This window comes from Triturus cristatus, chromosome 2_1 (genome assembly GCF_964204655.1).
Source record: "Triturus cristatus chromosome 2_1, aTriCri1.1, whole genome shotgun sequence".
Lineage (NCBI taxonomy): Eukaryota > Metazoa > Chordata > Amphibia > Caudata > Salamandridae > Triturus > Triturus cristatus.
In genome coordinates this window covers 372,836,587-372,908,675 of record NC_140581.1, presented here as the reverse complement: position 1 = coordinate 372,908,675, position 72,089 = coordinate 372,836,587, and positions in this window count along the sequence as shown.

Here is a 72,089-nt window from a genome sequence, read left to right as displayed (position 1 = left end):
TTGCTGCATTTACATCCCCGACAATGCACCAACAGTTTATCAAGCAATCCAGAAGCTCCACAAGATTGCTTCCGACATTCTTCAGGATGAGGGATCATGGTCCCTAACAGGCTGGTTTTGGAGCATTAATCTCGGTGGGGATGGAAGATAATGATTGTGAGAAGTTGGCCTGATATATGATGTCACTAGTTCTAGTGTACACCCTGTATCAGTCCAAACAACCCTTATGGTGATTGGTTGTAAAGTCAACCTTATAGACCAGCTATCCTAGTGGTAGCATGAACAAGAGCAGTCTTAGGCTAAACTCTGTATGGCATGTGAAGCCAGCTGTTATACCATTACAATCCCTTGAATACCAAATGAAAGGACACCACACCAGATATATATAAAATTAGAATGTATTTATTCTAACATATACCCTCAGCACTCTTTATGAGTTCAGAGGTCTAAGTACAACAATTTCTTAAGTAGCATATGTTAAGTTACACAGGAAAAATACAGTTAGGCCCAGGGGCCACGAAAACCATATACTAAGAAAGTGGTATAAGTACCACGTCACGAACAGGGAGAAGGCCTAGGGCCTAGGGAATCGCTGGGGCTACACTACCCTACCAATAGTTAGGAAGTGGGAGGCCCACGGGAAGCGTGTGCAGTCTGGAAACACAAACGCGGGTTACATTAAAGTCAATGGGAATGTAGCAATTAGAAATAGGAAGAATAAGGACACTTCCGAAGTAACTAGGAGGAAGCAACTAAAGACTTAGACACTTGGATAGTCAATATTCACTGGAGCACCTGAGTACTCGCGTTACCTCACCCACAGGAGACGGGTGCATAGGTGTGAAGATGTGTCGGGTGTCGTCCCTGGATCCTATGGATGCCTGAAGAACAGATGCTGGCAGGCGACCAGGAGGAAGATGTCCGGTGGATCCAAGGGTGGATCTTGAAGGAAGAACACCTGCAAGCAGAGGGGACAAAGTCTGGGTCATTAGCCAGTGACCGTGTGGAACCAGGAAGGAACCAGGCGATGTCGTGCAGAACACAGGTGATGTCTTGAAGCTTGTCTAAAAAACTGGCTTGGGCAGCACTCCCATATGTAATAAGCTAGGTCGTTTGCACTACATATACGTTACAGACCAGTAGCAGTATTATAGCTGTTTTATCAAACACTAAATAATCCAGAATTCGTGTGTAGCTTGCAGGATATTCACAGAATTTCAGAGATGATGAAATGACGATCCGACTAAGGTTCCAATATAGTTGATGATTTTTAATGTTCTTCAATGCATGTGATTTAAGAAAGAATAGCCAACACGTGTTTCATCTGTACAAAGTAAGTACAACGACTTTTTCAAGGCAATGTACGAAGTATATAGTTGGTAGTCACTAGTTGATGCTATTGAGTATAAATCCATGGAATGATGTTCTTTCTATGAGTCCTCCGTCTGAACAGAACCTGCAAGTCATGGGTCCGTAAGGCTTGTAGTATAGCCAAAACGCGATATTAAAAGCTGAATAGCAAGATACGTCCGTTTAAATGCACAAAAGTTATTCACGATTCCCCCTGGAGTAAGGATAAAACTCAATAGATGTTCAACAGTGGTGGGGTAGTCGCGGCACAAGTAACATAATCAAGTCTCCAAGGATATGTCCCGGGAAAGAATGCCGGCGCCTGATACCGCTGACAGGTGCCGCATTCTTTCCAGGGGGAATCGTGAATAACTTTTGTGCATTTAAACGGACGTATCTTGCTATTCAGCTTTTAATATCGCGTTTTGGCTATACTACAAGCCTTATGGACCCATAACTTGCACGTTCTGTTCAGACGGAGGACTCATAGAAAGAACATCATTCCATGGATTTATACTCAATAGCATCAACTAGTGACTACCAACTATATACTTCGTACATTGCCTTGAAAAAGTCGTTGTACTTACTTTGTACAGACGAAACACGTGTTGGCTATTCTTTCTTATACCACATGCATTGAAGAACATTAAAAATCATCAACTAGGAGGAGCCTAGCGCGCAACCAAGATGGCCGCGTAGGCACAGGGCTCCCGAGGGCCTCCGCAACCTCTCACGTCTATCCTGAATAAATCCTGATTCTATCGAAGGGCTTCTATAGGCGAACATAAGCGGAGGTGATACCCGTTATCCAAATTTAAATCGGACTTCAGGAACCGGGATAGCACTGACTTCGAGTTGGCGGCCTACTCCTGGTCTTGCCCCGGACTCGAATTGGCGTGGTGCCCGGGCAGAAAGTCAACAACAACGGCATGCAGGACCTGGGCTGGTGTGTACCCTGCACTTTCACTTTCGGTTTCGGGTCTCCTCGCTGAAACTGGCTGAGAGACCCTGGCTTGTCGACGACACGTCGATAGTGGGAAGATTGGGAATCCTGACTGGATCTTGGACACTAGCCTGGCCTACACTTCGTGATTGACGAGGCTCATCAGACCGGCTGTCCAGAGATTACTAATCGTGTTGGTGGACGACAACCTGGGTGGCCCTCAGACAATGGCAGCTAGATCGGACGGAGATAAACAAAAATCCAAGACGACTAGGCGGGGAGGTTATACTCAAGCAAATAACATGGACCGCTATGCTCACTCAAAAGGATCCCCTAGTGGCCTGCATAAGTCACCGGAAAGACCCAAGGAGGACCCGGGATCGTCCATAGAATTAACATTGCAGGATGTCATGGGTGCCATCGAAGAAGATGAAAGCTGCGGTTAGTCAGCAATTCGACACCTTGGCCCATAAATTGGACACGGTTTTGATCGATGTTAATCTAGTCAGAGCGGACCTTTCAAAAACGAATGAAAAGGTCAAATCCTTGGATCTGCAAACGTCGAGCCTGACAACAGACGTGTCCGACCTGCAAACCGAGGTCCGTAATCAGCGGACATCCAATGATTTATTTGTCCGTCGGCTGGAGGACTTTGAAAGTAGTGCTCGGCGGAATAATGTGCGCATAATAGGGGTGCCGGAGAAATCGGAGGTTCCTGCGGCCGACCTCTTCGTGGAAGACCTCGTGATCAACCATCTTGCACCCAAAGGGTTGAGTAAATTTTTTGCGGTCGAGCGGGCCCATAGAGTTCCAGGTGGTAAGCCGAAAGCGGGCGCTCCCCCACGGCCTATTATTGCCAGAATTTTCAATTTCAGAGACAGGGACGCTATCCTGCAGGCCTCGAGGGTGAGTGGACCGACGAAGTTTGAGAACACTAATATAAGTTTCTACCCGGACTTCACACAATCGGTCCAAAAGCAGAGACAGGGATTCATGGGTGTTAAACGGCGCCTGAGGGACATGGAGCTGAAATATGCGATGCTCTTTCCGGCCAGGTTGCGTGTTGAGTTTGAGGATCGGTCACATTTCTTCGATCGGCCGGAGGTGTTTGGAGATTGGCTTGATACTTTGCCCCAGCGACGCAGTCGAGAGGAACAGACTGAGGAGAACGGAGGGGGCTTGACGGGGCAGGAGGTTCCCGGTGACTGAACATTGCGATGACACTTCAATACCTTGGTTCGATGTTTCTATTCAGTGCCTTATTCTTACATGCCCGGGGATTGTGGGGTGTTTAGTGAGGCTCTTTCCTCCTCTGGGGTTTCTTTTCGTAGATTAGCCAATGGTAGGGCGACAGGCACACTGCAAGTTGGGGGGGCTACATGGGGTGCAGGGAGGGGGGAGTTGTAACGGGAATGTTGGTGGGGAGGGGGGGTTAGGGAATGTTTGAATGTTTTACAAGGCAACGTAACGCTGTATGACTGGTGGTTGGGGTCGTGTTCTCTGGAGGGAGGGGGTTGTGCACGAGGCTGGGATGGGGGGTAGGGGATTGAGAGTACTCTCATGGAATGTGAATGGCTTGGGGGACAGGATTAAACGTGGGGTAGTGATGCAGTTTTTGAAACGGCTCTCGCCAGACATTGTCTTTCTGCAGGAAACGCATCTAATTGGGAATTCTTGCCATGCTATGAATAGGCGGGGATATCGTCTCGCTGCTCACTCCGGTTTCACTGCTGGCTCGAGGGGGGTGGGCATCTTGGTTAGAGCCTCACTCCCGCTGGAGGTGGACGATATAATCCATGATGACAGAGGGCGGTATGCTGCACTCATAGGACGGTGGGAGGGCAGAACTGTCTCGCTGGTTTCTGTGTATGTCCCCCAGGATTGCAGACTGTAACATTTGCTGACTTAGGGCGCATGGTCCTGGGACTCCCGGGGGGGGTTCTGGTGATGGGAGGCAATTTTAATTCTGTCGTATCCGGTAGAGCGGATCGTCACCCTCCCAGGGATCTCCCTGGGGCGCAGACCTGGCTGAGTGGGTTTATAGATACCCTCGGACTTATAGACTGCTGGAGATTACTGCACCAGGGACAGGCGCAATACACTTTCCACTCAGGGGTTCATGGAAGTCTATCGAGACTTGATTATATCCTTATGCCGGCGGCCCAAGCTGTGATGGTTAGGGAAGTAAGACATCTGGCCCGGGGTATTTCTGACCACTCCCCACTACTGTTGCACATGGAGGTCACCCCAGGGGCTGAGGGGAGGGTAGCGCCGATTAACCCTTGGTACCTGCGTAATCCTAAAATCCGGGCGGAACTGGTTAAGTCTCTCGAACACTATTTTAATGAAAATGTGGGGTCAGTATCATCTGCTGTCTCGTTGTGGGAAGCCTTCAAAACGGTGATCCGTGGGCAAGCCCTTTCCCTAATTTCCCACACCAAGAAAAGCAAGATTGAGGAGGTCGTTCGCCTTGAGAATGAAATAGCTGAGTTGGAAGGGGACCTGGAGCTGGGTGTTACGAATGATAAGTTGCACGTTCTCAGTCTCAAGCAGCTTGACTATAGAGCGTTGGTCACCGATGCCACCAAGGTGATGAGTAGAGAGCAACAAGGGCGCTTATACGATGTGGGGGATAAGGCTGGAAAGTTGATTGCATGGTTGGACAAGAAAGAGAGAGCGAGTCGAGTGGTACCGGTTATTGAGAGAGCGGATGGCGCGCGTGTGACTGACCCTGTGGAAATTGTTGAATGTTTCGCGGATTATTTCCGAGAAGTATATTCTCCAGTCTCGGATTGCTCTGAGGATGACTCTCATCTACTGCTGAGAGATATTGCGTTGCCGTCTTTGTCAGAGGAGGATAGGATACTTATGGACGCGACGTTGTCGCCTGATGAGATTGCTTTGGCCATTCGCGCGGTCGCTTCCGGCAAGGCCATGGGTCCTAATGGCCTTCCCATCGAACTGTATAAACTGCGTCCGGACAAGATGGCGCCTCATCTACGTGCAATGTTCCTTGAAGCACGCGAAGTGGGCTCCCTCCCCTATGATCAGCGTCTTGCCACAATAGTCGTGATTCACAAGGAGGGGAAGTCCCGGGATCGATGTATCTCTTATAGACCTATCTCACTGTTGAATGCGGAGCCCAAAATTCTAGCTAAGGTTTTAGCTAATCGTCTGATTAGGGTCGTAGGTGACTTGATCCATCCGGATCAGTCTGGTTTCATACCTCACCGTAACACAGCTCTGAACCTGAGGCGTCTCCATGGAGTGCTCGCCAGAGCGGCGCACATACGTGAGCCGGCCATTTTGGCGTCTCTGGATGCGACGATGGCGTTTGACACTCTTGAATGGCCGTATCTTTGGGCGGCACTCGTGAAATTTGGTTTTGGCCCCGGGTTTATCGGTTGGGTGAAGTTGTTGTATGATGAACCATTGGCTCAGGTGGTAGTGAATGGCAGAGTGTCGACACCCTTTGTGTTGGGAAGAGGCACGGGGCAGAGTTGTCCGTTGTCGCCTCTTCTCTTCGCACTTGCCTTGGAGCCTCTGGCTGCCTGGCTCCGATGGGAGCCCTCCTTGCAGGGCATTCGATGGACGCCTGAATTTAAGGACCGCATCTCCCTTTATGCGGATGACATTCTCCTGTACCTCACATCTCCCCGGCAGTCTTTACTTGTATTAGTCGATGTTCTAAACTCATTTGGTCGTAACTCCGGCTTGGTCATTAACTGGACTAAGTCATGCGTCTACGTTCTCTCGGGTGATGCTCCTCTCCTCCCGCGTGGCTGCCCTATCCAGATTTCGCAATCGGGGTTTAAATATTTGGGAGTCTTTATAACATTAGACCCTGTGGCCCGTTATGAGCGGAACTTGCTCTCCCCACTTCAGCGACTAAAGGCCGACGTTTTGGGTTGGCGACGGCTTCCGCTTTCACCGCTTGGACGTGCGGCGTTGTTTAAAATAATGTCACTACCACGATTTCTGTATGCACTACAAAACACGCTTGACGTTATACCGGCCCGCTATTTCCGTGAGGTGGAGAGTTTGCAGAGGCAATTGTTCTGGGACGGGCGATCGCGAATCGCTCTCACAAAATTGACACTCCCTTGGTATGATGGGGGTATTGCACTCCCCGATATCAAGCGATATTATTGGGCGTCCCAATTGGCGGCGGTGAATCACGGGATGTACAGACCGGCCCTGAACCCGGCGTTTGCAATGGATAAAATGTTATTGCCTGGTGGGGATTACAATAGGGCACTTTATTCGAAGTCTCCCGGTGTGCAGTTGACAGGCCCAACAAAGATAGCAGTATGTGTGTGGCATGCTGCAAATGCTGCGATGGGATGGAAGGACCGCCTGACTCAAGCGACCCCGCTGTATGCTTCAGAAAGGCTGGGCTGTTTGTGGAAAACAAAAGGATTTGAGAAATGGGATCTGATTGGCATATGTAAGGTGTGAAAGGGAAGTTTAAAACGTTTGACATGCTGAAAGTAGAATATAAGCTGAACGATAGGGAGTACTTCCGGTATGCTCAGGTCCGCCATGCGTTGTGTTCGGTTTTTCCTGATGCTACTGCTATCCCGGAATATTCCCCATTGGAGGACAGGGTGCTAGATGGCTACGTGCCTGACAGCACAATCTCCTTGATTTATAAAAAGCTTATAAACGACCGGGCGGACCTGTTGACCCACCTGAGGGAGGTCTGGGTAGCTGACGCTTTGGTATTAGACGATGAGGACTGGGTATCGGCGGTGGCCACCCCGAGGGAGGTGGCAATTCCGGCTCGCCTTCGGCTCGTACAATTGAAGATACTCCATAGAGTGTATGTCACTGGACCCCGCCTGATGCGCATGGGTCTTTCCGTGGATGGTCTGTGTAAGCGTGGCTGTGGTTTGCTGGGTACTTTCCTTCACGTCATATGGGAATGTCCTGAGGTGGCTCGCTTTTGGAATCGGGTGCATGCGGTAATGGAAGAGGTCACACACGTTGCTCTGTTACCAGAAGCTAGAAGGTGTCTGCTGAACGTGTGGGAGCCAAATGATTATGATGTGGCACAGACGCAGTGGGCGACTTTGGGAAATATGGTGGCTAAACGCGACATCGCACAGTTATGGGGTTCTCAGAGGTCACCCACGATCTCGGTATGGAAAGAGAATATGGACTGGTGCATGTTTAGAGAAAAGACGGTGTATGTGGCGAGAGGCAAGCCCAGGAAATGGTCTAAGGTGTGGGGTCCGTGGAATTCTTATCGCGGAGACATCTGCGCCCCTCCTCTGGCGATAGTATTGGATGTTCCTTTGTCCCCCTAGCTGAACATTCCTAATTTGCTATGTGATAAGTATGTTACAGTTTGACTTTTTCTCCGCTCCCGGGGCCCCCCCCCCTCCTCTGTCGCAGACCATTCATGATTACTATATGAAGGGGACTTTCCTACCCCGGGGAGCACGTCCTGATACTTATAATTCTTATTGCCTTGTTCGTGTGAAATGTTTATAAGTTTTAAATTAAAAGCTGAAACTGTCTTTATACTGGTATTCGGATACAACTGCTGCCTTCACTTAGAGTGCGGACGGACTAACGGGATCTTTTGATTGACATGTCTGTATAACGATGAACTAACTCTTCTCGTACTACTTAGCGGCCGGCCCAAGTGGTTGAAGGCCCATGTCTGTAACTCTTTGAACTCAAATAAAGGTTTCTTTAATAAAAAAAAATAAAAAAAAATTAAAAAAAACATCAACTATATTGGAACCTTAGTCGGATCGTCATTTCATCATCTCTGAAATTCTGTGAATATCCTGCAAGCTACACACAAACTCTGGATTATTTAGTGTTTGATAAAACAGCTATAATACTGCTACTGGTCTGTAACGTATATGTAGTGCAAACGACCTAGCTTTTTACATATGGGAGTGCTGCCCAAGCCAGTTTTTTAGACAATTTTCCGGCATTTGTGTTTTCACTTTGCCTATAGCACTTCTAGGTAGTAAGTGCTTTTTGGTTTATTAAGCACCCCTTGACATCTTTAATTATATATGTATACTCGTCTTTACTTTGTTTTTTTATATCTAATTGATGTCCGGTCCATTCCCAGTTTGGGAACACTACTACCTTTCTGTCTAAGATGTCTTGAAGCTTGTCTCTGCAGCTGCGTGGATCAGGAGGTGTCGAAGACAACCAGAACCAGGATACAAGCTGTCCCACAAAGGACCTTGCTGCTGGCGGAGGCGGCGTCCCGATTGGAGTCAACAAGCCTTGGCAAAGGCAACCCACGCGGAAATGGAAATTCGCTTCAGGTGCAGACCAGGAAGGTCTGAGGTGCTTCTCTTTCACAGGGAAGCAAGGGGTTATGTACCTAAAGTACATAGTATGAATTTAGAGAGAGAACAGCCGGGCTGTGGGTCTGATTAGCAGGCCCACAGCCACTTCTAAGTCGAAAACCAGTGAAGCAAAAGCAAAAAGTGGGGGTGACCATAGGAAGCAGACCCTACTCTCCTACACATCCCCCCCCCAAACTTAGGGACATTAAACTAACCTTGACCAGTTGAGTCTTCATGTTCTAAGTGGAAATATCTGGAGAGTCCATCTGCATTGGCATGGTCAGTCCCAGGTCTATGTTCCACTGTGAAGTCCATCCCCTGTAGGGAAATGGACCACCTAAGAAGTTTGCCATTTTCACCCTTCATCTGATTTAGCCACAAGAGGGGCTTATGGTCTGTCTGAATCTTGAAGTGAGTGCCAAACAGGTATGGCCTCAGCTTCTTCAGGGCCCAAACCACAGCAAAGGCCTCCCTCTCAATAGCTGACCAACATTTCTCTCTAGGGGTCAGCCTTCTACTAATAAAAGCAATGGGCTGGTCTTGACAATCTATATTCAGTTGTGAAAGAACAGCTCCCATACCCAACTCAGAAGCATCTGTTTGGACAATGAATTCTTTGGAGTAATCTGGACTTTTCAGAATAGGTGCAGTGCACATGGCCTGCTTCAGGTCATCAAATGCCTTCTGACAGCTTACTGTCCACTGAACTTTCTTTGGCATTTTCTTGGAGGTCAAGTCATCAAGTGTTGTCACAATGGACCCATAGTTCTTAACAAACTTTCTGTAGTACCCAGACAGGCCCAAGAAAGCTCTGACCTGTGTCTGGGTAATTGGAGGAGTCCAGTCCTTTATGGTCTGGATCTTGCTCTCCAGTGGTTGAACCTGACCCCCACCTACTAGGTGGCCCAGGTACTCAACCTTGCTCTGCCCTATCTGGCACTTGGTGGCCCTGATAGTGAGGCCTGCCTTTTGCAGGGCCTCTAAAACATTCCTCAGGTGGACCAGGTGATCCTCCCAGGTGGAGCTAAAGACAGCAATATCATCAAGATAAGCTGCACAGTAGTCATCCAGGCCTGTAAGGACTTGATTCACCAACCTTTGGAAAGTGGCAGGTGCATTCTTCAAGCCAAAGGGCATTACCACAAATTGGTAATGTCCTCCTGGGGTTGAGAAAGCAGTTTTGGCCTTTGCACTCTCAGCTAGTCTGATTTGCCAGTAGCCTGCTGTCAGGTCAAATGTACTCAAAAACTTGGCAGCTGCCAATCTTTCAATGAGCTCATCTGCCCTAGGTATTGGGTGGGCATCTGTCCTAGTGACAGCATTGAGACCTCTGTAATCCACGCAAAACCTCATCTCTCTCTTACCATCTTGGGTGTGAGGTTTTGGCACAAGAACTACAGGACTAGCCCAAGGCCTCTATGAAGGTTCAATGACTCCCAGCTCCAACATCTTTTGTACCTCAATCTTTATGCAGTCACTGACATGGTCAGGTTGCCTGTAGATTTTACTCTTCACAGGCAGATGGTCACCAGTGTCCACCTCATGGGTGCACCAGTTTGTCTGACTTGGGGTCAGAGAGAACATATGTCTATAGGCCTGTAGAACTTGTCTGCAGTCCTGTTGCTGATGGTTAGTGAGGCTGTCAGAAAAGACCACACCATCAACTGAACCATCATCAGGGTTCTGAGTCAGAAGGTCTGGGAGAGGGTCACTCTCCTCCTCCTGCCCCTCATCTGTAGCCATGCGCAAGCCCATGTCTGCCCTGTCAACATATGCCTTTAACCTGTTGACATGAAGCACCCTGTGGGGGCTTCTGGGAGTCCCAAGATCCACCAAATAGGTGACTTCTCCCTTTTGTGCAACAATAGTGTGGGGTCCAGACCATTTGTCCTGGAGTGCTGCTGTGGCCACTGGCTCAAACACCCACACTTTCTGTCCTGGCTGGTACACAGTCAGCACAGCCTTTTGGTCATGCCAAGCTTTTTGGAGTTCTTGGCTTGCCTCAAGGTTTTTAGAAGCTTTCTTCATGTACTCTGCCATCCTTGAGCGGAGGCCAAGCGCATAATCCACTATATCAAGCTTGGGTTGTCTGAGAGGTCTCTCCCATCCTTCCCTTACTAGACATAGGGGTCCCCTCACATGATGCCCAAACAAAAGTTCAAAAGGGCTGTAGCCAACCCCCTTTTGTGGGACCTCTCTGTAAGCAAACAGAAGGCAGGGTAAAAGGATGTTCCATCTTCGCCTAAGCTTGTCTGGTAAACCTTTTTTCATCCCTTTTAGGGTCTTGTTGAACCTTTCCACAAGCCCATTGCACTGTGGGTGATAGGGGGTAGTGAATTTGTAGTTAACACCACACTCCTTCCACATTGCAGTTAAATATCCTGACATGAAGTTGGCAGCTCTGTCAGAGACAACCTCCTTTGGAAACCCCACTCTGGAGAATACTCCAAGTAGGGCCCTTGCCACAACAGGAGCTGTTGTGGTCCTCAGGGGTATAGCTCCTAGGTACCTGGTGGCATGGTCCACTATCACCAGTATGAATCTGTGCCCAGATGCTGTTTGGGGGTCCATTGGTCCAACAATGTCTATCCCCACTCTCTCAAAGGGAACCCCCACCACTGGTAGTGGTATTAGGGGGGCCTTTGTGGTGCCACCTGATTTGCCACTGGCTTGGCAGGTGACACAAGAGCGACAAAACTCCTTGGTATCTTCTGACATGTGAGGCCAGTGAAAGTGATGGACAAGTCTGTCCTAAGTCTTATTCTGGCCGAAGTGTCCTGCAAGGGGAATATCATGGGCCAAGGTAAGAAGGAAGCCTCTGAAACTCACTGGTATGACCAACCTCCTGGACGCACCAGGCTTGGAGTCTCTAGCCTCTGAGTACAGCAGCCCTTCATCCCAATACACTTTATGGGTACCTTGAGCATTCCCTGCAGCCTCAGCAGCAGCCTGTTGTCTGAGGGGTTCAAGAGAAGGACAGTCTAATTGTGCCTGCCTCAGATCTGCCCTTGAAGGTCCCCCTGTCCCAAGAAACTCAACCTGGTCAGGTTCCAGTTCTTCCAGGACAGTTCCCTCAGGGCTCTCAGAATCATCCTCCTGTGAGGGCTGATTCTCTACCTGAGGCAGGGGGGAAGGCACAGCCTTAACCCTACTGCTCTTTCTCGTGGGTTGTGTCTGGTCCATTATCCCAGGATCCAGCACTTGTTCTGTGTTGCATTTTTTTGACTGTGACCTAGTCACAGCAAGGACATATGCATCTATTCCCAGCATTTCTGCATGGGTCCTATACTCCACTTCAGCTCAAACTGAAGTTTCAAGGTCATTTCCCAACAGACACTCTACAGGAAGGTCTGAATCACCACAACTTTCTTGAGGCCAGTTACCCCTCCCCAGGAGAAGTTAACAATTGCCACACTATGGGAGGTAGTGGCATTGCTAGCGTTGTTCACTAGGTAATTCTCACCTAGCATGATCTGTCCAGGGTCCACAAAGGCAGGTGTCACCATTGTAACACTAGCACCTGTGTCCCTGTAGGCCTGAGCCATCCTATGGTTGATTAAAGGAGTCTGTCTGTACTTGCCCAGGTTACTGGGGCTCACAGTAGAGGACAAAGCTATGTCCCCATCACAGATCAGAACAGCCTGAGTTGGTATTCTGACTAGGCCAGAATCCACTTCAGTTCCCAGGGTTAACCCTATTACACCCTTTTGCTGGGAACCACCACTTACAGCTGGACTAGGGGGTACAGTTGCCTTAGGGGCAATGGTGGCTGGGGGCTTGTCCTTTTTGGTGCATTCACTATACCAATGGGAATTGGAATTACAATAGTTACACCAAGGTTTCTTTTGGCCATCTTTCTTTTTATCATTTTGGGACCACCCTCCCCCTGAGCCTTTTGGGGGCCTGGTGAAGACTTCTGGCCTTTTGCTTTCTGCTCATTACCCTTCTGGTCTGCCTTTTTCTGATCACCGCCCTGGTTCTGGTTTTTCTGCTTAACTCTAGTCCTGACCCACCTATCTGCCTTCTTTCCCAATTCTTGGGGAGAAGTTAGGTCAGAGTCAATCAAGTGTTGATGCAGCAGCTGGTTTTGACAGTTGTTAAGGATTTGTTCTCTCATTATCAAATTATACAATCCTGTATAGTCCTTAACCTTACTACCCAATAACCAGCCTTCCAAAGCCTTAGTGGCACAATCTACAAAGTCAGTCCAGTCCTGAGTCTGTGTCTTCTGGGTATCCCTGAACAAACGACAACCTGTATTGTTCAGTGGTTAGGCCAAACCCATCAATCAGAGCACTCTTCAGGACAGTGTAATTGTCAGCATCCTCATCACTAACTGTGAGGAACTTGTCTCTACCGTTCTCAGAGAAGGAGAGCCACAAGATAGCTGCCCACTGACTTTGGGGTACCTGCTGTACTTTGCAAGCCCTCTCCAAAGCAGTTATCCATTTGTGGATGTCATCCCCACACTTGTAGGGAGGGACAATTTTGCTCAAGTTTCTATTGTCATAGGTCCTGTCTCTATCCTTAGGGATAGTGCTGCCACAAGTGGGTTCTAACCCACTTAACTTTTGCTCTCTGGCCAGAGCAAGTCTCTCTTTGGCAAGGGCAAGTTCTTCCCTTTCAATCCTCAGATTGACTTCCCTCATTCTGGCCTTATGCTCTTTTCTCTGTGGAGAAGTCATTCCCCTGTGAGAAGAGGCATTGGAGCCATTAGAGATATGGGAGGGGATAGATTCCCTGGAAGGGGATCTTCCTCTCCTATTTCTCTGGTTAAGTCCACTAGAGGGTCTGAATGGGGGGACCCCATTCTGACTCCCATGTAGGCTTAAGTTAGCCTGACTAAGTCTTCCAACTTGGACCTGGCTGTCTACCTCATCTCCTGAAGTCCCTTCTGACTCATCTTGATCAGTATTGTGAGGGGAGTCTTCTGTAGAGGGCAGACCCTCATTTGTACCTAAGGTACCATCCTGGGAGGCTTTCTGAGCATCATACTCTTCTAAGATCTCCACTAGATAAATGAGGGTAGGGTTGGAACCCTGTTTTAACTTTCTGGAGGTACACAATTGTCTCATCTCCTGAAAAGTTAGGGTATCATATCTAGAGAGTATCTTTCTAGGATATCCCCCTCCTGAGAGAGAATCATCTTGATCTCCTCTCAGAGATATGATCTAGTGAGGGTGTGGTGTGTGCACCTACCTACACTAGTTGTATCTACTAAAACCTCTCTAGTAGTTGTAGTCAGGGTGTGCTAGGCCCTTCAACCTACAACAACTAAGTTCAGTAGAGCTTAAGGGGCAGATTTATGTTCCCTGGCGCATCCCTGCAAATCAGCATGGATGCGCCAGGGAAGATGCGTCACGCAAGTGTGCCTTTGCGCCACCGCAGATGCGCCGCATTTACAATGCGGTGCATCGTGGTGCAAGGACAAGCAGATACGTGACGCATCTGCCGGCGTAAGGTTGGCGCAGAGCTGAAGTTGCGTCGCAAGCGAGACGCAACTCCAGCACTGTTCCAACCTTTCCTATCCCTAACATGGTGCGTCAAGCCTTACGCCTGCTTCAAGCAGGCGCAGGGTTTTGACGCATCAGCGTTGGGAAAGTGACTCAGTGAAATCTTATAGATTTCACTGAGTCACTTTTCAGGGGCGTTCCTGCGATGGAACGCCCCCCCTGAGTTGAAACGCCCACATGAAAGCTGACGCAGGTTTCATGTGGCGCAGGGCTTTACACCGTGACGCATCTCCATAGATGCGTCACGATGTAAATGGGGCGCAACATGGCGCAGGGTTTACGCCGCCGCTGCGTCACAAAAGTGACGCAACGGTGGCGTAAAAGTGGCGCAAGTCCTATATAAATCTGCCCCTAAGGGGCAGATTTATGTTTCCTGGCGCATCCCTGCAAATCAGCAAGGATGCGCCAGGAATGATGCGTCACGCAAGTTTACCCTTGCGCCACACATGATGCGCCGCATTTACAATGCATTTTGTTTGAAAAAAACTGTTTGCTTGTATATTTCAAAAAAACTTAATTGGTAGGTGTATTTAAACGAATTTACACCAAAGTGAAGTCAATCAACTGATCTAATCATCAGATATAAACAAACACACGGGGATTCAGATTTGTGAATTAAACACAATTCTTTTTATATATCCATCAATGATAAAAAGGAGTACAGGTGAAACAATGATTTGAGCAATATTTCATGAACAAAAGGGTTACATCAGATCCACATTTCATCAAAAAAACATCTATTCCATCATGGTTTGAACAGAGACCAATCTCATTATTGAGAAAATAATCAACTGTGCATAGCAAATAATCTGAAAATAGATGATATAGTCGACGTTTCGGTCTTGGGTGGTGTCAATCCGTCAGACCATCTTCAGGACAATTATTGCATAACAAAGACTCCTATATGAACATAATAAAAACAATTACACAAATGTAGACATAATTGTGCTGTCAATATTAAATACAAAATCAATTTAAAACAACCCGTGTGTGAGAGGTAATCCTCTAAGTGTTTTATCAAACATATCTTGTCATCGTCTTACAAATCTTGTTAACAAAACAGTTGTCATTATTTTATATAGTTTATTTGCCTACATGAAAAGACAAATTCTAGCAATAAACGTAATATGCTTACTTTCTGAATCTTTAGAATTCTCACGATACTTGTTTAAAATCGTGAATCTAGACGTATTTTAGTTGGTGCTGTAAAAGAAAAATTGAGAGCTCAGCATTTAACCAAAAGTGAATCATTTATGGTGATTTAAAAGTAGAGTCCAGGTAGTAAAATCAAGTCCTACCAGGTAGTCTTCAAGATTTCTGACTGCCAAATTGTCTAAGCACGAGGGAATCTTTCCTCCTGTAATTTCACAACTGTGTAATAAAGCAAAATAGCATAATATTACACAATGACTTTTAACTGTGCTGTCTGTTTTCTACATATACAGCGATATCCATCCTAAAGGTGCTTTTATTTCCGAAATTCAGTGTTTAAGCAATGCATTTTGCTCCTAATATCAACTGACTTTGAAACCGGCTAATTAGTGAGTGTTTGTTTTGCTCTTAATCATGTACATGTCTGGCACATGAGATGACTATATTGCAATCGTTCGTTAGGACTTGGCAGACTTATAGTGATGATCTTCAATTGAACGATATCACTCACGAACCATCGTGACTAGATGTAGCAACTAATTATATATGTCACGGGGGATTTCAGATATACGAGCGATCACTAGCGTATTACTGACATTAGTAAAATGACACTCATGGGGCTAAACTAAACTTTTATCCCTCGCACCCAAATAGCCAGCCTGAGAGAGTCTTTACTTATAAGGTCCGATGGCCGCCGTACGGAAAAGTTACAAACACATGGTATACAAGATGAACTGACTGTTCACTGTAACTAAATATCCGTGTTACGAATCCCTTAGTCAATCATACTCATATTATATAGTTGTTAACCAGCTAGCTTCCCCATTAGCAAAGGTGAGAAAATCTCAGTAACCTAGCACCCAGTGACGGATAGCGGAAGAGCTCGAGTCAACTTACTTATCTTCTGTACAAATCGAAAGACGCATGGGGGTCCGTCCAAGTCCGGAGAGCCTAGTCTGTCAGATAACTATGGGGTGTTTTTAAAGGCAAGCGGCACGAAAAGCGGAAGTCAATGTAGCTAATGCCGGAAATGCATCTAGATAGTTTGGCGATGCAAAAGGGCGGACATCTTTGACTGCCTTACTTATTGTATTTTCGTGTGCAATATCTCCCACTTTTCAATACATCCTCATGTTCGTTCGAACGTTATTGAGTTTGAGGTCTATATGTTTTAGAATCGAGTATCTCAGAGAATACATTTATGAGATCTGGATTCACTTGTGGCTGTTGTAATATTAATACAAACTATATAAAATAATGACAACTGTTTTGTTAACAAGATGGTCTGACGGATTGACACCACCCAAGACCGAAACGTCGACTATATCATCTATTTTCAGATTATTTGCTATGCACAGTTGATTATTTTCTCAATAATGAGATTGGTCTCTGTTCAAACCATGATGGAATAGATGTTTTTTTGATGAAATGTGGATCTGATGTAACCCTTTTGTTCATGAAATATTGCTCAAATCATTGTTTCACCTGTACTCCTTTTTATCATTGATGGATATATAAAAAGAATTGTGTTTAATTCACAAATCTGAATCCCCGTGTGTTTGTTTATATCTGATGATTAGATCAGTTGATTGACTTCACTTTGGTGTAAATTCGTTTAAATACACCTACCAATTAAGTTTTTTTGAAATATACAAGCAAACAGTTTTTTTCAAACAAAATCCCTTGTTGGCATCTTTACCCTTCCAATTTATCTGCCCAAGCCCTCAAGGGTATATTGGGTTTGCCCTTCATTTATTTCTATCTCTGCATTTACAATGCGGCGCATCATGGCGCAGGAATAAACAAATGCATGACGCATCCGATGGCGTAAGGTTGGCGCAGTGCTTCAGTTGCGTCGCAAGCGCGACGCAACTCCAGCACTGTTCCAACCTACCCTATCCCTAACATGGTGCGTCAAGCCTTATGCCTGCTTCAAGCAGGCGCAGGGTTTTGGCGCATCAGCGTTGGGAAAGTGACTCAGTCAAATCTTATAGATTTGACTGAGTCACTTTTCAGGGGCGTTCCTGCGACGGAACGCCCCCCCCTCTGTTGACACGCCCACGTGAAACCTGATGCAGGTTTTACGTGGCGCAGGGCTTTACATCGTGACGCATCTCCATAGATGCGTCACGATGTAAATATGGCGCAACGTGGCGCAGGGTTTACACCGCCGCTGCGTCACAAAAGTGACGCAACGGCGGCGTAAAAGTGGCGCATCTCCAATATAGATCTGCCCCAAAGTATTTTAATATTTTGTTTTATATGTACCTTACAGTACCTAATGTGATCAATTTGATATCTCAAGATTATAATGGTATCACAACAGCAAGCTCAGATCCCAACCGCTGCTCACCAATGTGAGAAGTTGGCCTGATATATGATGTCACTAGTTCTAGTGTACACCCTGTATCAGTCCAAACAACCCTTATGGTGATTGGTTGTAAAGTCAACCTTATAGACCAGCTATCCTAGTGGTAGCATGGACAAGAGCAGTCTTAGGCTAAACTCTGTATGGCATGTGAAGCCAGCTGTTATACCATTACAATCCCTTGAATACAAAATGAAAGGACACCACACCAGATATATATAAAATTAGAATGTATTTATTCTAACATATACCCTCAGCACTCTTTATGAGTTCAGAGGTCTAAGCACAACAATTTCATAAGTAGCATACGTTAAGTTACACAGGAAAATTACAGTTAGGCCCAGGGGCCACGCAAACCATATCCTAAGAAAGTGGTATAAGTACCACGTCACGAACAGGGAGTAGGCCTAGGGCCTAGGGAATCGCTGGGGCTACACTACCCTATCAATAGTTAGGAAGTGGGAGGCCCACGGGAAGCATGTGCAGTGTGGAAACACACACGTGGGTTACATTAAAGTCAATGGGAATGTAGCAATTAGAAATAGGAAGAATAAGGACACTTCTGAAGTAACTAGGAGGAAGCAACTAAAGACTTAGACACTTGGATAGTCAATATCCACTGGAGCACCGGAGTACTCGCGTTACCTCACCCACAGGAGACGGGTGCATAGGTGTGAAGATGTGTCGGGTGTCGTCGCTGGATCCTATGGATGCCTGAAGAACAGATGCTGGCAGGCGGCCAGGAGGAAGATGTCCGGTGGATCCAAGGGTGGATCTTGAAGGAAGAACACCTGCAAGCAGAGGGGACAAAGTCTGGGTCACTAGCCAGTGACCGTGTGGAACCAGGAAGGAACCAGGCGATGTCGTACAGAACACAGGTGATGTCTTGAAGCTTGTCTCTGCAGCTGCGTGGACCAGGAGGAGTCGAAGACAACCAGAACCAGGGTACGAGCTGTCCCACGAAGGACCTTGCTGCTGGCGGAGTCGACGTCCCGATTGGAGTCAACAAGCCTTGGCAAAGGCAACCCACGCGGAAATGGAAATTCGCTTCAGGTGCAGACCAGGAAGGTCTGCGGTGCTTCTCTTTCACAGGGAAGCAAGGGCCAGTCTGGAGGAGCCAAACCAGGGGTGAAAAGTCAAGGGTTCATCGTCACTGAGGCTACTAGCCAACGGGCAAGCAACCGGACAGACGCGTCGAGCAGTAAAATGCAGAAGGGCCCCACGCAGAACTCGTGGAGTGTGGAGGGCTGATCTTCGGTGCAGATGGTGCTCGGGGTGGGGCTTCTTAATCCCCAGAGCACAACTTCGAGGATGCCTCAGAAGCTGTGCTGGAAGCTACTCGCCAATTTTCCCAGGTAGCCGGTCCCAAGTCTCTCATCGCCTCCACGGATCTCAGCTTGGCTGTGGATGTGGATCAGGGTCAGAGAAATCTGGAGGTCAAGGCGCTGGTCGGGCTCTGCAGTCGGTTCCTCGTAGAACTTGGGCAAAGCAAATGGCAGGTCGCTTGTTGGTGCCTGTTTGCACAGGGTGGCCACTCCTTGGCCACAAGGGAGATTCTTCAGTCTTCTTGTCGTCGAATGTCGAAGGTCCAGAGTTTTGTGTCTTGTTTCAGTTCAGGATAATCCAAAGTCCTAGGGACTCAGCTCCCACTTTTATACTAATCTGGGGGGCTGGGTTACCTGCTAGGTCCCTCCTATGGGTGGGACCAGGGAAGGGGGTGGTTACACCCCCTTCCCTTTGTCCAGTTTCGCGCCAGGACTGGGGCTGGAGTGCCACAGCACTGGTTTGAACAGGACTATGGATGGGACACCTTGTGTGCCCCAGGCAGTGTCTCGTTTCTTTCATCCCTCCCTGCCCCAATACACTAAGCCCTGTCTAGAGTGGTGCTAGCACCTCCCAAGGCAGGAAACCTATTGTCCAAGCCTCCCTCACTGGAAGGACTCCCAGCAGCAGGAGGTCAGACTTGTGTCTGTGGCAGCAACATCCATTTTGTGATGCTGGGGTTCTGGTTAACTTTAACCGGGTAGTAGGTTTTTAACATGTCTTCTCCCTCCTGAAGGGGGGAATACTATCCTCATCGCCAGAAATGGTGTGGGGGTAGTATTCCAAAGTGTTAGACACCTTACACGACATGTTTTGATAAAGCCAAACCATAGTTACCATAACCGCAAGGATTATAAGGCACTTTAAGAGTATATGGTAGGCGATATCATAGAACAGCTATAAGTCATGGTTCCGAAAGCTGCAGACAGGCTCAGCTCATGCTAGAGCACCATCTCACATGTTACCAAGCACTCTGCCTTCAGGATTGTTAAGGCCTGCCATAGGAGTGGCTGAAAGGTTACCCATGTGTCTATACATAAGGTAGGTATAGGGATACTATACCTAAGCAAGAGGTGATTACACAACATTGCCCCAGCTGAGTGATCAGCCAGTTGTGTCATGATGGGAGGCCAGCCAGGGGTGGCATAATACATGCTGCAGCCCCTGGTAGGCCTAGGGTACACCCATGCCCTGGGTACCTAAGGTACACTGTACAGGGCCCTATAAGGTGATCCTTACCAATTGGGTTATGTACCTAAAGTACATAGTATGAATTTAGAGAGAGAACAGCTGGGCTGGTGGTCTGATTAGCAGGCCCACAGCCACATCTAAGTCAAAAACCAGTGAAGCAAAAGCAAAAAGTGGGGGTGACCATAGGAAGCAGACCCTACTCTCCTACAATGATTTTCATTGCAATCCTTGCAGCCGCATTGTTCTCTTGCTGCCTCTGTGTTCAATGTGTGCCCGCGCTGTGTGGGCTCTGTGCCACTTCTTTGGCACACAAACAAGTAAATTCACACCATCACAATGCCATGATGATGATCGAGAAAGAGGTCCAGGAGATGATGGACATTGACCTGGATGACGACTGATTGTTGCCTCTGCATGTCAAAAGGAGGGACTGTTGAACTGTATTTTAAAATGACCCACATGACTCCATTTTGTGTTGCCATGCTCTCGGCGACCTGATGAAGAATTGCTTTCCACGTCCCTGTTGAAACTTGCCCGACCCTCCCTGCTCCTTGTGGTCGAGCCGATTCCGAGAAGCTGCCTGTGTGCCTCACCCCCCAGTTGTGCCAGAGACTCAGCCACATCCTGTCCATTGTTGGTAACTCAACCTGTCACGACCAGCTGCCCTGTGACCACACCAACTGATAGAGGAAGCACGAGGCTGTGCCCTGTGACCACACCAACTGATAGAGGAAGCACGAGGCTGTGCACTGTGACCACACCAACTAATAGAGGAAGCACGAGTCTGTGCCCCATGACCACACCAGTTGGGCAAGGAAGCACAGGGCTGTGGACATTGTGCAATCAGAGAACAGATGTCCCCTGACCACGATTGCACCACAAGACTGCCGAAGAACTTGTCAGAATGAGGAACTTATCAAAATGTGGAACTGTGTATTGTACAAATGGGCGGGGCTAGCGCTATAAATATGTGTAAGCTGTGGAGTAAAACAGCAGTCTCCGTAGAATTGTCTTTGTACCATTCTGGGACCTCTGTCCTTAGCTCGAGCTAATAAATAACTTACTTCCCTCCACAGCTGGTTGTCCTGGTCTCCTTGGTAATGTATGATTTGAGCAAGAAGAACCGGTAGATTTTAAGGTGTCCCCTGCACCACTGGCTTTGACTCGCCTAGTGGGGGGGGTCTCCAAAAAGCCGGTTCTACACCGGTTGTTGGCGAGTTTCAGCTTTGTTTTTCGTTTGACATCATTCCAGCGCCTCTTGACCTCGTTCATTGTCCTCTTCAGCACTCCGACTGCATTCGCCTTGTCCACGATGGACTGCGATAGTCCATTTTTTGTTGCCAATTACACAGTGGAGGTGACGAACAGTAGTTGATGGTGTTCGACCACCTCAGTTATCAGGATCCTGTTTTCCTGCGGACTGAAATGCTTCTTCCTACTCTTCTTCTCCTTGCCCTTCCCTGACCCCGAGGTCCCAGGCAGGTCCTCCAGGGGGCTTGTGGGGTTCTGGTTCTCCTCCGTACTTGCTCCGACAACATCCGTTTGCTTGGCTGTTGTTTGACATTTGTCTGTCAGTTTTTTTCTACTTTTATGGTGATTGTTCCCGCCTGACGCGTGTGAATTGCAGGATTTTTGTATCGCGATTGGCCTCATCGCAGCTTTTTTTGCGTTTGCGTTTCGCATTTTTGCGGCATTGCTTTGATTTTATCGTGTTCAGTTGACGAGTTATCTGGTGACTATCGCATGGTACCGCCGTGTTGTGAATACCTGGTTAACACGGCGTAAAATTCCCACGATCGACTGCGATGTTGTAGGTTGTGTTAAGTAACTTTTGCGATGGTTATCACACGTTCTTGAGAATATACCCCAATGACTCCTTGAGGCAGGCATAAAGTTTGAGAATACCGTAGTCGGGAACTTTACAACTAAAGGGCAGATTTATCATTGAGGTGCGTTGCCCTTCCACCACACAAGAAGATGCAAGGGCAGCACAACTACTAAGTCAGATTTATAAAGCCACACAAGGCCACCTTGCATAGCCCTGTGTGGCTTGATAAATCTAGAGTAACACAATGCAGTGCAAATCGCATTCCATGGGTGGAGCGTGGGTGTTCCCATGCGCACACCCATTGATTTTGGTGCATTCCCAGATTTAACATTACTAGTAAACCTGGGGAATATGTCCAAATGCTACGCCTCTCCAATTGAGTCATAACGAGGATAAATATCTTTAATTCTCCTCAATTTTTCCTCTTTGTTTCTGTGCTGCATTATGCAGCCCACATAGAAAGAGAAAAATACCTCAGGTGTTTGTTTTTGTGCAGGATGATGTCCCTTCCTACACACAACAATCCTGTCTGCAACGCAGGCATCCTTAAACCACAACGCAAGGGAGCCTGCATTGTCGCTAGGCAGCACATTGTGGGCCAGTGCAAGGAAAGGACAGGAAAGCGCTGTATCATGGTAAATACAGTGCATTCCTGCCCTTTCCCTTTGACGCAGCGCAGCAAGGTGGCTTGCTATACTGCGTGAAATAATGAGAAATCTGCCCCAAAGGGCCATAGTTAGAAAAAATATATGTAATGCAACAACCCACATCTGGAAATGTGTCAGGATCCGTGGGTGGATGCGTGGGACAACCCACACTACACATATGGTACGCCTCCCTGCCACAAAGGAAAGCAAGGCAGAGATTTGCACTGTCTTGCGTTACTTTGGATTTATCAAGCCTCTCAGGGCCACGCAAGGTGGCCTTGTGTGGCCTGATAAATCTCATTTAGGTTTTGTGTTGTTGTTGTGTCTCCTTGTGTGGCGCAAGGGTGAGGCAAAACTTTGATAAGTATGCCCCTAAGTGTGGCACTGCTGTTTCCTGTTCCAGGATTTGCTATTGCACTTGCGCCAATTCAGAGCCTTTGGGGTAGATTTCATCATTGAGTTGAGTCACCCTTGCGCCTCGAAAATGGGCACAAGAGAGATTCAGCTACTAAGTCAGGTTTATCAAACCATGCAAAACTACCTTGCGTGGCCTCTGCTCCAGGGAGGCATTCCATGGGTGGAGCGTGGATGTTCCCAAGCATCCACCCATGGAGTTTGGCTCATTCCCAGGTTTACCGTTACTGGGGAATGCGTCAAAATGCTACGCTACCCTGGTGAGGTGTAACAAGGTTTCGCCTCGTTTTTTTCCCCCTCTTTCTGTGTGTGATGGCATTCTGCAGCACACGTAGAAATAGGAAAATGCCTCAGAGGATTGTTTTTGTGCAGGAAGGTGTGCCTTCCTGTACAAAAACCATCCTGTCTTCAACGTAGACGTCCTTGCCCTCGTCAGCGCAAGGGTGCCTGCATTAGCGCATAATTGGCGAATCCTTTAACTATGCACGATCTGCAGATTGCTCACATTAATACATAAACATAAAATGTTATCTGTGCTCTGTGTATCCAAAACCACTGGTGGTGTATTTTCGTCAGAAATCCAGCAGATGGCACTCTTGTATTTGTTTTGAAATGTTAACATCTCGCTGTACTTTTCCTGTTATCACGAGAACCAAAAGTAAACATTATGTTGTCTTACAATGCTGCAAGTTTATTTATTTAGGTTCTCATTTGTTCTACCCTTTTCTTCTTTGAAAGCTAGCTTTGATGGGCTGAATTTTAAAACATTTTCTAGCTATGCATGGATGTGTATTACTTTCAAAAGTCCTTCACTGCAATGTACGTATTTTAATTTTATTCTGATTGGGTCAGACGCTCTTGCAACGTAGACAGCGAAGGGCACCTTTCCTGCACAAAAACAATAATTAGTGATATTTTGGACCTTCTATGGGGCATATCAACAACAACCGGCGATAATTATCGCTCAGCGCTCTTAGCGTGAGGATAATTATCGCCGGCTAGCGTGAATTTTTATCGCTGAGATAGCGTGCTATTAGCAACGCTTATCTCAATAGCTATAAAAATCTACACGCTAACAGGCTAACGTGAGATTATTGCTGGAAACCCAGCGATAATCACACGTTACCTTGTTGATAGGGACATGCAAACTTAGCCGTGATATCCTCCTTCCATAGGATATCATGGCTAAGTCAGAAAATTAGCAGACGTACAAAAGCAGCGTTAGCCGCGGTTAGCGCTGCTTTTTTTGTCTCTAACAGGGTTAGCGACATTCTTGATAATAGGAGAAATGTCGCTTAGCGACATTTCTCCTATTATTTTACTCTGGAACGCCCCCTTTGCATCTCATTAGAGATGCAAGGGGAAGCGTAGAGTAAAAGGGTGCTAACATGCAAATTTGCATGTTAGCACCCTGTTGTTGATAGGGCGCTAGTTTTATCTCTGCTTCTTTGGCTTTTAAAGCCAAAAAAGCAGAGATAAAGCCCTTGTTGATATGCCCCTATGTCATGCAACACACAAAGAAAGAGCAAAAAATGAGGAGAAATACTTGTATTTCTCCTCATTGCGCCACTTTAACGCCGCCCTCTGGAGCAATGTCAAAAAGCTGTGGGTGTTGCGTGGAAACACCCACAGCAACACCCATGGCATGCCCCTTTGACGCCGAGTACTACATGAAAGAGGGCCATATTTATTAAGCTGTGTAAAGCCACGCAAAGTGGCTTTGCATGGCCTTGTAAATATGGGCTAGCGCACAGCGCCGCCGGAGCGTCAAAAAAAGTGGTGTTCTGGTGATGCCAGGGGCTTGTAAATATGCCACAGAGTACGAGGGGTGTGCATCAAATCCCATTCCATGAGAAATTGGTCACTGGGGGGCATATTTACAAGCCTCTATCTGCACCACAACATCACTTTTAGTGATGTTGTGATGGCAATAGGAGCTTTGCCTTATTTACAAGGCAGCGTTAAGCCACTTAGGGGCATATTATCAAGACAGGTGATAAAATTATCGCCGTTTTAGCGGCAGAAAACTGCCGCTAAAACGGAGATAATGGGCTTGATAATATACTCTATGGAATTCCAATTGAAGCCCATGTTAGATGTGAAGGACATCTAACCTGAGCTTCAATTGGAATTCCATAGAGCATATTATCAAGCCCAGTATCGCCGTTTTAGCAGCAGTTTTCTGCCGCTAAAACGGCGATAATTTTATCGCCTGTCTTGATAATATGCCCCATAATGTGGCTTAACGCTGCCTTGTAAATAAGGCACCCTTTTACGCGACACTTAGCATCAAAGGGACGGGCAATGGGTGTTGTGGTAGGCGTTCCACCGCAACACCCATTGATTTTGATGCTACCCCCTATTTACAAGTGCAGCGTGAATTCACCTCGTTTTTGCTGTTTCCATGTGTGCTGCCTTGGGCAGCACACATAGAAACAGCAAAGCGCCAATGATTGTTTATGTGCAGGAAGGTCCCCCTTCCTGCACGTAAACTATCATTTAAAAAAATGCAGTTTTGCAACTTCTATGTGTACTGCATTAAGCAGCACACATAGAAGTTACAAAATGCCATTTAAAGATTGTTTATGTGCAGGAAGGGACACCTTCCTGCACATAAGCAATCTTCCCCTCATCACAGTCACCGTTGCACTATTTTGCATGGGGGCATGCGTTAGCGCTAGGCAGTTAAATGTAGCACAAGCGCAGGGGGAAACTCAGAGCTGCACCATATTCTAATAAATATGGTGCAGCCCTGCGTTCCTAAAGTGATGAAGCATGTCGTTAGCCTTCTTGGCTTAACGACATGCTTCACCGCTTTTTTGTAAATATGCCCCATAGTCTATATACATACAATAGGCAAGGTGCTGCCAAAAGGGATCAATAAAAGGGAACATTCCTGCTCAAGGTCAATTCAGAGTTTGGAACACTAGTGTGGCATGAGTTTTTATTCTCGAGAACATATAGTGACAGCAATGCAATCTTTTAGGGAAGTAACTAAAGATTTTTCCCCATTGGTCATGTAGACCTTTGTTGATTGAATTGAAGCACTTTAAGGGAGTAGACATCAGCTGCAGATTTTTGGCTTGTGAAGTCAATGTGACTCCACAATATGGACCAGGAATCACCAAAAACGGTTAAATGGATTTTATTTTAGGATGCTTATCAATCCAGTGTATAAGCAGAATAAAAATGCAGCAGGTAAGTTGAAATACCTCAGTAGATTGAGCCATAATAAAATGAGATAAAGAATTGTGACAGCCACAACAATAATGAAACAAATCACAGGAAAACAGATGTGTGTTCCATAAAGAATCTTCCCGACTCTCTTCTAATCATCGATCGACACTAAGAGATCATCTATCCAATATTTTTTAATAAGGAAGCATAAAAGGTGTCAGAATAATAAAGACTTCTGTAGGAGTCATGGAAAATGAGAATAAGGGGCTCAACCTGATTGTGATAATGCAGGTCCCCTTGCACCATGAGGCTAGTGTGTCTAACTCAGGTGCATGCAGCCAAATCTTGACTGTAAAGCAATGGAATGGAATGGGGTTGCCAGAGGATTAACTCCTCGTTTGAGAGGGGGTTCAGGCGTGGAGTATGTCAAGTATCACCAAGTCGGATCATGCGAAGAGCCATTTGGAAGAAAGCCTATGATCGACCTATCCTGAAAAAACCGGCTGCGGACCCCCACGTACTTAGTAACTATCGCCCCATATCTCTGCTACCCTTGTTGGGCAAATTGCTTGAATCGGCCATAAACAGACAGCTGAGTTGCTATCTAGAATCCAACAATCTTCTGGATCCTTCACAATCAGGGTTCCGTCCGGGATTCAGCACCGAAACCGCAATCCTAGCGGTGACCGATTCACTGAGGCAAGAAATGGATGCCGGAGGACCAGCTAATCTGGTCCTCCTGGATCTCTCCGCAGCGTTCGACACCATCGCACACTCCAAGCTGACGGAGAGACTGCTCTCTTGCGGCATCCAAGATCAAGCCCTACAATGGCTGCAGAATTTTCTGTCTGACAGAAACCAAACAGTCATGCTGGGGCCTTACCGCTCAGATAAGTGCTGTCTGGACAAAGTGTACCCCAGGGTTCCTGCCTCAGTCACACACTATTTAATTTGTACATGTCCCCATTAGCTAAAATAGCAGAGTCATGTGGATTTGAGATAGTCTCATACGCGGACGACACCCAGCTTATCCTCAAAATTAACCCTGAAGCAGAATCAGAACATCTACGCTTCGCAGCTGGTATGCTTGCCATTTCCAATTGGATGACTGGAAATTATCTCCAATTGAATCCAAGCAAAACTGAAATTATGCTAATTGGGAATGCTCCTCTTTTCTGGTCCCATGACTGGTGGCCTCGAGAGCTGGGTGTTGCCCCTTCCCCTAAACAAGTAGTGAAAAATTTGGGGTTTAAACTTGACCGGGCTCTATCTATGAAGGAACATAAAGCAGCAATCTCCAATTCCTGCTATTTTAGCCTTCGGCTTTTACTGAAGATTCTTCCCTACCTTCCTACCAAGCATCGCAGAACCCTAGTCCAGGCCATGGTGATCAGTCGCCTCGACTACAGGAATGTCCTACTGGCAGAATTAGGCCCGACGCTGCTAAAAAAACTGCAGGTCATTCAAAATACCGCCGCGCGAATGATTCTAAACCGCCCTGCGGGGTCACCTTCAGCCCCTCTGTTGCGAGACCTTCATTGGCTCCCGATTGGGAAACCATCATACTTCAAGACCTGCTGTCTTACATAAAGGCCTTAAACGGCAAAGGTCCCCAATACCTGTTAAGTAGGCTCACTAAACAGACTTCGACCCGCAACCTTAGATCAAACTCTCTTGGGTTCCTGAAGATCCCCCGAATTCGTCTCTCCCGCTCCGGGGGAAAGGCCTTTCCATATCTTGTCCCTCGCTATTGGAATATGCTACCTATCTCCATTCGTGGATGTTCTTCCCTTAGTATTTTCAGAAAACAACTGAAAACCTTTTTGTTCTGATTACTTGGGAATTCTCTCTTCTGTCACGTGTTTCTCTTATCCTCCTCAGTCTGCTACTAGGTACAGCACCGAGATGCCCCAGGGTGAGTCGTGCGCTCTAGAAGTCTCCCTAACATAACATAACATAACATAACATATGTATAGTCACTAGTACAAAACTACTTTGCACGCAGCTGTCCCGATGTGCGGGGTGAGAGCACACAGGTGTTGCCCACCATGTTAGAGACCACCAACCTCCTATCATAGACAAATGTACACTCTGGGTGGGGGGTGAATGCAAGTAATGCACACCAGAGGACCATGAGTGTTTGTTGGAAGATTAGCTGGTTGGAGGGCGAGGTGTATAGGCCTAGATGTGTGGCCAACCAGGTTAGGTACATATCACAGAATATAATTACTACTAGCATATGGGGTACAGCTTGAGCCATAACTCTCACATACAGGTAGACATGTCGGTCAATTGCATATGGTACCTTATATGGGTGGTGTTGGTGTCACCTGAGAGTCAAAGTATGATCTGGGTGCCATCAGTGTGTGACAATAAGTCCCTGGGTCTAAATGAGGATTGCCAGAGGAGTCATGTACAGATACAAGTGAGCGGGCTGAGTTAAGAGATGTGTCATACTTTGCAGATAACCAACTCCGGCGATGATGAAATTGGGTGAGCCTCAGGGGCTGCAATTTTCCTAGTTTGACTGTGGCTATCCCCCTCAGCGATGGTACACAGTGTCTACTGTTCCGAACAATGGAGACGGCTGTGTGTGTTATGGAATTGCATGATTACACACAAATAAGTAGACCATAGTAAGTACGTGCACTTACACATTCCTGCAGAGCAGCAAGGTTGCCAGCTGTATAGAGTTGTTTGGATGCATTTCAAATAAGAGCCCTTGGCCACTTTAATGCACAAAGTGAATGCAAAACAGTACAACAAGGCAAACTGGCATGGTGTTCTGTGTGAAATGCAGAGTGCAGGATCAAATCAAATACATCACCAAACCTCCATCATTTTCCCAAGAGCTGTGGGCTGAGTAGTGGCTAGAGGGAATGCACACACACTGATGACTTGGTACAATGTGCAAAGTAGTGCGTTCAATAAGGGAATCTCTAATTAGTATAGTGATCATGAAAAAGAAAGCTAATCAACCAGGCAAATGTGACCATTAGCCTCAACTTACACTCACAGGCAGGGCAGGCTCGAAAGCTGTGTAACAAAAAAGCACCCCAGTCACACAGTGATTGTGTGAACAATGTAAAGATATTTCCATCTGAAAGGCAACTACAGTGAAACTTGGCCTCATTTCCTTCAAGTAACATATAGCCTATACATTAATGTTTAACTGAAAGTAAATGAGAATAAAGTCTGTATATCAGCCAAATTACTCATGTCAACATCTATCATAGATCACAATTAACATATTCCAATTTAATTGCAGAGCGAGAAACAACACCTTCTGACCAGCAGCCTGTCCTGGATGACCAACTGTTGGCGATGACATCCTGCCCCCAAGGACAATGACACCTACCAGCAACTCCTGTACTCCAATGGAATACTTTCCTTGGTCACGACAAGAGATGACAGTATCACTGGATCTCCAGAGGAGCTGTCCACCACAGGATATGCCCCATCTACCAGCCCAAGCCCAGCTGTGGACTCCAAGGGCCCCCAACGGTCTTCCAACGGCGAGCGGTAGGAGTCCAGCTGCAGCTGATAGATGAGATGCAGGCAGGGATGGAGACCATCGCAGGCATTCTAGAAGGAGTCCGTAGGTGCCTCAGTCTCAATAAGACTCCTCCAAGATAATCAAAGGCACTTACCCTTCACTCCATAGAATGGAACAGTCCTTGACTGACATTGCTGGTGTCATGAGGCAGAGGCAAGAACAACAGTCCTTCCATTGTGACACCAGTGAGGTTGCCACCCAGCTGGGTGCCATCTGCACCATTTTGCACTCTATGGGGCGCAAGCAAGACTCCTATATAGCAACTATGGGTACCTTCTTCAGCGATATTGTTGCCTTATTGGCAAGCCATCAGATTCTTGTCAGCGCTGTGCTACCTTCCTTGCTGGCACAGACAAATGCTGCCAGGGACAGGGGAGCTACATCTTCTGCCCCTGATATGTGTGTGCCTCAGATGCCTCCCACACAAACATCACCACTCTCACAGGAGGTACAACACACATCTGAGGAGGAAGATCTGGACTTCACCAATTTCCAGTGGAGAAGTGCCCAATAACATTTATCCCTCCACGCTGCTCTGCCGCTCGCCTGCCTGCCTGCCTGCTGACTTACCTGCTGCCTGGCCGCTCCCTGATTGCTGAAGACCTCCGCTCACCTCTTCTACGCCGCTGCCCTCCGCATCTTCCTCAGGTTCGCCTTCTGCCCGCAGCCTGCCGCCTCTGCCCCCGCTCCTCACCGGCCCCGCTGCCCCGGTCACCTCTGTGCTTCCCGCCGCTTTCCCGCCGCCGCTGACCCGTAGCTCCGCCTCCCCTCCTCTCCCATTGGTCCTCCCGCCTCCCGCCTCCCGGCTGACCCTCCCTCCCGGCTCCTACTTAAGGGGTCCCTGCCGGGTCACTCACTGTGACCCCCTGTGCCCTCGCAGGCGGTCGCTCCCTCCACGCTGCTCTGCCACTTGCCTGCCTGCCTGCTGACTTACCTGCTGCCTGGCCGCTCCCTGATTGCTGAAGACCTCCGCTCACCTCTTCTACGCCGCTGCCCTCCGCATCTTCCTCAGGTTCGCCTTCTGTCCGCAGCCTGCCGCCTCTGCCCCCGCTCCTCACCGGCCCCGCTGCCCCGGTCACCTCCGTGCTTCCCGCCGCTTTCCCGCCGCCGCTGACCCGTAGCTCCGCCTCCCCTCCTCTCTCATTGGTCCTCCCGCCTCCCGGCTGACCCTCCCTCCCGGCTCCTACTTATGACGCCCCCTCAGCGACCGCGCAGCGGACGCGCGCAGCGGGAGCGCCGATTGAGCGCCGAAGGTGCGCCAAAGGTAAGCCCGTCTGCGCCCGTCCGCGCCTGGACCGCGCCCAGCGCCAGACCCCCTGGTCCCCGCGCCCGCCAGCCCCCCCGCAGGACCTACGACTTCGCCACACTCATCGCACTCAACACCGCCCGAGCACCTGGATGCTACCGAGCGTCCCCGCGACGCACCCATGGACCCTTCGTCTGCCGATCCTGCAACTTCTCCTGCCTCCGAACAGGCACTACGCCCACCAAGACGGACAACAGCAACCACCTCAAGTGCATCCTGGTCAACACCCGCTCCGTCCACAGACACGCCGTGGAACTCTGGAACCTCCTCGACACCGCATCTCCAGACGTCGCCTTCCTCACGGAAACCTGGATGAACGCCTCCTCAGCCCCCGACATCGCCATAGCCATCCCGGACGGCTACAAGATCATCAGGAAGGATCGCATCAACCAGACCGGAGGGGGCATCGCCATCGTTCACAAAAGCACCATTCGCATCTCGACTGACTGCATCGACGCATTCAACGCCGCCGAATACCTGCACTTCCAGATCCACACCGACCCCAAGACTACCCTCAGAGGCACCCTCATCTACAGACCCCCGGGACCACGCGCACAGTTCAGCGAAGACATCACAGACTTCATCAGCCCTCACGCCCTCCCCTCCGCCAACTACATCCTCCTCGAGGACCTCAACTTCCACCTGGAGAACAACAACGATCGCAACACCACCGCCCTGCTGGACAACCTCGCCAACCTCGGACTCAAGCAACTGGTATACTCCCCCACCCACTACGCCGGCCACACGCTCGACCCTCTCTTCTCATCCAGCAAGCACGTCACCTTCAGCCACTGCACCGGACTCCACTGGACTGACCACAGCTGCGTACACTTCAGCTTCAAAAAGAACACGGTCCACCACCACCCGAAGCAGGTTCCCCACAGAAACTGGAGCAAGATCACCGTCGACCAGCTCACCACCTCCCTCAGCCAGAACCCACCTATCAGGACAACGGACCCTAACACAGCAGCCCTCGACCTCACGCAATGGCTGACCTCCTGTGCCGACGACCTTGCCCCACTGAAGAACCCACTCACCAGGCCCAGAAGCAAGAAGGCCCCCTGGTTCACCAACGAACTCAAGGACTCCAAGAAGGCCTGCCGCACCTTCGAGAAGGCCTGGCTCCTCGACAAGACCACCGACAACATGACCGCCCTCACACTCGCCACCCGCAGACATCACCAGCTCATCCGCACCACCAAGAAGAAATCTCTGAAGGAACGACTGGACAAGAACGCCCATGACAGCAAGGAGCTTTTCAACATCGTCAAGGAGTTCTCCAACCCCAGCACCGGCAACAATGACATCACTCCCTCGCAGGACCTCTGCGACTCCCTCGCCTCGTACTTCCACCGCAAGATCGCCGACATCCACAACAGCTTCGGCGTTCCACCCCCGCACCCATCGACCGAACCTACACACCCCGCCGCCATCCTCCAGACATGGACCGAAGTGACCCCCGAAGACACGACACGCATGATGAACACCATTCACTCCGGATCTCCAACCGACCCATGCCCCCACCATGTCTTCAACAAGCCCGCCTCTACCATCGCTCCCCACCTCCGAGACATCATCAACACCTCCTTCGACACAGCCACCTTCCCGGAGAGCTGGAAGCACGCCGAGCTCAGCGCACTACTGAAGAAACCAACAGCGGACCCGACCGACCTCAAGAACTTCCGCCCCATCTCGCTCCTTTCCTTCCCTGCCAAAGTCATCGAGAAGATCGTCAACAAGCAACTGGCCGCCTTCCTCGAGACGAACGGATCCCTCGACCCATCGCAGTCCGGATTCAGAGCCAACCACAGCACCGAGACCGCCCTCATCGCAGCCACCGACAACATCCGAGCCCTGCTCGACAACGGTGAAACAACGGCACTCATCCTCATTGACCTCTCCGCAGCATTTGACACTGTCTGCCACCGCACCCTAGTCCAACGCCTCAACGACACCGGCATCCAGGGGAAGGCTCTGGAATGGATCATCTCATACCTTTCCGGCAGAACACAGAGAGTACGCCTCCCCCCGTTCCGATTTGAGGCCACCAAAGTCATCTGCGGCGTCCCGCAAGGATCGTCGCTCAGCCCTACTCTCTTCAACATCTACATGAAACCCCTCGCTGCCATCGCACGCCAACACAACCTCAACATCATTTCCTACGCCGATGACACCCAGCTGATTCTCTCCCTCACCAGAGACCCCGACACCGCCAAAGCCAGCCTACACGAAGGGATGAAAGACGTCGCCGAGTGGATGAACATCAGCCGCCTGAAGTTGAACACAGACAAGACAGAAGTCCTCATCCTGGGACCGTCGCCCTCCGCATGGGACGACTCCTGGTGGCCCCCGGCCCTAGGCACCGCACCCAAGCCAACGTACCACGCACGCAACTTGGGCGCCATCCTGGACTCCTCCCTTTCGATGACTAGACAAGTCAACGCCGTCTCCTCATCCTGCTTCCACAACCTCCACATGCTCCGCAAGATCTTCCGATGGATCCCGACCGAGACCAGGAAGACTGTCACCCAGGCCCTCGTCACCAGCAGACTAGACTACGGAAACACCCTCTACGCCGGTACAACAGCCAAGCTACAGAAAAGACTTCAGCGTATCCAGAACGCCTCCGCCCGACTCATCCTGGACGTCCCCCGTCGCAGCCACATCTCGAGCCACCTGAGAGACCTGCACTGGCTCCCTGTCAACAAGAGGATCACGTTCAGACTCCTCACCCACGCACACAAATCCCTCCACGACCTAGGCCCAAAGTACCTCAACGACCGCCTGACCTTCTACACGCCCACCCGCCTGCTACGATCCGCGAACCTCGCCCTCGCCGCCGTCCCTCGCATCCAGAGAGCCACCGCCGGAGGAAGATCCTTCTCCTACCTGGCGGCTAAGACATGGAACTCCCTGCCCGTCCGCCTGCGGCTAACCCAGGACCACCTCGCCTTCAGGAAACAGCTCAAGACCTGGCTGTTCGAGCAGCAGCAGACCCCCTCCCCCTAGCGCCTTGAGACCCTTCCGGGTGAGTAGTGCGCGATATAAATTCCATGATTGATTGATTGATTGATTGGCCAGTTTCTCAGTGGACCTGTGCTTATCATCATGCCACCTCCTTTGTCACCTCGTACCGCCCCATTTTTATATGCTCACTTGTTTATGAAATACATTTGTGGACTGTTGATGTGGCTTACCTTCCATAATGGTATTTTAGACCTCCTATCACTGGAGTTCTATCCACCTCTACATGTCACATGACATGTATCCTGTATGGACTCTGCCTGGACATCCTTTGGTCTATAACAATGTTGGTGTTGTTGCCCCTAGAACTGCAAATCTGTACATGCATATACACACACCTGTAAATGAATGCACTCCTACGAACCAGAGTGTTGCATGTCTGTTGCAGATAGGACTAGCTAGACCATTGTGGATGTGTATATACAAAAGCCACTTCTTAGCATCCCAAGGAAATAGCGCTAAAGTCACTGTCACTTGCTCTGGTTGGACATGCCCAAACATCATGTACATCCACTGCCATGGCATTATGCGGAAAGACTCATTTAACAATTGAATGTCATGATGTGACAAAAAAATCAGTTACTTGACTGGCACACAGTGAATTCCTTGCTAATCACACAGATGCCTACCTACACAAAATGGGTCCTGTGAGGCATGTGTGCCACTTACACAGTTTCACACATCCACATATATCTTGCTCAGTGCTCATGACAACATGATCAAGCACATATGATAGCCTCAATGCTTATGTTGAAGAGATCATAAAGTGCTATAATTATGCATGCACTGACAATATACAGATACTCATACCCAGGCTCCTTCTGATTTAGCATCATACCTATGCCACTCAAGGATGTAGAAGCTCAGTGCAACACCTTGGATGCCAGTATGCATGAAATGCAAATAATAAGGGGCAGATTTAACGGCCCCTTGCGCCTCTTTTACGCCGCCGTTGCGTCACTTTTGTGACGCAGCAGCGGCGCAAAGCCAGCGTCATGGTGCGGGGTACTTACAACGTGACGCATCTGGGAGATGCATCACGTTGTAAAGCCCTGCACCACATGTAGGTGTTCCGGTGCAGGGGTGGGGCGTTCCGGCACAGGAATGCCTCCTAAAAGTGGCTGAGTGAAATCTACAAGATTTCACTCAGCCACTTTTAAGGCCATGCTGCGTCAAAACCCTGCGCCTGCTTGAAGAAGGCGTAAGTATTGATGCAGCATTTTAAAGATAGGGCACCCCAGAGCCTTGCTGGAGCTATGTCGCGCTTGCGACGCAACTCCAGCAATGCGCCGCCTTTACGGCAGCAGATGCGTCACGCATCTGTCCATTTTTGCCCCATGGTGCGGCACATTGTAAATGCGGCACATCCATGGTGGCGGAGCCGTGACGCACAATAACTGGCGCATCCCTGCTGATATGCAGCGATGTGCCAGTTATTGTAAATCTGCCCCTAAGTATTTAGGGCTCTGTGTCAACTGATAAAGGTTGTTACACACTGTAATACGTAGAGCCAATGTGTTCCTCTGCCCCTGAGAGCCCTCACATGCATTGAGTGTGAGTGTAACCACCTATGACATCAATTGTACAATATACAAATATATCACAAATTAGGAGCCAGAACACAGACCCAGGAACAAAGCTATACATCCCTAGGGTAAGAGGAAATGTGAGATTTGTGGTTTTCAAACTTAGCAAGTAGTGGCACAAAGTCATATGCATGAAGTGCCACACCTAGCACATACTCAGTGCCAAGGGTGATTGAGGTTATACAGGCAGGTCGGGCCACATTCATGATTTCTAACCAGCAAAGTACAATGACCTACCAGTACAGTGGTTCCCAAACTGTGGTCTGCCGACCCCTAGGGGTCCGTGCCACATTCCCCGGGGGTCCGCAGGCAGCAATTTTAAATGCAATACAAAGCTCTATGTATAATCAGCAGTTTTCGGGCGACTTTTGTCCAGTAGCAGCTTTGACTGATCTAAGGTAGCGCAGATGGTGAATATGCCTGCTGCGAAGAGCGTGCACCATGCATTTTAAAAACACTGTTGGGCATATTATCAAGCATGGCGTTAAAATTATCGCCACTTTAGCGGCAGAAAACTGCCGCTAAAGGGGCGATAATGGGCTTGATAATATGCCGCAGAGAATTCCAATAGAAGCCCATGTTCACACCAGAACATGGGCTTCTATGGGAATTCTCAAGGGCATATTATCAAGCACATTATCGCTGTTTTAGCGGCAGTTTTCTGCCGGTAAAGTGGCGATAATTGTAACGCAGTTTCTTGATAATATGTCCCTGTATTTTATGTGCATAGCTCACTGGGTTACTGCTTTTGGCACAAAGATTTTTTTGTTACTGTGTATTTCACAAGTTACAATCATAATCTAGCACAGTGAGCTATAAACTGCCATCAAAAAGCTGCTGGCAAACTGCATGGTACAATTAGTAAGTTATGTTTTGTCCCAGTCTTTCTTTATCCTGATGCTGCTAAAAAAGGTTTTTTTGGGTAGAAATAAATTCTTAATATTAAAGTCAACGCTAACCACTGTGTTATGTTCTGAATCCCGAGTTTGTGCTTCTCCATACCATGCATCCTTCAAAAATGCCCACCAGTATGGCGACATGAATCCTACTCCTTGTCGTCCCCTTTTCCTTATGTAACATTTTCTGTACACTGATATACACATGTATGATTCATTGTCTATGTATGTGTGTGATGTAAAGTGCTCTGAAACCCTACACTGGTATGAGAGGTGCTATAAAACAAATAAAATACATGTAACAGAGACACTATTGAGGGGTGATAGTGAGGAAAACATTGAAGAGCCCCAACAAAGATTGTTGTATCCTGGTGCACAGTAAGGTCATCATTTACTATGCTTTAAAAGCTAATACAATTCAATATATAATGGCAAATGTTTTGTAGAATGCACCATATTTCCCCAAATTTTCTTGGGGGGAAAACCCTCCCAAAGCCCCTCTGTAGTGGTCAGGCTCACTTGCTGCACTTGGTATGCACTGTACGGACTCTGGTCTGACAACATTTGCAAGGGCTGCTCTGGGTTTCCAGTCTGGCCCTGGCAGGAGCCTCGTACTGCAAAATAAAACCAAACATTGAAAAGTTAATCGCCGAGATGCAGCACCAACCCATTAAAATCTTTACATTTTTGTAAATTTTTTCAATATAAAATACTTTGGGGCAGATTATGTTCCGTGGCGCATCCCTGCAAATCAGCATGGATGCGCCAGGGAAGATGCGTCACGCAAGTTTGCCCTTGCGCCACCGCAGATGCGCCGCATTTACAATGCGGTGCATCGTGGCGCAAGGACAAGCAGATACGTGACGCATCTGCGTCGCAGGAACGACCCCCCTGAGTAGAAACGCCCACATGAAACCTGACGCAGGTTTCATGTGGCGCAGGGCTTTACACCGTGACGCATCTCCATAGATGCGTCACGGTGTAAATGGGGCGCAACATGGCACAGGGTTTACGCCGCCGCTGCATCACAAAAGTGACGCAACGGCGGCGTAAAAGTGGCGCAAGTCCGATATAAATCTGCCCCAAAGATTTTTTGTAATTTGAGCATTTGTTTGGTGTGTTTTAATTTGTTTCGAATCACTGTTTTAATGTTTGAAATTTAGATCAAACAAATTGCTTCGGGGTCCCCGGCTTCCAGTAATGACTCAATGGGGAGTCAAACATTTAGGAACCACTGTACTATACTGTAGTGCAAGGGTGAGTGCGCAAGTGGCAGGCACTAAAGTGTGTTTATCAGCACCATCAGAAATGGGTAATCTGGAGTGAAAGAGCCATCTCTACTATACATGCAGCATCTCTTACACACACAGTGAAACAGTAGGTGACTATCTGTGTTGACCTGTGCATCAAGGCACATGAACAGGACCACTTACAGTGCCTAAGGAATGGTGAAGAGTCCTTAAGTGACTCAATTGTGGGGTAGACTGACTCTTGTCCATAGGCCTCTCACACAGTAACATCACAGGCAATTGCTACATCATGTACTCAACTCACCCTAAGCAATGATGGCATCTCTTAAGCATGAAATGATTGCAAAGTTGTGAAAGTAGAAAATGTACTTATATGAAAAAATATCATCCTAACAAACGAAAACTATTTATCCCACACTAACATACACTATCTAAACTAAGCCTAAACTACCTTAACCTACCTATTCTACACTAACCTACACAATCTATACTAAACCTAACCTACCTATCCTACACTAACTAACCCTAACACTATCTTACACTAGCTTAATTTATCTTAATCTATTCTATACATTTAACTAAAATGAAATGTTGGACATCAACCCCCCCCAATCCCCTTAACACACATACATTGGCACAATACTAACATGAACTACACCTAAACATAAACTACATACACATGTAAACCTAAACAAATATATAATTTTGTGGCATTTTCTTTTTATATTTGTTTGTATTTGTGTTTTACATATCCTAAACATCAACCCCCCAACCCATTAAAGTCCTTAAAAAAATGAGAAACGTTTATCTATAAAAACATTTAAAACAAAAACCTACCTACACTAAACCTATCCTAAACTCTAACTAACAATGGGGCATATTATCAAGCCAGGCGATAAAATTATCGCCGCTTTAGCGGCAGAAAACTGCCGCTAAAACGGCGATAATGGGCTTGATAATATGCTCTATGGAATTCCAATTGACGCCCATGTTAGATGTGAAGGACGTCTAACATGGGCTTCAATTGGAATTCCATAGAGCATATTATCAAGCCCATTATCGCAGTTTTAGCGGCAGTTTTCTGCCGCTAAAGCGGGGATAATTTGATTGCCTGGCTTGATAATATGCCCCTCTATTCCTTAGCTAACTATTAAAATACCAACAAAATAAACACCTCAAAAACAACATAATCCAAAAGCAATGTCATAGGAGTTGGGAGACCTGCACCAGGGCCTCCTCCATGGTGTCCATACATATGCGCAAGCTGGCCTGCTCCCTCCATATATCATCCAGCCTCCCCTTTATCTTCTTCAGTTTGCACAGGATGAAGTATTTGAACAGGGAGCCACTCCATTTCCTGGGCCTCCTGGCCCGTGTGGTTGTGATCTGGGAGGCTGTAGCTGTAGAGGCTGGTATCTGGGCTGGGGGGCCTGTCACTGGTTTGCACCCACTGTGGTTGGGGTTTTAGAAGTGCTTTTTTGCTGCTGACGGTCTGGTGTTCGGAGGTACATTCAGTTCCTTGTGGACTTGGCACACTTATAACTTCTTCATTTTCCTCTATGTGTTTGCAACATGCTTACTATGGCAGTATCGGTCCCTCTGCATTTCAAATGTTTTTAAATATTCTGCTTTCATGTTATCTAGGATGGTAATGGAAAAAACTAGGCAGACATTGTAACACAATCATATGTGCATTTACAATGATATGTGCCTACCAGGCCAACTTTAGAAATGGAGATGGATATATGCACAATATACTGTCACTACATGGACATCCCCTACTTGAGCCAGGAAGACAAAGTCTCGTGCCATCTGTGTAGGTGCACATTATGTAATCGGGTCACAATGAGATAACAACCATATCATACCGAACAATAATTCACACTAATGATGATGTTTAGATTTTAAATTGGACACATGGTTCAGATTTTGTAAATTGGGTACAGGGATTGCATCATGCAAGTTGACTGAGACTTTTTCATCAACATAGGTGAAAGTGGCTAAGGTGATACAGTCCAGGTAGTGTGCCTCTACTTTGCATACCCCATCTGGAGTCACACAAGGCAGTGCGCATTGCTGACTTCACTTACTTAGTGTCAAGTAGCCCATACATGGATAGGGGGCTGTCATTTATCTGCTGCAAAACATGACTGGGGTACATTACAATTATGTACCCTCAGGCACATATATAGGAATGTGACACATGGCTTCTGCTTCACACTTGTAGCCAAAAACGTGGTGAGTCATACTAAAACATGTTTCTGTACACACATCATCCCAAGCCTGCATTTTGCTGCACACATTATGATTTAGACAATGGCCGTCATCTACTCATCGACAGCCACCACGTACTTTGGAATTTAGCCAGGTTCTCCCACCCATCCTTCTTGTCCTTTGTAGGGTGGCCCTGGCTCACCCTACCCCCAGCTTCCACCATCCTCGCCAGGTAGTGCATGATCAGCCATATATGTCCTCCAAACACAGGCTCACTGAAATTCTTGCCCCTCCCCGACATGTCCCTATCCCTCCCACAGACACTATACAAAAGAAAAAAAACCCGATCAACTATAACTACCTCTACAAGAAAATACCCCAAGAAGACAAACTCCCACCAATACAGTGACAGTAACTTGATGAAACTATACAAAAGAACAAAAGGGTAAGACTGAGACACAATATAGACACAGAACACACACTGACTGGACCAAAAACACCAGCAATCAAACAGTCACTCTCTAAACACCTGATGCAACCAGCACTGACTAACAGAGAGTAAGAGAAAGTGAACATTACTACACACCTCGTAGTATGCAGCCTGCCACACTCATTGCATCATTTCTGGGGTGTTTCCCTCCCATTATCGACACATGCACCATTTTTTGTGATGCATCGGTACTGAAATTGCCATTGTGTGATGAACTCACAGCACATTGGCACTTAGGCAGTATTATGCACACATTGGCCTTGATGCACAGCTTACAACTGGCGCTACTGGTCCCATGCACTGCACAACAGGGGATTTGCGAGGTTTCTGACCCATGCCACTTGTCTAATGTGTAGGATGTGATTAGATGTAGAGGACTCTGTAAATCAGTAAATGGCAGCTTGGACATACTTCCATTGGTCCTAGAGTTAGAGCAGACACGTTTGGTTATGTTTCATTAGCCATAGTGTGCTTATGTGATATAATACCTCGTTAAGTTTTACGTCTTGGGTGACAATTTATTGTGAGGATAACATAATAATAATTGTAATGTATTGAGACATTTACTAAATTATCTTCCTATTGTGGTTTGAAGTAGGCCTGGAGGGACTTAAATAGCTGCGCTGATGCTGCAGCTATGTCATGTATGCGTTAACTACAATCAGTTTTGCAAGTTACTTGGCACAGCTGTGGACTAGGTAAGCACCACTTTACAGGTCTGTCTGGCAAAGGGCAGTGTCCAGGTGGTGAATCTGTGGGATGTAATTGGTTCATGTCCCTTTCACTTCATGACCGTTGGGCCGGCAAATGGCCTGTGGTTTAAGGAGTGCATATGCATTCCTCTTCACCCAGCCTGGGGAACAGCAGGCAGTGTGGCAGACCAGCAAGGCTCAAATGAGGAGCATTCTGATCACACTTAAGTTGTCAAAGCCTTTACCAGGATACACACCTGACTGTTCCCCAGTCATTTGTACATGGGAAGAATGTTCCTGGGGCCTATGTGCCATGCTATTGTATTCCCTATTCTGCACAATATATTTATTTATTCAGTCTGTCAGGAATCCTGCCATGAGATGTGTTACGGGTGCAACACACACTTAGGGAAGCCCAGAAACTGGCTGGCTTACCCATACTATGGTGTATGTGCCACCCAGCTTGCTGATTTACTGGATATTTCAAAAACATATGTTGTATTTCAAGTATTGCACCTTTGATAGTCAGGCAGCCATTTTTATTTGCACACAAAGCTAGGCAAGGTCTGCCATGTGATGTGGTGGTAAAGACACATCTACACTCAAGGTTATATGTCTGACCAAATATATGTGTGGCTTGCACAATGCACCATGGAAGATGTGTTATGGATATCTGCTTACATATTGGTTGAGCCAAACCAGGCCAGCTTGTGTAGCCGTTAGAAGTGTCATTTTTCATGAGTGACACAATGCATTGCAAAATCACTGCATTGGCTTTCTCTGCACCAGATAGAGGCTCCTCGTGCACACCCAATAATTACATATACTTTCCCAAACATACCAAACCAGGGGGCATATCATCAAGGACCGCCGATAATTATCGCTAAGCGCACTTAGCGCTATGATAATAATCGCCGGCTAACATGGATTTTTATCGCTGAGATAGCGTGCTATTAGCAACGCTTATCTCAAAAGCGATACAAATCCTAGCGCTAACTGCCAAACGTGAGATTATCGCTGGAAATCCAGCGATAATCTCACAAAGTTTGGTGTTAGCTTGATGATAAGGCAAGGCAAACTTAGCCATGATATCCACCTTCCATAGGATGTCATGGCTAAGTCAGTCTTGAAGCAGGCGTAAGGAAAGTAGCGATAACAGGGGTTATCGCTACTTTTCTTGCCGCTATGCTTCGTAGCGTGGGGCTTGATGACAGGAGAAATGTCGCTTAGCAACATTTCTCCAGTCATGTAAGGGCAGGAACGCCCACTTTGCATCTCATTAGAGATGCAAAGCTGGGTGTTCAGATTTCAGGCGCTAATGCAAGGTTTCACGCGATAGCGTGACCTTGCTGATTAGGCAATAAAATTATTGCCGCTTTTCGCCCGAAAACGGACACAAAAGCGGCGATAATTTTTTATCGCCTCGTTGATGATATGCCCCCAGGTAAACCAGGGAATGTGTCAGTAAGTAATACGTTAATGGAGTGGCATTACAGGGACTTAGACCTACAAATACCCTCCGCGCTCCACTTTTCGGCAGCACACATAGATGGTGAAATTTGTCTCCCAGGATATTTTTGTTGGCAGGAGAGACCCCTTCATTCACACATACATTCTTGCATGGGATAGTTGCATCCCTGCTCCATGGTGCAAGTGTACCTACGTAGACTCTAGCCAGCCAAAACAGCATTGGCACAGGGGAAAAGGCATGATTGTTTTGTATTCAGTGAGGTATAGCACATTACTTGCAATGTCCTTTTATACATAGCTGTGCAGTAGGTAGACTATTTGTGCTCCACTGTGTGGCTATGCACATTCTATGCCCCTCTGTTTACTGTCACAGGACATTAAGGGAACTCTACTATTATCCACCTGTTTTGGACATAAACAAACATCAAAACATGCAGCACACATACTCAGTCAGTGCACAATGTTTTGATCTACACTCCTTTGGTCTGTGCTTGACTGTCAGAAGGTAAATGCACTCTTGCAGCACACACACTCTCAGCATGTGCACACTGTTCCACATCGCAAGATTTCTGTTGTGTATGTCTTGCACAGGCACATGTGCTCTGTACATAGAATGAACATGAACGCATGTTTCAATAGACATGATGTTTGGCAGGGATGAGTGTGACACACAGCAACAGACCTTTGGAATAGGTGATAAGCCTTTAGGCCTCTCTACAGTGATCCAGGGACACATGGTCAGGTACACTACAGATGTTCAATGTACATCATTCTGCCAGTCACACATGATATCTATCTCACTCCTGTCAGAGGCAGTTGTAGCACATCTACTCTGGTCTTTGTGTGGGTCTCCTGGTCCAAAAAACAGCATTCGCTGACACAGTCCAATGTAATGGCACACATGGGATGATACGAGATTAGTGAGACTCTCAACTATGCACTTGTGCACTCAGGGCAGGGGTAAACTGCTCTAGCTATGCAGTGGTAAGTGTTTATCAAAATTCCTCCATCAAACCATGTTCAATGAATGTGTATTGTAACCATACGGTTTTGCCGGACTTTTCACATAGACATATCACACTCTTGACATCTCTGTATTCTTCAAGTGTTGTGATGTTTGCAAAACACATCTCTATTGTCATACTTTACTGGATAATTGCTCACAATGCAAAGTTATTTGCTCATGGTGTCATGGTTGTGTTCCAACACTCACTGAGTGCCATCTGAAACGCACATTGATGCTGCAGAATACAGCTGGACTGCTAGCAGTGCAGCACTGCACTGCTCAAGTGCCTGTGGACAGGAACAATCATTAGGAATGTGGATATGTGGCATGCCTGGCATGTCCCTTTAATGCAGTGCACTGCATCACACTGCATTTCTGCAATAGGTGATTTGAATAATGGGAGCCATGGCCCCAAGTTGCTCAACGGGTCTGACAACATGATTGTTACATGTTGAGGCCTAATTCAAGTTGAGGAGATGTGAGTGAGTTGATATTTACTGTGACTGTAACATACAATTTCCAACACATAGAAAGAGTACAAACATTTATTTACATTTTCCACAATTCAATTCATATCTGAGATTTTGTCCATCCAGTAAACGGAAATTGGCTCCATCCTCATCCTCATGCTCCTCCTCCATTGGTTCCTGCTCCTCATGGTCCACGTCCCACGGGAAGGACATTTTTAGGTACACATATGTTGTATAGGATGGCACATAGAAGAATGATCTTGCACACCATGGGGGCGAGTATAGCAATCTAACCCCTGACATGTCCAGGCATCGGAAGCAGGACTTCAGCACACCAAACATACGTTCCACAATGTTCCTGGTCTTGGTCAGAACCTGGTTGTATTGCCTTTGAAGCTCAGACTGGGGCTGTGCAATTGGGATCATGACACATGGCTGAAGAAAAATTATAATACTGTCCATGATTATGCTGATAGTTACAGCCACATTCCTGTGCATGTCTGTTATGTGTGCTGAATGACTCATACACATTTCTTACAATATTTGACAATATATGTTACATATTCATTTGGCCATTGTATTACACATGTCTCTTCCAGTTCTATGTGTCACAGTTGTGCAAAGTGACAGAAAATTAATCTAAGTTTTGGCCTTTTGATCATCCCTAGGTAGGCTGGGACAGTGCTAACATGTTTGACACTCATACATACACATGTCCCGGCGGAACCACTGATGTTCTTGCTGCCCTAGCTGATACTGACACTTCCTTTGAATTGTTCACTTACTTTATTAGAATCCGATGCATACATCTGGTGTTTTTCAACGTTACATGGACAGTTATACAATATCTACACTAGAGACCAGATTAGAGCACGGCCCATATAAAGGAATTTAGTACAACGGTGTATACCATTATAGCAGAGACACCAGAGTTACTGACAAAAGAGTTTCACTTACTCAAAGAATTTCTTTTTAATCGACAAGGGCAATACTTTTGGATGTCTAATGCTGAATAAATATTGATGATAAAGAGTTTAGAAATAACACCAACCTATGGTATTCTGATAGCCAGCGACCATAATAATATATTGTGGGCATGTGTCATCTTCATTGAGCCTGGGAAATTGGTTAGTGAAATATTGGATGACCAACTGTTTGATGATGATCCCAAGAAAACAGTTGTAATTTTTCAAGAGGACATACCATTGAGGACAGTGTTAGAAGTAAGAACGCCCACACCCGGTAGAGCATTTGATTCAGCCAAGGAAGCAGATCCGTCCCACGTACCAGACAATTTGTGGACTAAGGGTACCCATGATGTTGGCCTTATACATACTGCCACTTCATTTGGATTATATTGAAGGAAGGTGCCCTCTTACCCAGTGTAAGGCAATATTCTCTGTTCAAGGAAGCAGATGAGGGCATTGCCCTACTATACAGGCATTGCTGGAGCAAGGAGTGATCTGCCCTGGAGTATCTCCTTGCAACAACCTGATTTACCCGGTCAAGAAATCAAAGGGTAATACTTGGTGCATGGTTCAAGACCTGCACCCCCTGAATGACATAGTGGTGCCAGAATTTCCAATTGTCCTGACCCTTCAATCAACTTGACCAATATTTTACAGGATTCCGAATATGTTTCTGTTATAGATCTGTTGAATGCCTTCTTTAGCATCCCTCTCCATCCTGACTGTGTTCTCATAACACGGGACTCAGTATTTGTACCTTCGGTTACCCTATGGCAAGTGTGAGTCCCCTTGCATGTTCAACAGAGCAATAAAGAAAGACCTGTCAAATTTCCATTGTGACAGCACTCTGTTGCAACATGTCGATGACATATTGATTTGTAGTCTCACTGAACAACAGTGCAGAAGAGACACTACATCTCTTCCTGCCTATCTTGCCCAGAGAGTATATAAAGGAGAGAAGGAGACAATCCACTACTGTCAGGAGGAAGTCCAGTACTTAGAACAATTGTTGCCAGCATCTGATCTATGTGTAACATATGTAGAGACCCAGTAATGTTACTGGGTCTCTGTAACTATGTGAGACAGTGGGTTTTGATTATAGCACTTTAATAGCACCCTTTTAGCTGCTATCAAACAGGCAAGAGATGAAGAAGACAGGATGTCATGGACACCAGGGATAAAGGAGACTTTTCAGAAACTGAAAAACAAAATAATAAATGCTCCGGTTTTGTGAACTCCTGACTACACCAAGGAGTTTTATTTATTCTGCCGTTGCAATGGTCAGGTAATGACAGCCGTCATTACATAGAAATATCCGTTTGGGACCCAAACCCCATTGCATATTTCATTGGGCTTTTTGATTCAGTTATGAAAGGACATTATCCCTGTGGTCAGGGTCGGGCCACTGCAGCCTTTACAGTGTAGAAGAGCACCCCCATCGTTATGGGGGCACCTTTGATGCTCTATGCACAACATTCAGTATTAGAGAGTGTGAAAAAGAAAAAGGTCTCGGTGGTGGCACGTGCACAGTGTGAAAATACTGCCCTCACCCACAAGGTTGTGACATGCGTCATCATCGGGCTTTGCTGCAGTACACTCCCGCGCAGATAAAAGCCCAGGGTGGAGCAAAAGGGAGGGGTAGACAATACAAACATGTAAAATATACAAATACTTAATGCCAAATTATGATGGGATCACCGAAAGAAATGTGCAGTGGAGGTTAAAACTAGATCGAAGGGGTCGTTACTCAAAATGTTATTCCTGGACCCTCCGACCAGGGCTAAAAATGTAAAGGATAGCGTGACAGGAATGCGTAAGGAATTCCTACACCCCTCCTTACTGCCAGTTCGTCAACATGTTTCTGTCGTTTTTGTGGCAGAGTTATAGGTCACATCGTCATTCGTCGGGACCTTTCTTGATCCCATTGGTTTTATGTCACCCTCGATCCCAGGATATGGTATCCTATAAGAACCAGTTGTTCCTAAAACGAGGGTGCTCCTACATAACTTGCTCTCGGTGTACTGTAAGGAATGAGAACAAGCAAGAGACTCATTACTCACACGTGGAATACATCCTTTTATTCACACAGTGCTAGTATTAGCTCGCTTGTGCCACCAAGTAAAAAATGTATGGCCATAGTTTGTCCAATACACTCAATGGTTGTCCGCACTCAGGCATGTTAATCATCCATTAGGTAAGTTTACCTCATAAATATATAGACACAGGTAGTCATACGTCGCTGGACTTGTGTCCACCTCATATCAGCTCCACTCTTACACACTCAATAAGAGAACACTCAACTCACCGAGTTTCACAAGCTAATAAGCTAAAACTGGCACACACTATAAGAGACAGGTAAAAAACAAGAAATCCAATGGTTAATCAGTAGTTCAGCACATTGCACTTGTGAATCGGACCCGATCGTTTAGTGTTGATCAGATCACTGATGCAACCCCCAAGGAGTAAATACACTGATGGGAAAGCGTAAGAACATTGATCATGATGTCTATAGTCACATCATGTCACCCTTAAAAAAGTTGGCAATAACTGGTCACATCCCATGCCTCTAGCATTCGTGTAATTGTTAATTACACCCCGCGTAATGAACGGCAACACGCTTTGCTGTTCAGTACCATTAGCGTGTAAAAAAGGCTGGCTGCGTGTAAAGGCCTACCGGACCCAGTTGTCCGCCGGATATTCGTGGCCCCCTCCCCCCTGCTCCTTACTTCGTCAAGGTGGGTGCTCTGCCCTAGGATTCCCCGATTCTGCAGTGTAGGTGACCGGGGATCACAGTCGGGCTGCCTAATCATGCCTGCACTTCCCGTCACGTGTTGCAACGCGGACTGTGACGTGGTCAACGCGCATGGTCGCATGAGCGTCCAAGCATTTCCTAGGTTACGTTTTTAGCCCTGGTTGGAGGGTCCAGGACTAAAATTTTGAGTAGTGACACCTTTGAGCTAGTTTTAACCTCCACTGCACTTTTCTTTTGGTGATCCCATCATAATTTGGTATTAAATATTTGTATATTTTACATGTTTGTATTGTCTACCCCTCCCTTTTGCTCCACCACAGGCGTTGGTCTGCGCGGGGGTGTATTGCAGCAAAGCCCGATGATGAAGCATGCCACAACCTTGTGATTGAGGGCAGTATTTTCAGAATGTGCACGTGCCACCACGAGACCTTTTCCTTCTTCACACTCTCTACTCCTCTTTGTGTGTATAGGTTTGCGTTTAGAGGGGCCGCAGCAGAGTTATCAGCCTCTCTCCCCTTCTTTATGTGTGATAAAACAACATTCAGTATTGCCATTATTCAGAAAGCTAAGACCACTCTGACTATGCAGAGTGTCAGGATATGAGGTGATACTGTCAAACACCAGAATACCCTATACCAAGTAGCACTGTCTATTTTGTTGATGTCGCTTCCATTTTTGACCAGGAGACAGGAATTAGATGCACCAGTAGCAGTAGTCGGAGCAGAACAACATGATACCTCTGATACACTGCATATAGTAGAACAGTTGACACACTAGCACATTATTATGCCCAAGCAGCAGAATTAACAGCACTAATAGTGGCCCTTTAGTTAGGAGCAGGAGAAATCATTATAATATATTCTAATTCAGAGGCTCTAATAGAGGCACTCGCGTTACCACAAGAAATGGTGGTTGTGAAATATGCAGCGCACACAAGTGGATAGGGTTTTGTGTCCTGGGGTAATACACTAGCAGATTGGGCAGCTAAAGATGCAGCTAGGCACACGCCAGTAACTGTGCCATCAGATTCACAACCTGCCCCTGTTCTGGTGGCTCAGACAACCTCCCCCCTGAGTCTGAACCCAATGCTACCAAAACCAATTAAGCACCTCACTATACTGAGACAGGGTGGTTACACCTGAGAGAGCTTCAGGAGTCTGCTTTGTTGCACGAGAACAGTTATGGGAAGAGAGAGGATGCTCCCAGTCAGTGTATAGACAACTATCTACAGGTAAGCCAGTAAAGCCACAGGCTTTGTTGCCAATAGCTCTAGATTAGATTCAATTCAATTAAAAAAACTTTATTTCGACAATTAAGTCATAAAAGTGTCATACATCAGCCATTTACATCATATAAGTTAAAACAAAACAAAACCTATTTACCAGCATGGTTAATTTACTTAAACGCCATGTGTTGAACTAATCTTCATTTTTAATAAACAGTGTTACAACCTGTGCCTCCAGGTGATTAAAGACCTTTCATATTTAAACGAGAATGTTTGATCCTCCTCTACACTAATCTACCAAGGCAACAAAATATCCTGGTCTGGAGATGGGTAGATAAATAAATAGTTAAATACATGACTACAATTGGGTGCCTATTCATTGTGTACTTCCATAACGAGCTGTCTGGACCGTATTATCCAAGCCCACTTGATATATTTTGCCATTGCAATTGCAAATATCGGGCTCGAATCTGTACACAAAATTCTTAATGCCTCCTCGTGCTTTCTGGTGCCTATGAGCCGACAGACGGGTAATACCCATTTTTTACGTGGAAGCACATAAAGGGGACAAAAGAACACAAAATGGCTCAAGGATTCGGACGTATCCGTACATTTAGGACATTTGTCCACGGACCCTTTGGCCCATTTAGAAGTAAATGTACAGATAGGGAGGGTACCTATCCTAAACTGAAAGTAGAGTTTACGATCGGTTGGTGTTTCGATCAACCCCCAAAATAATTCCTGTCTAGGATAGGCCTTTATTTCTAAGAATCTAGCTGTTAATTGGGATGTGCTCCCCTTGGAAGCTGATTCCATAGCGATCAATTCCCAGTACTTAGCTTTCACAGTTTCTTTTGAAGGGAAGACCGCTTTTTGGGGGTCATCCCATAAGTTGCTCCATCCTAGTCTATGAAGTAATGATTTGATAGACCTCAGCCAATCTATTTTACGGAAGATGTCTTTCTCCATTATTTCTTTCAGGCCCAAGGCGTAATGTTTGAGCTCCTCGGTTGACCAGACCCTACGCCAATACAACAATGGCCGCAAATTAGCAGTGTCTTGTAGGGTTTTCAAACCAAGGTCCCAGTAAAGAGGTAACAAGGGGGTGCTTTGAGGCACACCAACAATTTTCCGAATAAACTCGCTCTCCATAGTGTTCAAACGACTTGGATTGTTGCCGTACCCCCATAACTCTGATCCATATAAAGATGAACTACGAATCTTCATCGTGTAAATTTCAAGGAGAGGGCATATTGGTTGTGTTTGCGAGGTTTTAAATCTTTTTAAAAGGGAGCCTGTCTGTTGTTGAAACTTCAAAATAGACAGATCTAACTGACTTTTCCAGTACAAGTTCTTCTGCAGCGTGACTCCTAAATAGGTGAATGCATCGACCTGTTCCAAGGGCGATCCATTCATGGTAATTACGCAATTAAAGGGTTTATAAGATCTGCATGGGTTAGGACCGTTAAGAACCATGAACTTGGTCTTGGAGACATTTATTTCCAGGCCACGCAGCAAGCAGAACTCTTCAAAGCGTCGGAGGGTGAGCTGCAGGCCACTCGGAGTTTTGGAGATCAACAACGTGTCGTCCGCGAACATGAGGACTGGGATTCGAGTACCAACCATAGCCGGGGCGTCCGAGGGGACCCGGGAGACGAACTCGGCTACCCCGTTCACGAAGAGTGAGAACAGGGTCGGTGCCAAAACACAACCCTGCCGGACTCCCCGCTCCACAGGGAAGCACTCCGTTACCTCACCCTGCCGCCCCCACCGGACCCGGGCAAAGTTGTCCTCATGCAAGCGGACGACCAGTGCCAACAACTCCGGCACCATCCCCAGCCCCTCCAGAACTTGCCACAGTTTGCTGCGTGGAACCAGGTCAAAGGCCGCCCGCAGATCGACGAACACAGCATAGAGAACCCCTTTTTCTAAGACCACTGTCCTCCAATAGAGGACAATGAACCTGAAAACCTGATCAATAGTGCTGGTTTTTGGGCGAAATCCCGCCTGTAAGGGACTTAAGACATTGCTAGCCTCCATCCAGGTCTTGATCTTGCCCAAGACCAGCCGTCCCATCATTTTTTGCATAGCATCGATCAGGCTAATGGGCCTATAATTACTAGCCAGTGATTTGTCCCCTTTTTTGTAAATCGGGACAATTTCTGCACCTTTCCAGGAATGGGGAATTGCCATTCCCTGAGCTATGGCATTGGCTAGATAGGTAATATATTGACACCATCGTTGTCTATCGTGCAGGAATACATCGGCCGGGATGCTATCCATGCCGGGTGCACGTCCCTGAGTAACCATATCAAGCGCAATGTCAACCTCCTCGACACTAAACACAGGGCTATTGTAAGACAACCTCTCCTGGTGGATCGTACTGACATCCTCAGCACCTTTTGAATATTGTGGCTTAAAAAATTCAACCCAGGCACTCTGGGGAACATGATTATGGGGACTATCGGTGATTTCACCCTTTTTCCATTTAAAAATATTCCAGAACTTTTTCTGGTTTTTGTCTATGCATGCTGATTTTAGGTCTTGCCACTCGCACTCGTCCCATTCCTTTTTTGCTTTCCATTGGGCCTTTCTATAGATATTGCGAGTTATTTTAATTTTGCTTGAATCTTTTGTTTTAAGTGCAAGTCCCAAAGCTCTACGAGCTTGTTTGCATGAGGCGTTATACCAATCCTCCTGTTTGCTTCTAGGGGTTTGATTTGCTGAGAAAGGCCTACAAAAACAGGATTTGAGTTTAGCGAATAGATTTCCATGTATATTCTCACATTCGGCTAAAGGTTGGCATTTGGTGCCTGCTGCCATCATTAGAGACAACGCCTCTTCGACGTAAGTCTCAATGCTATCTATAAGATCAGGGTGCTCTACTACTTTATGCCACTTAAGGTGGCGTTCATCGTTTGTTAGAGCGGCAGCTGGGCCTATCATTTCAGAGTCTCGGTCCCTGCTGTCTCCCAACCCAAAATTAAAAATAGCGACTAATGGGTTGTGGTTGCTTTCAACCCGTGTCTTAACCTCCATATCAACAAGGGTATACCACATCCTCAGATGGACCAGGAGGTAATCTATATTGCTTACCCTGATACCATTGTCGAACGTTTTGCTACATGTCCTATCTGATACGGTTCTGCCATTGGCCGCCCTCAATTGGTTGCCCAGACAAAACCCTTTCAGATACAGAGTCCACTTACTAATTGTCTTTGTCTCGAGCTGTGGGACGCCCCATCTTAAGTCCTCATCCTCTGTTAAGAACATGTCTTGAGGCCCTAGTGGCTCAAAGGTCGTGTTAAAATCTCCAGCAATCAGTGGAAGCACATCATCAGGGCTGGATTCGACCAGGATGTTTAATGCGGATACCACCTCAGATTTTTTTCCACCTGGTAAGCCCCTTGCGTATACATTATACATGTCGATTTTAAAGTTTAGCGGGCAAGTCAACCTTATAGCCAAAATATCATTGTTCTGGATCAGAATAGGCTGGATATTACACTCCAAACTTTGTTTTATCCAAATGACCAAACCTCCTACTGGCCTTTTTTCCGCTGGAACAAAAAAATTCAAATAACCCAACATATATACAGGCTCAGGTGACCATGTCTCCTAAAAAAGACAGATATCATGCTTACTGATGAAATCTGCCCAAACTGGAGAAGATAGTTTAGATCCCATGCCCGCCACATTCCAAGATAAGAACGATACATGCCCTGCAGAGATAGTTCCCCCTACAATTCTCCCAAGGTTTGATGAAGGGGAGAGAGCTACACCTGATGGAAAACGTGGGGTACCCTCAATGCTTAAGATTTCATTTTGATACACAGCTTGTTGATCTCGTTCCCTGGCCCCAATAATATTTGTTTCGGGCAAAAGGCATATAAACAGCTCTTTCGCCATTTGTACTAAGCTGTTCTCCTTGCCTTAAACCCTCGTCTATCGCTAAGGCTGCATATGACTTTTCTTGGCTATCCACTGCCACTGGAGCTACATATGACATTTCGCGATTGGGGTATCCTCTGCCATCAATCAGTCAGTCACAATCCGCTAGCCCTGAAAGCACATCGAATCTGTTAATAGATCTGATGTCCTCGAGGGTACTACCATTTGTCAAGGGACCTCCACGTATAATCCCACCTAAGGGCGACGATATGGGTGCATAGAAATAAGACAGTGACATTGTACTTATTTGGGATGAAGGATCATTCTGGGGCCAAGAGCAGATGTATTCCACACAGCGTCTGTCTCTAAAATTAATGACAATGCAATCCCCCTTTAACGATTTTGGTCTCCTGCCCACCCAGTTTACTCTTCTGGCATACATAATTTCAGCACTCATATAGGCCGGCAATTGTCGCTTAATGTGAGAAGTTGGCCTGGTATATGATGTTCACTAGTTAAAGTGACCACCTTGTACCATGCCAAGCAACCCTTATGGTGTGGTTGTAAGTCAACCTTTTCAGACTAGCTGCCCTATTGGTAGCGTAGGCTAAGCAGTCTTTGAGGCTAAACTCGTGAAGCGTGTTAAGCCAGCTGTTTTACCAAATGCAACCCCCTTTTATACCAATGAAAGGACACCACACAGATATATATTCAAAATATATATGTATTTATTTCTCAAAGTAACCCCTAGTCTCTTTATGAGCACAGGAGCACAAATCGTCAAACAAGATTACAGTAGAATACACAGAAGTTGCACTTTATATGGATAGGCCCTGGTGGCCGCTCAAACCATATACTAAAATAGTGGTATAAGTACCACGAACAGAAAAGGGAAAAGGCCTAGGGCCTCTAGAATCGCTGGGCCTACAAGGAGCTAACTTCAGTTAGTGACCAGGAGGTCCACGGGTGGCGTGTGCAGAGCAAATAGTCACACGCGTGCTCCCATAGGTTTCAATGGGTGCGTAAAAAGTACAAAGTTACTGCAAAGAGGATCTTCCGGATGGACTAGGAACTCAAGATTTGGAACACAGGCACTAGAGATGTAATACTACACTTGGGCACAGGAGTGCCAGCTTTACCTCACCCACAGGAAGCGGGTGCATAGGCCTCGAAGTGCGTCGGGTTTCTTCTATCTGTTCCGTGGAGCCTGAAGACAAAGATGCTGCAGGCGGTCGGTCCGGGAGAGATGCAGTGGATCCAAGGGTGGATCGGAGATGTTGAAGACCTGTAAGCAGAGGGGACAGTGTTCACAGTCACTAGCCAGTGACCAGCGTGGCACCAGGTGGGTACCAGGCAATGTCGGGTGCAAACAAGAAGAAAGGTGTAGCTTGTCTCTGCAGCCACATGGTCCCTGGAGGTCGACGACGCCCAGGAGTCGGTTCACGAGCTGTCCCACGCAGGCTCTCGCTGTCGGCGGTGTCGGCGACTTGATCGAAGCAAACAAGCCTTGGCAAAAGCAATTGTTGTGGAGAACAAGATAAGCTGATGGTTCTGACCAGCAAGGTCAGAGGGACTGCTCCTTTGGAGGGGAGCAAAGGCCAGTCTGGAGCAACCAGACCAGCGGTGTATTTCTTGAAGTTCGTCGCCAAGATGGCCACTAGCCAGCGGGCCAGCAACCGGTTAGGCGCGTCGAGTGGCAAAATGCAGAAGGGCCCCACGCAGATCGTGGAGATGCTGGAGGGCTCACCTTTGGTGCAGATGCTGCTCGAGGGTTGGGCTTCTCAGATCCCAAAGCACAACTTGGTGGGAGCCTCGGTTGTTGCACTTGCAGCTTGTCATCGTCGTTCCAAGATGGCTGGCTCCACGTGTCTCGGTGCCTCCACGGGTCTCCTCTTTTCAGGGACTCTGGATCGGGTGGTGAGAGGTCTGGAGGTCCAGGTCTTGTCAGTCTCTGGGCTCGGGCTCCGGCGGGAGGCGGCGGCAAAGCAGACGTTGATTCGCTGGATGGTGCTTGCGTTAGCAAGGTGGTCACTCCCTGACCACAGGGGAGATTTCCTTCAGTCTTCTGTGCAGCAGAATGTCGAAGTTCCCGTCTTCTTCTTAGTTTCAAGTTGATTCCAGGATGTCTGAAGTCTTAGGACACAGCTCCTACCTTTAAGCGGATTCTAGGGGCCGGACTACCTGCTAGGTCCCTCCCTATGGGTGGGACCAGGAAGGGGGGTGGTTACACCCCCAATCCTTTGTCCAGCTCGCCCCAGGCCCGGGACTGGTGTGCCCCAGGACCGGTTTGAACTGGCATATGCACCGAGGCTCCTTGTGAGCCACAGGCATGTCTGGTTTCTTTCAAGCCCTACCTGACCAATACACAAAATCCTGTCTGGGGTGGTGCACGCACCTCCCCTGGCAGGAAACCCTTTGTCCACACCTCCCAAGCTGGAAGGACTCCCAGCAGCAGGAGGGCAGACTTGTGTCTGTGGTGGCAGCATCCATTTTGTGGAGCTGAGGCTATGTCTGATTTTACCCGGGTTTCAGGTACTGTACATGTCGTGTCCCTCTAGAAGGGTGGAATGCTAACCCCGTCGCCAAAATTGGCGAGGGGTTAGTATTCCAATTCGTATGACACCTTACTCGACATGTTTTGATAAAGCCAAACCAAAGATAGCATTTAACCGCGAGGTTCATAATGCACTTAAGAGTATATGGTATGACGATATCTGGAAACAGTAGAAGGAAGTTGTTCCGACCACTGCAGACAGGCTCAGCTCATGCCAGAGCACCATCTCACATGGAACCAAGCACTCTGCCTTCAGGATTGTTAAGGCCTGCCATAGGAGTGACTTATAGGTTAACATGTGTCCCATTTAAGGTTAGGTATAGGTATACTACACCTAAGTAAGAGGTGATTACACCAACTTACCCCAGCTGAGTGAACAGCCAGTTGTGTCAAATTGTTAGGCCAAGCCTGGGGTGGCATAATACATGCTTCAGCCCCTGGCAGGCCTTGGGTACACCAATGCCCTGGGTACCTAGTGTACACTGGTACAGGGGCTGACAGGGTGATCCACTTCCAATTGGTTATGCACCTAGGGTGCATAGTGTAAATTTAGTAGAGAGGACAGCAGGCTGGGGGTCTGATTGGCAGGCCCACAGCCTCAATATGTCAAAAACCAGTGAAGCAAAAAGCAAAAATTTGGGGTGACCATAGGATAGCAGACCCTACTCTCCTACACTTAACATTTAGCCAAAATGTACATTTGCGCTTTAGGTCCCAGTAAGATTCCCTTGCTCCATTCGCCAAAGAAGGAACCCCTGTTAAGATCACCACATAAGGGGCTGCTTCAGGGGGTAAGTGTAAATCAATTAAACCTGATGGGACCTGCATTAAAGGTTGGACAGGTGGGGGCTGCTTATCAGTTCTAACACTACCTGCCCCAAAACTATTTGTTCCTACACGTGGGGGAAGATCTTCAACTCTTACCCTATTATTACCAGCTGGAGTGGGTTGGGGTTCCTGGGGTATGGGGAGGTTATCTCTCGCAGTACCAGTTGTTAAGTTATTGGTGGTAGAGTTAGTCTCTGTGGAGTGACCTGGTACACTAGGACGCACTTTTTGCGGACCCAGACCCTGTCTACCCCCCGAGGTTGGGCCGAGGCAAGTGATAATTCCATACATACAAGCCTGCTTTCTATGGAGCCCAACCTTTCATATATCGGGTCACATACATTTTTTACAATACTTTCCAGTTTACTCCAAAATGATGGTGTATCGGTGTCTTCCGTAAGTATTTGCCCCAGAGATGGTGTTTGATTTGCCCTTGTTTCAGTGATTAAAGATTTAGGGCATGGAGCTATGTTCTTCCTTAACACGGGGGCAGGGGCTGAACCAGACTTAGCATTCTTGCTAGCGGCAATCTTTTGGTTTCCCCTACGGGTTTTTTTCAAGGTAGGGGCTGATTGTTGTTGGACAGGAACCGCTTTTACATTACTGGCTGAGCGAGTCTTGATATTTGACAAAGACTTAGGGGCAGATTTATGATAACTGGCGCATCCCTGCATATCAGCAGGGATGCGCCAGTTATTATGCGCCACAGCTGCGCCACCATGGATGCGCCGCATTTATAATGCGGCGCACCATGGGGCAAAAATGGCACAGATGCGTGACGCATCTGTGCCGTAAAAGTGGCGCATTGCTGGAGTTGCGTCGCAAGCGTGACGCAGCTCCAGCAATGCTCTGGGGGGCCCTATCTGTACAATGCTGCGTCAATCCTTACGCCTGCTTCAAGCAGGCGCAGGGTTTTGACGCAGCATGGGCCTAAAAGTGACTGAGTGAAATCTTGTAGATTTCACTCAGCCACTTTTAGGAGGCGTTCCTGCGCCGGAACGCCCCCACCTGCCCTGGAACGCCTACATGTGGCGCAGGGCTTTACAACGTGACGCATCTCCCAGATGCGTCATGTTGTAAATACCCCGCACCATGGCGCAGGATTTGCGCCGCTGCTGCGTCACAAAAGTGACGCAACGGCGTCGCAAAAGTGGCGCAAGTGCAACATAAATCTGCCCCCAAGTCTTTAAGGCCACATTATCAATGTTCGTAATATCGACAATTTCATCCGGTCTCTCAGTCAAAGATGGGGAGCATATCATTATTTCACCATATTGCTCCTCAACCAGAGAAGACATTGAGCCCAGAGAATCCGACCTAACAGGCTGTCGACACGGTGGTGATCTTACATTGGCCATATTTCCCAGAGAGGACCTCTTGTCGCATAGGATATCTAGGGATAGTCTTTTTTCGGTTAGTTCAATATCTTTGGCAAGCACTGACTGTACTCGCACCAAAAAGTTATCTAAAGTACCCATTAATGCACCCCCAGTTGGTTGCATAATAGGTCCATACCTTTTGGCCATTTTGTCCTTTACTTGATATAAAATAGCGACCTCTATCCACAGATGTCTTACCAAATTACAAACTAGAGACTGTTGCTTACCCTCAATAAACAGACAAACAACATTGGTCGGCGGGTGTTAGAAGAGTGTCCCGTTCCGTTCTCTGACGATCTCGGACGGGCTCAGACGGGCCCGCCCTTGGCCCGGGCTTCGCCCGGCGCGCGCCCGCGAAGCGTGGGCCATGAGGAGTCTTATAGTGTCAGGGCGGGAGTGCGGGAAGAGGACACAGCTGATTCCAATAGCGGGGCTGCTGGTCCTCGCAGTCCCGTGTTTGCTTCCTTTCCGCACGTCGCAATCACCAGTTGAAATTCAGGCGACACCACCCTTGGCAGCACTCGTAAAATCCTGTTGTTTAAAAATGAGCAGATTAAAAAGCAAATTGTAGTCTCCAACCATGAACGGCACCCGCGAAGCGGGGGCCTTGAGGAGTCTTATAGTGTCAGGGCGGGAGTGCGGGAAGAGGACACAGCTGATTCCAATAGCGGAGCTGCTGGTCCTCGCAGTCCCGTGTTTGCTTCCTTTCCACACGTAGCAATCACCAGTTGAAATTCAGGCGACACCACCCTTGGCAGCACTCGTAAAATCCTGTTGTTTAAAAATGAGCAGATTAAAAAGCAAATTGTAGTCTCCAACCACGAACGGCTCCCGCGAAGCGGGGGCCGTGAGGAGTCTTACAGTGTCAGGGCGGGAGTGCGGGAAGAGGACACAGCTGATTCCAATAGCGGGGCTGCTGGTCCTCGCAGTCCCGTGTTTGCTTCCTTTCCACACGTAGCAATCACCAGTTGAAATTCAGTCGACGCCACCCTTGGCAGCACTCGTAAAAACCTGTTGTTTAAAAATGAGCAGATTAAAAAGCAAATTGTAGTCTCCAACCACGAACGGCACCATTTACCAGCCCATACATCCAGAGATTTCTTGTCAATACAAATACAACAACACTGGTTTGTTCTCAATTTCCATAACATAATTACTATGCATCTTAATAACTGTATCATCTGTCAGCAATTTCCCCTAATCCCACCCTAAAAGTGATAGATTATATCATTCCACAATCACAAGACCCTTTTAAAGCCCTTCATCTAGACTTTGCGGATATGATCAATAGGAGCAGTAACTACAGGTACCTCATAATGGTGGTCTGCCCATTTTCCCGATGGATTAAAGCAGGACCATGCAACCATTGTGAAGCTAAATCAGCAGCTATATTCCTAATTCGTGAAGAAATACAACGATGGGGAATTCTAGAAGGGATAATATCCGACAAGGGCACCCAATTTTTCTAATGCAATATTTGGGCATATTACAACAGAGTTAGGAATAAAACATAGGTTGTCCTCTGTGCACCACCCTCAAAGTAATGGTATTGTTGAGCGCCTGAATGGCCTCTTAAAAAGTAAGATAATTAGGAATAAAACATAAGTTGTCCTCCGTGCACCACCCTCAAAGTAATGGCATTGTTGAGCACTGAATGGTCTCTTATAAAGTAAGATAAGTAAGTTATTAGCTACATTGAACAAGAAATAGTTATACTATTTGCAAATAACACTCTTTTCCCTTAGGAATACACCCAGTTCAGACCATCACTTGACACCCCATCAAATAGTAACAGGGAGATCAGTGTATATCCAAGTCACTGCAACTAGAAGTAAAGTACAGGGAGAAAGCTCGGCAGAGCTCTTGAAGGATGAGATGCACATGTATTTGAGTGAAGTGAAGAAATGTTCAAGATTCCTCTCCAAACAGGTAACCAAGAGAAAGGTGAAGCCCGCCACCGCTGAGGTTGACCTCTCAGCTGTACTCATGGAAGATCAAGTGTTTACATTGAATTTTGTCTGAAAATGGCGAGACAAGCTTTTCGAGGGCTCCTACACTGTTACCACAATCACCCTCACTGCCCTCAAGATGAATCGCAGGAAGCCCTGGATCCATTGCAGCCATATAAGTCTAAACCCAGCATCTCACTAAACATCGTGAGCAATATGAATGGAACAAGAGGGGGGACGAAGAGTGTCATCATAAAAGTGCCCCCTCCACCTCTTGGACTCGTTTTTTAAAGGACAATACAAAACATATATATTTATTTTTGGTTTTATGTTTCTTTTTTGTTTCTTGATTCGATCCATTCTGCTCTTCAATAGCAGCGTACCTTTATCTAATGTCTTTTGTGTCCAAAGAGAGCTTTGTAATAACAATATGACCCGCAAGGCCCATCCTCAGTTGTCAGATAATATGTGTTACCAGCATAAGTCAGACATCTGTTCAGAAAACACTAATGAATCCTACTTTGTGTGCTCCCTTATTCCTCATGCTACTGGATCCGATAGGCTGCACTCAATAAAAGAAGTACCTTCGAGCACGGCTCGATGTATATTATATTTCTATTTGTGTAGGATCAAGGTCCAAATGCAGTTGACGCATGTTAGAGTAGTGCAAAATATGACTCAGTAGCCGAAGTATTATACATTCTTACAGATAAACAGGCCATCAGGGATGGAATATCACATATAAGGAAGACAGATGGTCAAACATTTAGGATTCTTAGGAGTAACATGTCTGCCCACTGAGTACAACAACTATCTCATAAATCTCTGAACCCCAGATTGTGTCCATAGGCAAGGATTTAGAGTCACCGGATAAGTGTTTGGCCATCATCAATGGCACCCCAACATTGAATTTTCCTGTAGGGCTATGTCTTTATGGGATGGAACGTATATTAGTTAGGATGTAATAGTGAAGTGTACACATATCTGAGATGAAAACATTTAATGCTACATGTGGATAGATAGCAGAATAAGTCCTTAGACTGTCATGAGACTAACTGATGCTTCTTTGTGTTTCAGAGGAAATGGCACAGTTGAACGTAGGATAAAATATTGGCTGTATGATCACAGTTTACCATGTCGACATGCAGGGGGCACCTCCAGCCTCATTGATTTTTACTGGCAATGCGGAGAACCGCTGTCTGCCCAATTGCCACCTCATTGGGGTGGAATCTGCTCAATTGTGACCTTGCATGCTTCAGTTTTGGTAATTCCTGGTGTCAACTTGTCAAACTTGTACAAACACCCCATGAGCCATCCAACAACCTTGCTACACCATAACCGAAGGAAGAGAACTGCAGAGTACTATGACCAAAGTACTTGGAATGATGCTTCCCAAGAGAACTGCCTGTTCAGTGATGCTCAACTTTTCTTTGGGAGCATTCTGACGTTTGTTCAAGCTAAAGCAACAATTTGTTGGCTCCACGTAATGTGGTGGGAGCTCCTGAATGTAATAAATACTACCAACGATTGCTTCAACTCTATAAAGGAAGAGCTGCATGCCATACGAATGATGGTAATGCAGCATTACTATGTACTGGACCTTATGACATTCATGCAAGGAGGAGTATGCAAGAAAATTGGGACAGCGTGCTGCACCTTTATTCCAGCAAATGATGCAGACAATAGGACTTTAGCAGACGCTATACAGACACTGCATATTCTAAAAAAGAAAATAGTAGCTCAAGGATGTACCCCAGATAGTTGGTTTAGTGGTTGGGTTTTATCAATGCCATCCTGGATGTTGGGACTGTTAGGGGCCTTATTGCCAACAGCTAATAAAGTGTATTGCACAATTAATCTTAGCATGTTGTAGGAGAATAGGCGCAAAGGTGGGTAGTATGTTCACAGGTTGGACACCAATGCTAGTACTAGATTCCCATTTGAAACTTGTATCACCTAGTGCCACGTACAGACCAAGGCCTAGATAAAGTCGTTGAAATATCAACTAGAGGGGGGAATGTTGTAGGAAATGCAAAAAATAAACACACCGTAGAAAATATAAAACACAAGAACATTGCGCAACATCAAACCCAAGCAGAAAAAACACACCTGTTTGTGGTTAAAAGCCAGTTTAGGCTCAAATCCTGCATTGACACGAGTAGGTGAAAGGTTCACTTAAGAGCACAATGGAATAGGAAAATTGAAAGGGTTTTCAGTTTAAGGCCAATTCACGCTTATTAAGCTTGAAAGCATTTATGATTCTGACATACAAGTCCACCGGCACGCACTTCAAGCTTCCAAACAGATCACAGCCTGATCAGAAAATGGATGCGGGAAATCAAATTAGTTCAGAGCACACAGAGGTCTTAGGTGCACAATGTTGAAACCACACACTTTACTTAAATTACATTAACCATGAATGCACATGCATTCAAGTGCAGAAGAATGCTTCATTTAACAAGCATTGTTGGGAATGCAATAAAGATTGTGTAATGGATTAGGCCAGAATCTGGGGTTATGGGGTCACATGTCTTTGAGTGTTTTTTCTGTCTCAAATCTGTAACTTGCAATTCACTTATAATTTACTGCTTGTAATAAACCATTGTACGATCATGCATAAAAAGAGCTCCCTACGAGCAGCAGGTTTGAGATTGACTGAGGAAGACTGAGGTGCAGTCCGTGTTGTGTGTATTGAAGGTCTTTTTCCCTGTCGTGATAGTGAATAGCTGTCTTTGCTAAGCCAAGAGGAGTCCATGTCTTCCTTTATTTTTGAAGGTTTTTTTCACCCAGCAACATAATTAAATTGCGCGCCTCCAATAATGCACGAGCAAGATATGGAAACAAAGCCAAGCTCACCGACCCCTTTAAGATTGAGACAGGGTTTCACCAGGGGTGTTTTTTGGCACTGACCTTGTTTACACTTTATATTAAGGATTTAGTAAAGGCACTAGACTTCCCTGGTAATGATGCCCCAAATTTGGGTCCTTACAAAATTCCTACTCTGCTTGCAGACAACACGCTTTTAATATCCAAAACTCTGTGTGGTCTGCAGGCGATAATAGACCACTTTTTAGACTTTTGCAGAGATAGGGGTCTTGAACTAAACATTAACAAAACTCTTACAAAGCAGTGAAAGTGAATATTTTGGTGCAGGGGGACCCTTTGGAACAAGTGCAGGAGTTTGTATAATTAGGGGTTTGACTGACTAATAAGATGAACTGGTCTGCGCACATTAGCAAGAGTACTCTGAAATTCCAGCAGGAGGCTGGAGCTGTGATCAAAATGTGAAAGAAAACACAGGCTAGTCCACTAGTAACTGCGGTGGAAATCACTAATGTAAAAGCAAAAGGTTCAACTATGTATGGGTCAGAGTTATCGGGATATGTGAGGGCTGATAAACTTATTAAGGTAGAAAATAGGTTAATCAGGCTCTTACTAAATCTCCCCCAGAGTGCCCACGTCTCCCTCACTTCCTAGATGTTATTATTCACCCGATTAATTTTATCTTATTGCTTACACTCATCTTGTACTGGCAGAGGTCCTGCTCTACAGAGGAGCTGGAATGGCATAGATTAACCATAAAGGTACTTCTTAGATCCAATGTCTCTGAGAGAATTCCCAGGCTTGCCTTAATTAAATCTATGTACTACGATATTGGCTTGCCATCCCTTTGGGAAACTCCTGATGAAGCTAAGTAAGTCCCATGTTCATTGGTTAAAGAGTGATTCAAGGATCATCTATGAGTGCAAGAACTGAAAAAAGAAAAGGCAGGAAGTCTGATAGACACCATTTTAGATAACAAGAAAATTCCTGCTTATGAATCGTTTCTTGATGTTGTTCCTGGGTGCTTAGCAAAGCAACTTTATTTCCAATGGAGGTGTAGCCTTTTGCCTTTTAACAGATTTTGCATAAAATTGGCCGAGAAGTACTGTAGCTCTTGCAAATGCCCTGTTGGCAAATTAAAAGAGGAATCCCTCCACCATTTTACTTTCGTTTGCAATGCTTGTGCATGCCCACACGGAAAATGACTTACACCAATATGCAAGTTCTTGGATTTTAGCCAATATGTAGCTGCACTAAGAGTTTTACGTTCAGACACCAGAGATGTAGTTGTTGTTGCCGTGGCCAAATATCTTCATACAGCCAGGCTCATTCGTAACTTGTAGTGTCGCCTATTGAACAAGCATCGGCTCCCGCTACCACTCCATGATCGTGTTCTGATCATGGAGTGTTCTGTTCTGGTTAACTAGTGATGATCATCATAACATTAACGGTTGACTCGTGCATTTTTTATAACATTTGTCTACCAGAGAACAACGCGTTCAGTGACTATTCTGCACCTTCTGGGGTGTGTTGATAAAGTCATGTCATATTATGGTGAATTCAGTCTTTCATTTAAGCTCCAATACATGGGGTACTAAGAACATTTGTTTGGGGTTTAAGGATTTCAGTTCACAAGGGATGTGCACATCGTGCAATGTTTGAGGCTTGTGTCTTTTCTTCACGTACGCTTTTAACCACAGCTTTCCAATCTTCATTTTATCGTTTCTTTATCCACTTATCATTTTTTATTCTACCCACACGATTCGTACGGTAAAAAGACCGGATACGAGTCGTACGGGGAATTTTTTTACCCGATCGTAATCGGCACCTTTGTGTGGCACTCTACTACCAGTAAATTTTCTTTTGAACTAATAAAATGAATAGCTATAGCTTTTGTACCTTCCTCTGAAGCAGTCAAACATTATGACCTGCTAACAGACTTGCATCGCTACCAATGCAAATGAAGTAAAAAAGGCCCATTTCGAAACTATTTTAAGGACACATGCATCTATCAGAGCAAACGTGCTAACCTATTGAAACACCTGCGAAGGTAGATTAGATACAGAAGCCTAATCAAATAATACAACAGGAGGGTGGTACCAATCTTTCCAGGAACCCAAGGCATACACCACCCTAGCCTTTCTCAATTCATTAACATTTTTAAAAAAAGAGAAAATAGCTGACATGAGCTGAGACTTAAGTCCTCCCAAGCTCAAACTCTCGAGACAAGAGTAGTCAAACAAACTAAACACACGAGTGACATGCTAACTAAGAACAGCTGTTGAGCCAAACATATTGTGAAATGTACTAATGAGTTGCATTGCACATCTGGCTTCAGATTAATGTATGTTGTTTTGGTATCTGAAAAGCTGATAAAAACTATACATACAAAAAATCAAAACAAAACTTTAAAAAATCCAAAAAAACTAAGGACAGCAGTTAGGAAGCATACAAAGGTGTATATTACTTGGAATCAATAGCCTGTATCCTAAATACAATCTAATGCTCCGAAAACAATAAATGAATAAGCCATACAAACAAAATTCAAAAAAACTAATCCTACAGCCATAACTGCAGTATTTAAAAACATTTTCTTTGAGAAAGTAAATCAGTACATGCATTTCCCATTCCATTCTGATCATTTTTAAACATAAACTACTTATTTCAGCATGTAACAAAAAGGTCATATTAATCTCAAAACACCAGAGCACACCAAAGAAAAGTAATTATATAGGGGCATATTATCAAGCACGGCGTTAACATTATCGCCGCTTTAGCGGCAGAAAACTGCTGCTAAAGCGGCGATAATGGGCTTGATAATATGCCGCAGAGAATTTCAATAGAAGCCCATGTTGACATCAAAACATGGGCTTCTATTGGAATTCTCAAGGGCATATTATCACGTCCATTATCGCCGCTTTAGCTGCAGTTTTGTGCCGCAAAAGCGGGAATAATTTTAACGCCGTTTCATGGTAATATGCCCCAGAGTTCTTTGATCAGTTCCACAATTTCTACAGACAATCCGAATCCTTTAGTCCAATTTCACATGTGCTATCTGCGTTTATAGTCCATAAAGCAATAATCCATATCCAGAGAGAATGTTCAGTTGTCATTTTTTTAATTTACTTCAAACACAAACTGCAGCAGACGCACGTTTCGCCCGACAGAGCTTCCTCAAGGCTGCAAAATCACATATAAAAAACATAGGGGCAGATTTACAAGCCCCTTGCGTCTCTTTTGCACCGTTGTTGCGTCACTTTTGTGACGCAGCAGCAGCGTAAAAATTGCGGCCTATTTACAACGTGACGCATCTAGGGAGATGCGTCACGTTGTGAAGCCCTGCGCCACATTAAACCTGCATCAGGTTTAATGTAAGCAGGGTGGGAGTTCCGTCGCAGGAAGCCCCGTAAAAGTGATGCAGTGAAATCTACAAGATTTCACTGAGTCACTTTTACGTCCATGCTGCGTCAAAACCCTGCGCTTGCTTGAAGCAGGCGTAAGGAGTGACGCAGCATGTTAGGCATAGGGCGCCCCTGAGCATTGCTGGAGTTGCGTCGTGCTTGCGACAAGACTCCAGCAATGCGCGACTTTTCCATCAACAGATGCGTCAGAATTTCTGACGCATCTGTCAATACGGCGCATTCGCGGTGACGCAAGGATTTGGCATGTTGGCGCAGGAAAAGTGACGCATCTCTACAGATGCGTTACTTTCTTGTACCCCCAGCTACGCGCTGGGGGTACGGCGCGTACATACGGGGCTGGGGGTACGGCTTGTACATACGGGGCTGGGGGTACGGCGCGTACATACGGGGCTGGGGGTTCGGCGCGTACATACGGGGCTGGGGTGGGGGGGCTGTACGACACTTGTACGATTCGTACGTAAAAAAATACGGATACGAGTCGTACGGGAAAAAAAAATACGGGATCGGAATCGGCCCCTTAATAGCATCAAAAATACACAATTAATAAAAAACTGAATTAATTAATCACAATGATCAAATTTTTTCACAATTTCATAAAAATACAGCACATTCTCTAGACATTATAGCAATCATTATCCAAAACACAGATTAGATGTAGATGTAGAATATGGGACCTCCTCAACACTCACACGCCCGACGTTGCCTTCCTCACAGAGACCTGGACTAATGCCAGCTCCGCACTCGATATCGCACCTGCCATCCCCTTCCGGATACAAGATCCTGAGGGAAGACCGCCCCACCCACCCAGGAGGAGGTATCACCATCATCCACAAAAACTCCCTCCGCATGACAACTACCGTCCGGGATGACGCCTCGCCCACAATGGAGCATCTCCACTCCAGATCCATAACACTCCACAAAACGACACTCCACGGAACCCTCATCTATCGACCGGCTGGCCCCGTGCTCCATTCACCAACATCATCAGTGACCTCATCGTACCTCACGCCCTCACCTCCACAGACTATATACTACTCGGAGAGCTAAACTTCCACCTGGACTACCACGACGACCACACTACTACCACCCTCCTTGAGAACCTCACCAACATAGGACTGAAGCAACTTGTCTCTGCCCCCACTCACACAGCAGGACACACATTCAATTCTGTCTTCGCAGAAGGAAACAGAGTCTTCTTCAGCCACACCACGGAATTGCTCTGAACTCACCACCACTGCATTCATTTCTCCTTTAGAAAATCCACCGCACACAAGAATGCGTACCGCATCCCACGCATAGGCTGGAACAAAGCCACCAAAGAACACCTCACATCCGCCCTCACCAGCACTCCACCCCCATCCATGCCAGATGCCAACAACGTGGCAAGCAACCTCCCCCGATGGATCACCAAGTGCGCTGACACACTCACCAGAAGGCTACAAGGTGACAAGAAAGCAAGCTGGTTCACCACGGCACTCCAAGAATCCAAGCCCTCCTGCCGACGACTTGAAAAGACTTGGAGAAACATTAAAACCCTGGAAATAAGTACTGCCTACAGAACAGCCACCACAGCACACCGACAACTCATCAAAGCCACAAAGAATTTCCTCCAAAACAGAATCCTCTCCAATGCCCACATCTCCAAGGAATTTTTCACCATCATACAGGAATTTGCCTTGGTGGGGAGGGTACAGTTGGGGGAGGGAAGGGATAGTAGTTTTGGGGTTGGAAATTTAGGGGACGGGGATATTAGGGGGTGCTGAAGGGCTAGAGCTTGCGGAAGGTCGGTAACGAAAGAAAGGGAATAATGTAAACCTTATGATTGCACAATATGACACCTATGTGCGGGGGACGGGGAGAGCAAATTGTATCTGTGTATGGCAGGCAACTAATGTGATGAAGAAGATGTAGAGATGTGAATGGCGAATAATAAAAAAATGTATTTAAAAAAAAAAATCATACAGGAATTTGCCAAACCTGACAGCGAAACAATAGACCTCCCACCCTCCCAAGACCTCTGCAACAGACTCGGCTCCTTCTTTCACCTTAAGATCAAGATGCTTTATGACAACTTTAGTGAACTTGGGGGCATATCAACAAGCAGGCGATAAGCGGCGATAATTTTATCGCCTAATTAGCAAGGTCACGCTAACGCGTGAAACCTTGCTTTAGCGTCAGGATTCGTAACGCCCAGCTTTGCATCTCTAATGAGATGCAAAGTGGGCGTTCCTGACCTGGCATGACAGGAGAAATGCCGCTAAGCGACATTTCTCCTATCAGCAAGCCTAACGCTATGAAGCATAGCGTCAGGAAAAGTAGCGATAACCCCTGTTGTCGCTACTTTCCTTACGCCTGCTTCAGGACTGACTTAGCCATGATATCCTATGGAAGGTGGATATCATGGCTAAGTTTGTGAGTCCCTATCAACTAGATAACGTGAGATTATCGCTGGGGTTCCAGCGATAATCTCACGTTAGCCAGTTGGCGCTAGGATTTTTATCGGATGAGATAAGCGTTGCTAATAGCACGCTATCTCAGCGATAAAAATCGGCGCTAGCCGGCGATAATTATCCTAGCGCTAAGTGCGCTCAGCGATAATTATCGCCGGTTGTTGTTGATATGCCCCAAAGACCTCTGCACCATCTCAACTCCCACCCCCAGTGACGCCACCCAACAAACCCTACTCACCTGGACCTAAATCACGACAGAAGACACCTCAAAGACCATGAAGAACATCCGCTTTGAAGCACCCTCAGACTCCTGTCCACTCCATATCTTCCACAGGGCCACCACAGTCATCGCACCAGAGCTCCCTCGAGACCGCCACATTCACCAATGACTGGAAGCACACCGAAGTCAACCCCCTCCTCAAGAAACCCTCCACAGACCCGACGGATCTCAAGAACTTCAGGCCTATCTCGCTGCTTCCATTTGCAGCCAAGGTCATCGAAAAGGCCATCAACACCCAGCGAGCTTACTTCATCGAAGCCAACAACATCCTAGACATCTCCCAATCTTGATTCTGCAGCAACCACAGTACTGAGACTGCCCTCCTCGCCGTCACTGATGACATTTGCGCCCTCCTGGACCAGGACCAAATGACAGCCCTCATTCTCTTGGACCTATCAGCAGCCTTCAACACCATCTCCCACAGCACACTAGCCACCAGAACCGACAGAGGCCAGATGCGGAGTTCGCTAAAGATTCTCCCTTAGCATCACCCTCTTCAACATCTAAATGGCCCCCCTTGCTACCATCATCAGAAACAAAGGGCTCAACATCGTCTACTACGCCTATGACACCCAGCTCATCCTCTCCCTCACCAAGGAACCCAAGATCACCAGGCACAACTCCCAAGAAGGCATGAAAGCTGTTGCAACCTGGATGAAGAACAGCTGCCTGAAACTCAACTCAGAGAAAACAGAAGTTCTCATCTTCAGCGCCACCCCCTCAGCTTGGGACGACACCTGGTGGCCCCCGCCCTTGGAAACCCACCCACCCGACAGACCATGCAAGTAACCTCGGCATCATACTGTTCTCATCGCTCACTATGAACCGCCAGGGTGCAGCGTGGGAGGCCATGGAATAGACCAGATGCGCAGGTCTAATGGCTTGAACAGCAGTTCTGAAGTTGTTTTCTGTAAGAAATAGTTTGCCTTTCCTTACACGAGGCAGCTGGTACCAAGCTGTCTTTATTTTTTGTCACTGTGTTCCTTGAGGGTGAGGTTGGTGTCTAACATTAACCTACAAAACCACTGCAATTTATGCATGTATTACTATTATTATTAATCAGACTAATTTATAATTTGTGATTAAGCACTGTCCAAAAAGAATGACAAAATTAAAATAAAGCTAATAATAAAGATCATTTACAATAAAAATAATACATTAATTAAATAAATAAATAAATAACAACACATATTCTCAAAAACCCACATAGCAAGCATAATCAAATGCATGTTAACAATACTTAAGATTTATGTTTTAAAATAACAAAATAATTTTGAAATACGACCATAGCAAACATTTCCCGCTCATAATAAAAGATATAAATCTACTTATGCTTCTATGATTGATATCCATGATACTTCTCCAATCCATCAAAAAGAAAAAATAGATAAAAGCCACCCAAAAAAATCAAAAATTACATAATCAAAAAGTTAATCTCTATGTTATTCCACAGCCCTAGGAAGCCATACAAAACATTAAAAAAAAAAATCAAAAACCACTTCTGGAAAAACAAAAAGTAAAACAAATTGAAAAATCATCTTCATTAAAATGTAATCAAAATATTTTCCTTTAAAAAAATGTACCCTAATATAAGGAAAAGCTTCTAGTTCAACCACAAAAACAGTAAAAAATAACAACACTCACACCCTCTCACAATAAGCACCCAAAAAACATAACAAACATTACAAAACATATTTAAAAACTATACTCACCTCATAAACATAAGTAATTGTGCAAAATACACTTTGGATAGTATAGTACGGCCTACCTCAATTCACTATGTAACTATAAAACACAACCTAACACAAAGATACACTACCACAATAAACCAACAAACTATTCTACACTAACTACCTTTACCCACAATCTCCAACCACCAAAACCTCAAATAATAACTTAAAAGTAGACTTATTGTGTCCGTAAAATGGCAGGAGGGCTCAAGGACTTCTGGGCGCCTCTTATGAGTTACTTACATCTTCAACCAAATTTATTGTAAATTTATAGTGCACTGCTAATGTTCACTGAGAGTTTATTCCTTTGAAGATACGGACCACGCTATTAGTGTTATCTGTCACCTACTAGAGTGCATTCTGCTCAACCCTGTGGAATCGGTGTGCAATGTACTGCAAACCACATTGTTGGGGGGGTTGGGTGGGGACGGGCTCTCTGGGAGGGGTTAGTATAAGGGAAGGGAATTTAGACTGTATCATGTTATTACAGCACTTCTGCTTCAAGTACATATGTATCTGTTGACTGCTGATCCATAGCTAAAAAAGCTTGTATCGGCTAAAGTTCAGTGTGAATTGTAGTCCGGCAGGAGAGAGCTGCGACAGACAGGATCTGAAATCGCTGCAAAATTAAGTTAAATCAAGGTAGCAGAAAAAAATGTGTGTTAAATGAAAATGAAAAAAAGACTATGTAGTAATAGAAATTAACAGAAACTTCAAAACAATATTTAAAAAATAAACTGTATGTGTAAAGCACATATTTACAAATATTTGAAAATATGGACAAATGTTTTCAAGGTGTTGACAATTATTTGTAAAATATATATTACATACTATGATAAAATTAATTTTATAATCTAATATAAGTAATAATATATATATTAAAAATATATATGTTACTGTGAGAAGTTGGCCTGGTATATGATGTTCACTAGTTAAAGTGACCACCTTGTACCATGCCAAGCAACCCTTATGGTGTGGTTGTAAGTCAACCTTTTCGGACTAGCTGCCCTAGTGGTAGCGTAGGCTAAGCAGTCTTTGAGGCTAAACTCGTTTAAGCGTGTTAAGCAAGCTGTTTTACTATATGTAACTCCCCTTTATACCAATGAAAGGACACCACACAGATATCTATTCAAAATATATATGTATTTATTACTCAAAGTATCCCCTAGACTCTTTATGAGCACAGGAGCACAAATCGTTAAACAAGAAAGTATTACAATATACAGAAGTTGCACTTTATATGGATAGGCCCTGGTGGCCGATCAAACCATATACTAAAATAGTGGTATAAGTACCACGTCTAGAAAAGGAACAAGGCCTAGGGCCTCTAGAATCGCTGGGCCTACAAGGAGCTAACTTCAGTTAGTGACCAGGAGGTCCACGGGTTGCGTGTGCAGTGAGGAAAGTTACACGCGGGCTCCCATAGGTTTTTAATGGGTGCGTAAAAGTTCAAAAGTTACTGCTAGAAGGGTCTTCTGGATGGACTACGAACTTAAGACTTAAAACACAGACACTAGAGATGTTTCTCTACACTTGGGCACCGGAGTGCCAGCTTTACCTCACCCACAGGAAGCGGGTGCATAGGTCTCGAAGTGCGTCGGGTTTCGTATATCTGTTCAATGGAGCCTGATGACAAAGCTGCTGCAGGCGGT